Source organism: Euleptes europaea, chromosome 13, assembly GCF_029931775.1.
Source record: "Euleptes europaea isolate rEulEur1 chromosome 13, rEulEur1.hap1, whole genome shotgun sequence".
Classification (NCBI taxonomy): domain Eukaryota; kingdom Metazoa; phylum Chordata; class Lepidosauria; order Squamata; family Sphaerodactylidae; genus Euleptes; species Euleptes europaea.
Window position 1 is genome coordinate 47,277,910 of NC_079324.1, and position 70,361 is coordinate 47,348,270.

Here is a 70,361-nt window from a genome sequence, read left to right on the forward strand (position 1 = left end):
GACTAATACGGCTACCCACTGTGAATTATCTTATATGTGTTATGTTATGTATGTATATCTGGTATGTTTTTATGCTGGTCTTGGACCGTATTAAACTCTCTTTGGCCATTTATTCATGGAAGGTTTTGCATTGGATTTGCCACTGTTTAGATCACTGGTTCCCAACCAGGGGTCCGTGAAACAAAGTTATAAACCCATAATAAATTAACATTTTCAATTAAAAGTTCTCTATTATAAAAACATATATTCAAATATTATTCTAATGTTTAACTAACACTTATGATTAAAGTTGATTTTCAAATTCTCGGAATTTTTATTTTGAACCTTGGGGTCCCTGCACCGAACAAAAAAGTCCTAGTGGTCCCTGGTCAAAAAAAGGTTGGGAACCACTGATGCACTTTTTAGAACATAAGAAAAGCCCTGCTGGATCAGACCCAGGCCCATCAAGTCCAGCAGTCTGTTCACACAGTGGTGAACCAGGTGCCTCTAGCAAGCCCCCAAACAGTGAACTTTTCCCCATCCATATTCTCCAAACTCAACAATAAGCCCCCATGCAGAGTTTTGAGAATCCGGATGGGGGGAAAGTGCATCTAGAGAGCGGCAAACCCAATGCAAAACCTTCCATGAACAAATGGCCTAAGTGCTTTGCACAAGCGAGGCAAGGCTTGGGGGAGGCGCCCCGGGGTGCTGCTGCTCCTCCTCCTCCGGCGGCATCAGCGCCTCCCGCGGGTCTGCGGCGGAGGCGGGACGGCCGTCAGTCCTGGGCTGGACCCGCCTGGCGCTCCCCTCGCGCCATGGCCCTGCCCGGGCTGCTGCTGCTCGCCTGGGCGGCCCTCTTGCAGGCCGGCTCCCCCGAGGCCGGCGGGGAGCCCACCCAGAGCTGCTCGGTGGTGCTGGACCCGGCCTCCGGGCAGCCCAAGGTGGCCAGCGGCTGGCATCCCGGAGCGGTGGCCTGGGCCAACCTCACCGACGGCATCCGGAGCTCCGGGTAGGTGGAGGGCGGGGACGGAACCGCGGTCCGGATTGGCCTGGGGTTGGGGGTGGGTGGGGGGCGCTTGCTACCTCTGTAAGACTTAGGGTGGCCAACCCCCGGGGGGTCCCATTGGGAACCGCATCTCTATACTCGTGAAGATGCAACCCCGAAAAGCAGTATAGGAAAAGGTAGACCACGCTTACAAAAATGACACCCAAAGTAGGCACAGAATATTTAGAATGGTTTTTGCACAACCACGCAATAACGCTGGGACACATACAACCGAAATGCAGAAAGGATCCAATCACTGTACATAAATTGCAATAACAAGTCTGTTATTGCAATTTGTTATTGCGATAACAGGCCGAAAGGATCCAATCACTGCACGTAAATCGCAGACAGAAAAGGATCCAATAACTGCATAAATTGCAACAAGTCTGTTATTGCAATTTGTTATTGCAGTAACAGACAGAAAGGATCCAATAACTGCATAAATCGCAACAAGTCTGTTATTGCAATTTGTTATTGTGGTAACAGACAGAAAGGATCCAATAACTATACATAAATCGCAACAAGTCTGTTATTGCAATTTGTTATTGCAGTAACAGACAGAAAGGATCCAATAACTGCATAAATCGCAACAAGTCTGTTATTGCAATTTGTTATTGCAATAACAGACAGAAAGGATCCAATAGCTACATAAATCGAAACAAGTCTGTTATTGCAATTTGTTATTGCAGTAACAGACAGAAAGGATCCAATAACTGTACATAAATCGCAACAAGTCTGTTATTGCAATTTGTTATTGCAATAACAGACAGAAAGGATCCAATAACTGTACATAAATTGCAACAAGTCCGTTATTGCAATTTGTTATTGCAATAACAGACAGAAAGGATCCAATCACTACATAAATTGCAATAACAGACTTGTTATTGCAATTTATGTACAGTTATTGGATCCTTTCTGTATTTTGGTTGTATGTGTCCCAACCTTATTTTGTAATGCAAAAATCATTATAAATATTTTTTGCATCCTTTTGGTGTAATTTTTGTAAGTGTGGTATACCTTAACCTCCAGGTGGTGGCAGGAGATGTCCTGCTTCTACAACTGATCTCCAGCAGATAGAGATCAGTTCACTTGGAGAAATTGGCCGCTTTGGCAATGGGAGTGTATGGAAATTGAAGCCCCTCCTCAGGCTCCACCCCAAAAACCTCCCGCCGGTGGCGAAGAGGGACCTGGCAACCCTAAGACTCCATCTTTGCATTGGTGGCAACAGACCCAGGGAGAAATCCCAAATGGCTCTGCTCAGAAGTACATCCTTTTGAGCTCAGTCGGATTTACTCCCAGAGGGAGTGTGCATATGATTGCGGCCTACTCTTTGCTGGAGTATTTAGTGTTGAAATGACAATTGCCGGGCTGGAAATTATATCCCTCTGGTGCAGATTCTCGCGTGTGCAAGAATTATTTGTGTTTTAGGAACGCTGGAATAAAATAAGAGTCTGCTGGCATTTTCAACACTAGCAAAATGTGTTTCATAGCATAAGCTTCCACTAGTCACAACTCCCTTCATTAAGTGCCTAGAGGTGTACATTCATCAGGCTGTTTTATATCTGCAACAGAAGAGAGGGGCTGTTAAAAAGACAGGGCAGTTCAAAACAAGGCCCAGTGCAAACAGTAAGCGGTTCACTCAGAGTGTATGTGAGACCCTCCCAGCTGTTCTTATATATGCAGCTCAAGGCCAAATGAGATACAATAGGAAGTTATAGAGGTATAGCTGAAGTAATTAACATCTAAGTGGGGTGTTAATCACTACATTCATGTCAGTTTCTTCTGGTATACCCATGTCTAGCTACAGCTATCTAGGGTTTTGGTCAGAGATCCTTCATTTCACCTATTACCGTATCCTTTTGGGATGCCAGGGGATGAATCTGGGACCTTCAGCATGTAAGGCATGCTGAGCCATTTTGTCCTGTGCTAGGTTTTATGTTTTGTCTCTCTGACAACAATTGAGAGTGTCTCACACACACTCTGAACAAAGTCTTTGGATTGGATCTTGTTTTGAACCAGCCTGTGATACCCCCTTCTATTGTGTATATAAATCAGTCTGCTGATGAAGTGAGCTTTGACTCATGAAAGCTTACAGAATCATAGAGTGGGAAGGGGCCATACAGGGGCTATCTGGTTCACCCCCTGCACAATGCAGTATCAGCCTAAAGCATCCCTGATAAGCGTTTGTCCCGTTGCTGCTTGAAGACTGCCAGTGAGGGGGAGCTCATCACCCCCCTAGGCAGCCGATTCCACTGCTGAACTACTCTTACTTTAAACTTTCCCCCCAACTATCCAGCTGGTACCTTTCTGTCTTTAATTTTACGCATTGTTGTGAGTCCTGTCCTCTGCTGCCAACAGAAACAGCTCCTCTGAGTGACCCTATTTATCCAGCACTGAGATTGTGTGGGGTACTGTACTGAATACAGAAGTGATACTGCAAACCCTGGCTGGTGTGTGTGTGTCTGAGGCCTGATTTAACTCGACTGTGTGATGTTGCAATCATTCAAATAGCCTAAATAGCTTTGCACTTAAATCAGAGTTTAGCAAAGGAGGACCAGAGAGGGAAGAAAATGCTAAGAAAATTTTCAAGAAGTGATAATAAGAAATGGAGAACCAGTGAAATGAAATTTAGAGTAGGCCAGAAAAAGAACAGAAAGGTAGAGGGAGAGAAAAAGAGATTTGGGTGTGTGTAGGCAGAACAGGGTGATTAGAAGCTGTCATACTGAGAAAAAGCATAAAACTAACGCAAGCGTAAGATTAAATAGGATGAGCATGTTACAGAAGAAGGTTTGTGAACGTATTTGAAATTAGGATCCTGTGTCATTGCTCATTCAAATGACGTAAGTTTGTTTGAAATGCATTGAAAGGATAACTTAGTTGTAGCACTTATTTTTGTTGTAGCATTTCATTGTGTATTTTCTATATGGAAATTAAGTAAAGCTGAAAAAAAGTAAGATGCAAGTGTGATAAAGAAGTCCTGGAGCTAGGGGATGACCAGTGCATGTGTTTTTTACCTTGGGGCTTTCCTCATGTGCCCTTCTCTGTCTTTGGCAGATGGTCCTTCTTGGAGCTGGCCACCAATGAGAAGTATAATGACAGCCTCCAGGCCTACGCGGCAGGGCTGGCGGAAGCTGCAGTGTCTGAGCAGGTAAGGGTCAGCACACAGCATGAGAACCTTGACTCCCTCCCCTCCCTCCTCCGTGCTTTTGAGCTTCCCTCCAGCTGTTCCTTTCCTGTCACTTTAGACGCTTTGAGCTCATTCCTAAAGGGGGGGGAAACACCTCTGGAGCCGGTGTAACCCCACGCTGGTGTAGGTGCCACCTTATCACGGAATAAGGTGGCACCCATGCCAGCACGGGGGCAAACACGGCGGCATCCGGGTGGTGCCGGCCCCTGCCTCCACGCAGTTAGAATAGAACAGAATTCTAGCTGTATCTGAAGAAGTGAGCAGTGGCTCACGAAAGCTCCTACCCTGTCATAAATTTTGTTAGTCTTTAAAGGTGCTACTGGACTCTTGCTCTTTTTCACTGCTAGTAACAGACGAACACGGCTACCCATTGTGATCTATGTCAAAAAAGAGTACAAATAGAAAAATAATAACCATAGGATAATAGGACCAAACCCTTTGGTCTGTATCATAACCTAAGGATTTTCTGAAATTATTTTTGTGCTTTTACAAAGCGGTCTCATTAACTTCCCTCCCTGCCCTGTGCATTCCAGCTCATCTACATGCACTGGATGAACACCATGGTGGGTTACTGTGGCCCCTTCAAGTACCAGACTGACTACTGCGAGAAGCTGAAGAGCTATATTGAAACTAACCTGGCCTGGATGGAGCAACAGATGGAGAACCAGCAAGATTCTGCATACTGGCATCAGGTGAAGGGGAAGAGATTCTGCTCTGTTTGTTTGTAGGCTCACATCCTAATGAAAGATCAATCTAATAAAAACATAACAATTTAGAACCAGGCTGCAAAAGAAAATCAATACGTCCAGAGATAGCTCAACACCATTTCAGAAGCCTCTGCCATAAACATGGTGCCACCCAGTTCGTGGATTCAAGAGCTTGCTTAAAAAGAAAATATCTTTGCAATCTTTACAAAAACAAGATTGCTTGCCTGGTTTCTACAGCAAGGAGGTGCAGTCACTCAAAGGGCCCTGTTTTTCAGTCGCCAGTGTGACTTGGCAGTGGGAGGGGACTGCCTGTAAAGATTGTTCAGTTCATCTTGAATGGTGTGTGAGCTCCCAACCCCCATCTCTCCACATGCCCCAGTCTCAGTTCAAATCTGGCCCCCACGTGCCTGGGATGCATGGAACTTCACACCTCTCCACCCAACCTGGGAACATCCCAAGGAAAACATAATGTGCAGTGAAGCCCTTACTAATGGGAAATGGATGGTTTAAAATAAGTATTTTCTTTGAATGAATATGACTGAAAGCATTAATCAACTAACCACAGTAGTGGGCTTATGCAGTCCCCATTCATTTCATTGAGGCTCGAACTTCCTAGTGGATTGAGCCTTATGGTAATCAGTTGAGGAAAGATTTGGATTGTCTGTCTCTGGCATTTATGATTTTGGTTGGTCCTGCGAGGGCATTCTCTGCTATTTTTTTTATTTCTGGGTCTGTAAGTGACCCCTGTGTGTCCATCCAAATTTTCAGGTTCGCCTCGCCTTGCTTCAGTTGAAGGGCCTTGAGGATGGTTACAACGGACGCTTGGCCTTCCCTTCCGGCAAGTTCTCCATCGCCCCCTTTGGCTTTCTGTGAGTCCCCTTCTTGGTACATGTGAGAGAAGAAAATTCACAGGTGCCTGGCCCCATGTTGATGATTTACACGTGATGTTCACTGTACATGTACGTTGTGAATCTGACAAAGAAGCGCATCATCCACTCCTCAGAGCTGGGGCAGGCTGCAGCTGTTGAGGGTAGGTTTGGGAGCAGATGTGGGTTTGTTGCTGCAGGAGGGGTGAAATGGCTCTTAGGCTACTCACCTTTTATTTCTGGCAACTAGGAATGAGGGGGGGGAATTAAACCGAATGTTTTGTGGCTGTACTAAAACATAAGCACTGCAAACTTTTGAGTCACTCAGGGTTCTTCAGGCTTCACAATCAATGGAAAAGGGAGAGGGAGGGAATGAGAAGAAGACGCTTTAGATCATGAAGAAGCCCCCACATTAGGCCTTGGAACATCTTTTTGTAAGCTCGCACCCCATTTTAAAACAGGATATCCAGTCTGATGAAGATGTCGGTGGAACTTGGAAGTTTGCTCACCACTTTGTGGTTATAAAAGGACCAACATTGCTGTTCCTTGTGGATTTATGTTTCTAGTGGACTAGATGTCCGCGGCTTTTAGCAATTTTACGTAACTTTCCTGGCCCTCAGGGGTGGAGGGGGACCCTTAGAGCAAAAAGAGTGAGACACTTTGAATGCAGGCCAAGAAGGCAGTGACTGAGTTTCACCTTATAAGGAATTAATCCATTGCTCTGCCAAAGTCGGTACAGTCAGTTCTGACAGGCAGTGGCTCTCCAGGCTCTCAGGTTGAGGTATTTCATCTCAGCTCTTAGATGATTCTTGTAATGAGAAACATTGGGGATTGGTCCTGGAGCCGTCTTTGTGCAAAACAGATGCTCTACCGCTCGGCCATTTCTCCATTTCCAGCTCCTGGAACAGAGAGGCCTTTGAAATGGCAGAATCTGTCTTATCTCTGACCTAGGGCAGTGGTGGCGAACCTATGGCATGCGTGTCAGAGGTGGCACTCAGAGCCCTCTCTGTGGGCACATGTGCCATCGCCCCAGCACAGAGTTCGCCTGAGTTCGTTCCCCCGGCTGAGGAGGCTGGGGACCAGTGGTGCCTTCCCTGCTCCTCCCGCCTGGCATTTGTGCTGGAGCTGAGCCCTTAGCTTAGCTCTGGTTTCCACTCTGCTCGTTCATGCAACCGAAGATGCCCCTGAGCGTGTACAGAGGGTTGTCCCCACCATCAGCCCCCCCCCCGCATAACAGTCTTTTTAAATTCGTATGAAGATAACAGTTGGAAAAAGAACCAAACTGAAGGGGTGGGGGCTATGCTCCAGCTGCTTTCCTTACCCCACTCGGCCGCCCATGCAGGGTTGCCAACCTCCAGGTAGTTAGCACGGGTAAAAGGTACACAAATGCACAGAGCCAAGTAGCAAAAATGCAAATGTTAATAAGTGCAAAACATCAAAGACAGCAGTGTGAGACAAATAGACCTAACAGTAGTGACTATACAATGTACACTAACAGCAGTGACTACACAATGTACAATATATACATGGATTATAGAATAACCAGGCAAAAAAGTCCTCTTCTTAAGTCTATCAAAGTTGGTTGGTTCCAATTGTATAATATGTTCATCTGGTGTGAATCCAGTGAATATAAATCCAAAGATGGGGGACGGCCGTTTCACCTTGGTTTCTTCAGCCCCATATTATCTCCTATATATAAATACTTGTATTAAAAATATTATATCTATATTCACATTGGTACATATAATATAAAATTATTATATACTTACATCCATGTAATGGTAATTCCAGAATATAACAAAGTCCACAAAGGTACACTATTAAGCCACAGCAATGTCCACAGGTTCCCAAGTGGGATACTAGCTTAGTAAAAACCTTCAATCTTTGCTTCCAATTAAATACAAAACAGGTGTTGAACTCCCGCTTCAGCGTGCATCTCCTTCCTGAGTTACCGTATATACTCTATCACAGAAGCTCTTACTGGGTGAAAACTACCGTATGCTTTATATGAAACATGAAAGATCGTTTTGAACGATCTTTGAACCTTGAAAACGATAGAGTATATACGGTAACTCAGGAAGGAGATGCACGCTGAAGCCGGAGTTCAACACCTGTTTTGTATTTAATTGGAAGCAAAGATTGAAGGTTTTTACTAAGCTAGTATCCCACTTGGGAACCTGTGGACATTGCTGTGGCTTAATAGTGTACCTTTGTGGACTTTGTTATATGCTGGAATTACCATTACATGGATGTAAGTATATAATAATTTTATATTATATGTACCAATGTGAATATAGATATGATAATATTTTTAATACAAGTATTTATATATAGGAGATAATATGGGGCTGAAGAAACCAAGGTGAAACGGCCGTCCCCCATCTTTGGATTTATATTCACTGGATTCACACCAGATGAACATATTATACAATTGGAACCAACCAACTTTGATAGACTTAAGAAGAGGACTTTTTTGCCTGGTTATTCTATAATCCATGTATATATTGTACATTGTGTAGTCACTGCTGTTAGTGTACATTGTATAGTCACTACTGTTAGGTCTATTTGTCTCACACTGCTGTCTTTGATGTTTTGCACTTATTAACATTTGCATTTTTGCTACTTGGCTCTGTGCATTTGTGTACCTTTTACCCGTGCTAATTTCCAAACCATATGGTATAGGCACGGGAGTGCTTTTGTTTTGTTTATATTGAACCTCCAGGTAGTAGCAGGAGATCTGCGATTTCAATTTAACTTGAAGAAAATGGCCGCTTTGGCAATTGGACTCTATGGCATTGGAGTCCCTCCCCAAACCCCACCCTCCTCAGGCTGCGCCCCAAAAACCTCCCGCAGGTGGCAAAGAGGGACCTGGCAACCCCTAGCCCCATGTGGACGTCTAGCTGTGTGGGCACTTTGCGATAAATAAGTGGGTTTTGGGTTGCAGTTTGGGCACTCGGTCTCTAAAAGGTTCGCCATCACTGACCTAGGGAATAGTCAACATACACATATCCCACCAGTGTGTGATGGCAGAAAAGCTCTGTTGTTGGGGGGAAGAGGGCAGGCCTCTTACTCCAACTCTTTGGCTCTCTTCCACTAGCTTGTTCCAGCTGGGAGGTGATTTGGAAGACCTGGAAGCGGCCTTCAATAAATCCGACAGCCAGCGGGTCCTTGGCTCTGGCTCCTGCTCGGCCTTGATCAAGCTGTTGCCTGGCAACCAGGACCTCCTAGTCTCCCACGACACCTGGAACACCTACCAGTCCATGCTGCGTATCATCAAGAAGTACACCTTGCCATTCCGGACATCTGCTCAGAGTGAGTAGCGGGAAGAGGGGCAAGAACGGGGTGGGGAAGTCAGCTCTTTTCCTATGGCGATTAGAGGTCAGGGCCAAAGATCCTTAATCCAGAGGAGGTAGGAAGGTCTACACAGGCCATACTTTCCTCCTCGTGTTTGCAAAAAGGTGATATTGGGGGTTACCGCACTTCCCAGCGATGTATTAAGAGTTTGAAAATGTTATAAAAAACATCGCGTTAAAAGGGTTTTTGGATACCACGGCTTATAAACGGCTGGAAGACGTCTTCACAGCTAAAGGGGCCAAACAAAGTGCAAACAGTATTTTTTATAACGTTTTCAAACCCTTAATACGTCGGTGGGAATACATAAGGGGTTACCGCGCTTTGTATTCCCGGCGATGTATTAAGAGTTTGAAAATGTTATAAAAAACATCGCTTTAAAAGGGTTTTTGGATACCACGGCTTATAAATGGTTGGAAGACGTCTTCACAGCTAAAGGGGCCAAACAAAGTGCGAACAGTATTTTTTATAACGTTTTCAAACTCTTAATACAACGGTGGGAATATGTAGAAAGTGCGAACAGTATTTTTTATAACATTTTCAAACTCTTAATACATCGCTGGGAATACAAGTGCGGTAACCCCCATTGTCTGAAAGGAAAGCAGAATCTGGGTTCAGATTCACACTTGCCTTGAAACTCAGTGGGTGACTTTGGTTCAGTCATTTGTTCTCTGCCTAACCGCATCTCACAGGGTTGTGAGGGTAAAATGGAGGGTGGTGTAGGGTTGCCAACCTCCAGGTAGGGCCTGGAGATCTCTTGGAGTTAAGATTTCCAGACTGCCTAGATCAGTTCCCTTGAAGAAAATGGCAGCCCCAAAGGTGGACTTTATGGCATTATACCCTGTTGAGGTCCCTAACCTCCCAAAACTCCAACCTCCCCAGGCTTCACCCCCAAATCTCCAGGAATGTTCCCACCTGGAGCTGGTAACCCTCATGGGAGAGAATAATGTCTGTCACCTTGGATATAAAAATGTGCTAAATGAATAAATAAATTTTAAGAATGATGCCTCAGTACTCCGTTTCAAATCGCTTTGGAAACTGAAGAGACTTTCAAAAGCAGTTTGTTAGCTGAAATCTTGGGGGATGGTTGCTTTTTTAAAAGGAAAAAAGTCAGAAATGTCTCTGGGTATGCCCAAGCCCTTGAACAAACCTAATATAACTTTTTTCGATTCTGGCCAATAAAACTTCCATGTGCATGCCACTGGCAGTGTTTAAAGTACTTGATGGACATCATGTGCTGGGTAAGAGCTGGGGCTACAGAGACCTCATCCCATCCTTCAAGGCAGGAACAAACAGTCCATCTTATTCCCAGATGGCTGCTAATGGCAGTTTGCAATTGGGCTTTGCAGGTGATACCATGATTCCTGGCTACACCCAGGCTTTCTCCTCATATCCAGGCGCCATTTTCTCAGGAGATGACTTCTACATTTTGAGCAGCGGCTTGGTGAGCGGTGTCTTCCTTTGCCTCCCCTTCTGTGTAGCCTTGGATGGGGTTGGGCGTGCCTTGGCCCTTGGCTTTGCAGTAGGTATTGAACCCGGGGTAGATGAGAGGGCCTTGGGCTGAACCTTATTCTGGGGCCTACGTATCTGTCCTCTGAGGCTTTTGCTTTTCTTCTGCCAGAATTCATGTAAAAGGAGTCGGTGACTAATAATAATAGAACTTAGTACTTTCTGGTTCCTATACATTTTAAGGTTTACTGAGATGACAGCCCTTGGGGTAGGAAGGATAAACCACCTGGTCACTTAGAGTTGATTCTGAGGTAGCCAAGAGAGTAATTGTTTAATAGACTGAGGTGAGATTTGAACTGAGACCTTCCTGGTTAACATTCCACTTGATTCTACAGGGAAACTGTCCCATCATTGTGTGTTGGCCAGGACACACATAAGCTGCCAAGAGAGAGACTAGTCCCAGATTGCTCCCTCATGAGTCCATGCTTCTTCTGAACAGAGGTGAAATCATTTCCACTGAATGATGCTGCAGCACCTAATGGGTCTTTATAACGTGAAGGTGGGCTGGTTAAGTCACCACAACCCAGGGACGTGGAGCTTCAGCCCCCATCCCCAGGTATCATGGTCTGTCATCCGGAGGATCATTCTGCCATTCTTTTACCTCTTCACCTCACCAGAACAAGTTTCCTCTCCATGGACACCCTATTGGCAGTCTGACCCCTCAAGACTGTTCCATATATTCCCCCGACTCCTCCTCACTAAAGTGTTGCAGGGAACATAAGAACATAAGAAAACCCATGCTGGATCAGACCAAGGCCCATCAAGCCCAGCAGTCTATTCACACAGTGGCCAAGTTTGTGTGGAAGCCCACAAACAAGATGGCTGCAGCAGCATCCTGCCTGTACTCCACAGCACCTAATATAATAGGCATGCTCCTTTGATGCTGCAGAGAATAGGTATGCATCATGACTAGTACTCCCACTGACCCTGCTTGGTTTTTTAAAAAATTCTTATTCTGATACCCAGCCCCCAAAGTGGCTTATGGATGATAAAACATATTAACAGGAAAATCCAAACTCACTCTCTTAAATAAAAATATGGGAACCAAAACTAAACCAAAAACAGAAGCTTCACAAAATACCAGAAGCAACAGGAAATTACAAAGAACCGTATCGGTATGTATAAAACGCTCAGAAAAAAACAAGATTTTTACTTGTTGCCTAAAAGATACAAGTGGACACCAAGTAAATAGTTCCGGGGAGGGTATTCCATAAAGGGGGTCCCGCCACCAGCAAAGCAGAGAAAGCATGGCCAAAAAATATAACAGCAAGGTGGTTGTCAATAGCCTTCGGAGGTAGAATTGTTTTGACCAGACGCCTGAAGGCTAACAGAAAGGGAGCGAAATGGGCCTGCTTGTGAAGGGAATGCCGTAACCTGCTTGGAACTTTCCTCTCTGCAGGTGGCTCTGGAAACCACAATCGGGAACAGCAACAATGATTTGTGGAAGTACATCCAGCCCAAGGAGAGTGTTTTGGAATGGCTGCGCAACATCGTGGCCAATCGGCTGGCTGGGAGCGGAGCAGAGTGGGCGCTTCTCTTCAAGCAGTTCAACAGCGGCACGTGAGTGAAGTGTTGCATGGAGGGGGAAGGGGCCGGGGCTCAGTGGTAGAGCATCTGGTTGGCATGCAGAAGGTCCCAGGTTCAGTCTCCGGCATCTCCAGTTAAAGGGACTGGGCAAGTAGGTGATGTGAAAGACCTCTGCCTGAGACCCTGGAGAGCCGCTGCCGGTCTGAGTAGACAATACTGACTTTGGTGGACCAAGGGTCTGACTCAGTATGAGGCAGCTTCCTGTGCTAATGTGAAATTGAGTCATCTTTTAGGGCTGCCGAAGATCCACAAGTTGGTTTAGCCAGAAGTTTCTTTTAATGGTGGCTTTTGCTCAGGCACGGGAGGGAAGGTGGTATGGTCTAGCCCAATCTTATCAGATCTCAGAAGCTAAGCGGGGTCAGTACTTGGAAGGGAGGCCACCAAGGAAGGCTCTTCAGAGGTAGGCAATGGCAGACCACCTCTGCTTCTCACCCGACTTGAAAGACCCTTGCTGGGATCCCCGTAAATCTTTGTAAATTGATGGCACTTACATACATTCGTGAAACTCTGCCGTCAACTACACCGTGCCTACTGCCAACCACACCTGCCTTCTAAGTGGACCTTACGCCCATGCTTTCAAGTGCATCTTCTCAGCCGTTAGAGCTAGAATCTTTCTTTTAAAAGGTAAGGTAGTCAGGATCCTCAAGAGACTGAATTCTGCACTTAGAAGTGCATTCCACATTTTTCTTGCTCTCCTGCAGAATTGTGGAACGTGCTTTGCCTTGCCTGTAATCTATTACAGTGTAGTGTTGGTAAATCCCTGATCAGCAGGTAGTTTTGCTGGGAAAGGAAATCGAGTAGGGGTGGGCTGTTCCTGCAGTGATCTGGTGCTAAATCTCAGATCGGCACATAGTCGGGCTAGAAACGGGAGATTTGTGGCTAAGTAAAACTTTCAGAGTTGTTTTCCAGTGGAAGTGAGCAAATGCTTTTTTATATTTTGGGAGTGCTGAGTCTGAACCCTACTGGATACCAGGGTGTCCTTCTGCCTTTTCACACTGAAAACTCTAAAAAGAAACTGGAATAGAGATATGTTTTCACTAAAAATGAAGGACTAAAGGAAAGGCAAGAAACATGATGCCAGAAATCAAATAAAACAAACACACACAAATCTAGTATGCATTGTATCATCTGGCATATTGAATTTCAGGGCCGAACTAGACGTGATCTGAATTGAGCCCTGGCACACAAGCAATCTTTGTTTCAGGACAGTAACTAAATCTAGTACATATCCTGACATGTAACAATTCAAATCTAAGGGCTGACCCAGACATATCCGGCCTTGGCGCACTAGCAGACTGTTTCAAAACTGTGACATTTGGTTGTAAACTGATATGTCAGGTCAGGCTCCCCCCCCCCAACCAACGGTCATGTCTTGTTCCGCCTTCGTGCATCACATCCCTTTCCATCTGTTTTTTGGGACTTTGGACTGGGGTTAGGGACTACTCAGGATGTATTTTACCTTTGGCCCCACTGGTTGCTGATCCTTAATTTCAATGCATTATGCTTCCTAGGAATTCACCTGCTGTAATTTTTGCACAGGTACAATAACCAGTGGATGATAGTGGACTATAAGACTTTCATCCCGGGCAAGTCCGGTCTGCAGAAGGGCGTGCTGACGGTCCTGGAGCAGATCCCGTGAGTGTTCTGAAAGACACCTTCTTTGTAAAATTGCCTGCTTTGCTCTCTGTCCACCCCATCCCCTTTAAAAGTCTGCCCCCTCTTGCAGGGTTTTGCTTAAATTATATCTCCTCCTGCCTCTTTACTGCATGCTTTAGGCTGCCTGAAAAAATAACTCACCCTCTTGTTCCAAGATGAGGTGGTGAGCCCTGAGGTTGAAGACTTAATTTGGGATTCTCACGAGGAGTTCAGATAAGAAAGTGTGGTTTACCATCCTTGAGCTGTCCAAATGTGGAAAGCACTCAGGAATCCTATGGGATCTGGAAGCAGTATAGAAGCAACTATCTGTCTTCCTTTGAAATAGGTCTAGCCTAAGGACACACCCCTGGAGGGTCATAAAGGGCCAGGTTTTTCTGATTACATTTTACCAGAACACGAGCCATTGGCATTGTATAACATGGGTTATGTGTGTGTTGAGTTTCAGCCAAAATCCCTGGGACTGGTTCCTTACTTCTCAGAAAGCTGGTTACAGGATGCAGCTGCATGCAGTTCAAGCTGGGCCTTTGGTGTCACTCATCCTGCCTCTCTTGAGAGCCAGGTGGATCCAGAGAACCAATCCCTTGCCAAGATCTGTTGCTGGACTCCTTCAGTGTGGGCTAGCCACTATGCGAAGCCAGTAGGCTATCTCTGTGTATGTCCAGACTACAGACCAGACAACCAGTTGCCATCTAGCTACCTCCTCTGCCCTAATATTTCCTTCCAGCTTCACGAAATGGTTAAAAGTAGTGGACTCTAATCTGGAAAACTATATTAGATTCCCTACTCCTCCACATGCAGCGTGCTGGGTGACCTTGGGCTAGACACAGTTCTCTCCGAACTCTCTCAGCCTCACCTAGCTCACAAGGTACCTATTGTTGGAGGGGGGGGGGGAAGGGAAGGCGATTGTAAGCCGGTTTGAGACTCCTATTAATAGAGAAAAGCGGGGTTTAAAAACCAACTCTTCTTCTTCCTCTCTATCTGTGGGGAGGTTGGGCCTTGCTACATGCCCACATACCAGACATTTTCTAATTTGTTCAAAATGGCTGTTTTTCAATCCCCAATAATTTCCCCCATTTTTCTTTCTTTCTCTCTCTAGTGGCATGATTACTGCGGACGACAAAACCCAGGAGCTGTATCAGCAGGGTTACTGGGCAAGCTACAATGTGCCGTAAGAATCCACTTGGCTCTCGTCCTTGCAGCCCCTTCCATCAGCTGTTGCCTCTTCAATTTCCTCTGCAGGGAAAAATACCACTTTGCTTTCTGGGCTGGGGGAGGCAGAGGCAGAGCAGGAGCTGTGCGAAAAGATTTCAGAGGTTGCCACCCTCCTTTCACCCAACCTTTCACCCTCCTGCCCTGTTCTGTCTCGTGCAACAGCGTCTTTAGCCCACATTTTCACTGAGAATGAAACACCAAAGCGAATGGCAAGGAGTAGGATGCTGGAAAGGGAGAAGAAAAGATAATAGATATGGTCCCTTTCATCTGGGGCTAGAAGTCTGGGCCAGTACAATCTTAAGCAGAGTTAGCTTTCTAACACCCTTATGTGTGTGTATGTGTAAAGTGCTGCCAAGTCGCAGCTGATTTATGGCGACCCCAGCAAGGGGGTTTCAAGGCTTGTGAGAAGCAGAGGTAGTATGCCATTGCATTGCAGTGTGGTGTAGTGATTTAGAGCGGTGGTTTGGAGCGGTGGACTCTGATCTGGAGAACCGGGTTTGATTCCCCACTCCTCCACATGAGCAGCGGAGGCTAATCTGGTGAACTAGATTTATTTCCCCACTCCTCCACATGAAGCCAGCTGGGTGACCTTGGGCTAGTCACACACTCTCAGCCTCACCTACCTCACAGGGTGTCTGTTGTGGGGAGGGGAAGAGAAGGTGATTGTAATCCAGTTTGATTCTTCCTTAAGTGGTAGAGAAAGTCAGCATATAAAAACCAGCTCTTCTTCTTCCTCTGCAGAGCCTTCCTTGGTGGACTCCCTTCCAAGTACTTGCCCTGCTTAGCACCCAAGATCTGATGAGATCGGGTTATACGATGCCACCTTCCCTCCCTCTAACCCCCTTAGAAGGGTATAACTCTGCTCAGGATTGCCGTGTTAACCCAAATCTGATGGAAATCTGAAGTATCCCGTTTTGTTTGTCCTGACCACCTGGGAATTCAGAAGTTACCTGCTCCTGAATATGGAGTTTCCATCTGTTGTTGTTATTGTTGCTGTTACAGCTATCGGGCATAGATAGAGGATGAACATCCATCTTCAAAGAGGGCGGCCGTGGCAATATTTTGTGGCAATAATTTCTATAAAAGCCTATTTCCTCTACATGCTACCTTTCCTTTTTGTGCCTCACCCATCATCTCAAGAGTGTGCCCTCAAGTCGTCAAGTCCTTCTACACCAGAACATTGTGGAAAATCTCAGTTTGATGGAGGTTTTACTCAAAAATGTGTGAGATACTTCATGAATAGGGTGTAGAGCACTGGTCTGGAGGCTGCATTCTGCCCCACAGTGATTTGCCACATGGACAAAGGAGAGGGGGGCAGCCTAGGAAAGCAGAAGTTGCCAGGAAGTCCTTCTCATTCCCTCTTGCATAACTTTGCAGGATCCTCACAGTCCCCATTTCTGGCTGCAGAAGGAGGGGAAACTGTCCTAATTTGTGCCAGGTTATTATTGGGCTTCACTCGCTATCTCTGACTGCTCGGAGTATTTTAGCATCATGCTATACCAAAAATGCTGGTGGATCTATATGCATGTGTCTGAGCCCACCCATGAATGCTTACATATTTGGGCATGCAGCTCTGCGGATAGTTGCTGCGTGCCATGCTCAGGTTCCAATTTTACCAACTTTGACTTCTGGTAAAGTGGAGTGGAAGTCCCCCAACCATATCCGAGTGACTTATTTCTCCACCCCCAGGTACTTTAAAGAGATCTTCAATGCCAGTGGCCTTCCTGAGCTGGTGAAGAAGTACGGTGACTGGTTCACCTATGACAAAAACCCCAGAGCCCAGATCTTCCGGCGCAACCAGACTCTCATTAGGGACATGGGCTCCATGATCCGACTCATGAGGTGAGATATTTGCTCGTGCTGTCTGTGGTGGGTTTGGAATTGCTTGTGGAGAGAACGTTGCCTCCCCCCCACTTTTCCTGTCTTTTGGAAGGCTGGGGGTGGCACAAGAGTTCCTTCCTCAGTCTGGTGCTTTTGCAGCTAGAGGCTTCTCAATGCCTTGAGGTCCATATTGTCTTGGTGACTCTCTTCCTCCAGTCACTTCTTCCCTGTCATCTTAATGCAGATACAACAACTTCCCAAAGGATCCACTGTCTCGGTGCCAAGAGTGCAACCCACCACAAAACGGGGAGAATTCGATCGCTGCCCGCTCGGATCTCAACCCTGCCGATGGCACGTATCCCTTTGGGGCCTTGCGCCAGAGACCGCATGGGGGCACCGACATGAAGGTGAGGGACTATGCGTGCGTGTGTGCACGAGAGAGAGAGAGAGAACCTTAGAATTGCATGCAGATGTTGTTTTGAGAGAAGAGGAGGCTCTCTCTGGCTGAAAGTGGACGATAGTTTTTACTATTAGCTGTTTTGCCCTGTGAATCTACACTCCCTGAGGTGAGAGACTAACAGGCCCCTGAGAGGACTTTCTCCAGACTGTGGTACAGCCGGCCAATCGAGGCTCCTCTGGTCTCCCCTGTTCTTGCCTTCTGAAGAAATGTCATCACATGCATGTCATGAAAGGCCTCTGATGTGGGGTGAGGTATTATTATTATTGTTATTATTGTTGTTATTATTGATGACTTGGAGGTAATCCAAAATAGTTTTAGTAGGAAGATCTTGAGTTTGCCTCAAGGGGTGCCTGTGACATTCCTTAGAGCTGAGGCGGGATTTCCGTCAGTTGCCATGAGAGCCCATTGAAGAATATTACTTTTTTACCTAAAACAGAAAATCTACTAACTCGAAATTGGTGTATTTATTATGGTTACATGTTCTACTCAAAGGAAAATCGTTGGGATAAGGTCCTTATACCAATCCTACAATTGTATAAATTGCCTTCGCTGGAAATCTTAAATTCATGAGACCCAAAAGATATCAGGAAAGGGATTGCTGATAAAGAAACTGATAAGGATGTGTGCCTAATACAAATAGGCTTTTGAAACATCCCCCCAAATCCTGCCAAACCTGTTTAACAGAGACAAAGTGGGACAGTTGAATGAACCATGGGCAGTGTCATCCCTCTTTGAAACCATCTTCCACCATCTGACTCAGTTCAGACATTGCACCAGTAGGAAAAGTTGGTGGCATCTAACCTGTTGGTTTTGTGCGATGTCAGAGCTTAGCTCTGCTCCTCCATTTTATCCTCACAACAACCCTGTGAAGTAGGTTAGGCTGAGACAGAGTGACTGACCCAAAGACACCCAGCAGGCTTCCATGGTTGGATCCACCCCTCCGTCTAAGATGGGCCAGGAGTGGCATTGGTCCAATCACTGTCAGCCTAAGCTACCTCACAGGGTTGTTATGAGGATGAAAAGGTATAAGGGCCTTATATGCTGCACAGAGTGCCTTGGAGAAAGAAAGAGAAAAACATGTGCCTACATTTCTCTCCATTTGCTGTGCCTAGGCCAGAGAATAGTCAACCATGTTTTGGCTTCCCACTGTGGAGGAAGGCTTTAAATTATGTCAAGACTGGAAGCAGTAGGCCTGTATATGTTGGTGGGGGGAGTGGACATGTTCATGGAGGAAAGGGGTATTCATGGCTACTAGTTAAAATGGATACTAGTCATGATGCATAACTGTTCTCTCCAGGATCAGAGGAGCATGCCGAATATATTAGGTGCTGTGGAGCAGAGGCAGGACAACATTACTGCAGTCCTCTTGCTTGGCTGGCCACTATGTGAACAGACTGCTGGACTTGATGGGCCTTGGTCTGATCCAGCAGGGCTTTTCTTACGTTCTTATGTTCTTTTTCACTTCCCACAGGTCACTTCCTTTGAGACGGCCAAGAACTACAGCTTCATTGCTACCAGTGGGCCGACCTGGGATTACCTCCCCGCGTTCCAGTGGAGCACCTCCCCGTTCGTCAATCTGCTGCACATGGGTCATCCTGACGAGTGGAAATTCTCACCCATCCAAGTCCGCTGGGGCTGATGCCCTGCAGGGTGCTGGACTTTGCTCATGACTCTGGGTTCTGTGAGTGCAATTCCAGCTATTGTGGTGTGGTGTAGAAGAGGGTGCTGCACCCTTGGCTGGCTCTCATTGAAGGGATAACAGATGCATTGTTTGTTGTTTTAGAAAGGGTGAGAGCATTTGAGAATGAAGGGGTGTGATTGAGAATGTGGAACTGTGCCGCAGTCTTACAAGAGTACAGGGAAAAAATGCAGATAGTCGTTTGGGAGTGCAAAATGCAGCTGCCTGAGAATATCAGGGTGTTTTTTTTGTTTTTAAAGGGCAAATGCAAAGATATGCTTGAAAATTTGTGGGCAAATGCTTGCTCAAATCTCAGAAGCCAGAGAGGTGGCTGAATAAGATTTCCAGGGGGAGTCGCTGCATCACCCCGCAATAGCTCTTTGTTTTTCCTCATTTCTGTCAAAACCTGAGCGGAGTCCTGGACAGAGTTACACCTTTCTAAATCTATTGAAACCAGTGGGCATAGAAAGGTGTAACTTTGTTAAGGATTGCTCTGCAGATTATGCGGAATGAGGAATCCTGCAGGTTAGAATAATCTATGCAGATCACTGAATTCAGCTTTTGCTCAGTGCAGAATTTAACACTATTTAGTCCGCATCTGGGACATAAAAATACTTGTAATCGAGAGATATTTTTGTTTCCTTTCTCCTCCCAACTATAGGCAGAACCTTACTTTCTGTCTTTGCTTTTCTTCTGCTTGGCTGTGCTGCTGTTCCTGAATTTATGAAGTTACAGCAGCATCCCTGGAAGGGGGCATCTGTTCAAGTTTTAAAACCAGTTTCTTGCCAGAGGAAGTTCTTGCCCCAGAAGGGGTCCGTCCGCTTTCTTGTTGCAACTCCTGTAATTGTGTTGTAGTGAGATGTGCAGATTTAAGCTCACAAGAAGCACTGAGGGGGAAGATGCACAGCATTGCATTTTAGAGATTCCAATGTGATTTACCAAAGGTCTGAGCCCACGTGTGCTGCCAACTGAAACTAGTTTTAAGTTGGCTTAAAACTTCAGGAATCCTCCCTTTAGAGATGAATAGCACACACACGGGTATCAAAATTCCCTGAATACTTACGGAAAAAACCACAAGAGTTAACACCGTTTTCTATTTCTGGTGCAAACAGGTCCATATTTTCCTCCGTTGGGTTCTACCTGAACTCTTTAGTTCTTCCTCATGTCTTCAAGTAACATGTTCTCTCTGATCATTGTGTGTGTTTGTGTACGTCTCTGGGTATTTTTGTGTATGAAAACAAATGAAGAATTTATTTGTTTGCACTAAAAGCAATCCCTATGCTTGAAAGAAATGCTTGCCCATTCTATAAATTATTTTGCTACTATTGCCTTGAATCAGAGTTGTGTTTATCATCCACGTTGAACTGCAGAGCTTAATTTTACACGTTCAACTGAGCATATGCAGAGTGCCTTTCCAGCAGTTCTTAATAGCCCCTCCCCCAAATATCTGGAGTCAACAGGCAAAGTTTTTGGATGAGAAAGTATTCTTGCTTCAGTTAGGTAGGTCTGAACTCCAGCATCTCTTTAAAAAAAATAAAACTGTTGCCTAAGATCCTTCTGTAAAACCTCAAGTTTATGGTTTATAGCTTATGGAAAGAATGTTCCCCTGACTATGGCAGTGTCTGTTGATTCCTGACATTGGCAAAAATCTGTAGCACAAAATGCTTGCACAGTCTTGCAGTTCCTTTGCTGGTTCCTGGGGCAAATAAAATTTAAAAGGGAATTTGGCTAAGCTGAAGGCCACTTGGTAGTTTTCGTGTTGCTCTTGTGGAGGAGACTGGGCTTGCTTTGCCCTCTCTGTAACCTACCATTTCTACCCTATCCTCTTCCTTACTTCTTACTGTCCAGCTAGGGTTGCCAGCTCCAGGTTGGGAAATACCTGGAGATTTTGGGGATGGAGCCAGAGGAAGACGGGGGTTCAGGGAGGGGAGGGACTTTGATGACGTATAATGCCATACAGTCCACCTTCCAAAATGGCCAGGTGAACTAATCTCCGTTGCCTGGAGGTCAGTTGTAACCCCAGGAGATCTCCAGCTACCGCCTGGAAGTTGGACCAGCTGTGTCTCTGTCTTATCTGTGTAATACAGACTCTAAGCCCTTTGAGAAGGGATCATTTTTTGTGGTCGGTACAGGGAATAGCATGATGTCCTTTTAAAAATCAAAACAAGGGCATTTTTTCATTTACAACACTAAACAAGGTTTGCCGCACAGATGGATTTTGGGGTGTGCATCAAAGTTATTTTTAACCATGCCACTAAAGGCTGAAGAAGTAAGAGAGGTTATCTGGCAAGCAGGTTATATAAGCAGGATATCCACATTAAGGTGCCAGGATTGGCTGCAGTCCTTCTTAATCATACGTCCAGAAGCATACCTGAGTTTGCCTCCTTGTAATGTGTGAATCAGCCCTGCTCTCAAACCACCTTTTGAACCTTTTCACCTCTGCTTCTGTGTGCAGGTGGATGTTAGTACAGAACAAAAATGAGAAAGCCAGTACTAACTCGATCGTATACTTTAGCCAGTGTGGGCTTTGCGCTCTAATTAACAACAAGAGAAATGCAAATGAGCATTTATTCAAAATGTGCATGCCTTACATGGACTCTGAGACTTCCTCCTGCCTCCAGTCGAAGGGAAATGGATCCATCTGGTGGCAGCATAAGGCCTCTCCGCCCATTGATCAAGGTATGGGTTCGTTAGCTTATATGAAGGAATTTCTGTCTCTTGTGTCAAAAATGGCAGAACATCTGATTTTTTCTTTAATAAATATCTAAATGAACTTGTCTTCCTTTGTGACTTGTGCTTTTGATCTGTGTTTTCTCTCTCCAGTTGGCCACATTAAAGGATCCTATCAGGATAATCTAAATTTCCAGGATGCCACAGGGCAACAATCTTTGAAAACTGCCATTTCAATGTTTACAATTAATATGATTATCAAAATAGTATTTCATTTTCTACATTTTAAACGCCAAAGCAGGGGCATCAGCCTAGAAAAAAATCCATTTGTGTTTATTTGTGGTTGGTTGACTCTCTGGATCAGCCAGCGTGATGTAGTGGTTAAAGGTGGTGGTTTGGAACGGTGGACTCTGATCTGGAGAACCGGGGTTGATTCCCCACTCTTTTACATGAGCAGCGGATGCTAGTCTGGTGAACCGGGTTGGTTTCCTCACTCCTACACATGAAGCCAGCTGGGTGACCTTGGGCTAGTCACAGTTCTGTTAAGAGCTCTCTCAGCCCCACCTACCTCACAAGGTGTCTGTTGTGGGAAGGGGAAGGGAAGGTGATTATAAGCCAGTTTGATTCTGCCTTAAGTGGTAGAGAAAGTCGGCATATAAAAACCAACTCTTCTTCATCATCATCAGGTCCGTTGTTCCCAAAGAACTGGAATATAAAAGTTGGTCAGAGGGAGAAGAGGCAGAGTCCAGGCATCCAGCATGGCATGGTGGTTAAGAGCAGTGTAACCCTTTGAAAAATGTGATGTTTTGTTGATGAATAGGTTAGGTTAAACCAATGAGCCACCTTTTAATCCAGGAAAAAGATATTCCACGTTTAAAAATATTTATTTTAATGAAAAATGTTCAGTAAAGCTAGGGGAAACTTAGAAAGGCAACCTGTATGTTTCCTCTAATGGGGCAAGTAACAGCACTTCTGGGGGAAGGGAGGGGCATTTGAGTCCAAGAAAATGATACCAGAGGCAAAATGTATTCCCCCTCTCCCCTGTGTCACATTTCTCATCCACACCGGGTCCCCACACAGCTGTCAACAAAGGGGAAATATACTGGAGAGCTGACCACCGCTCTTGTAGCCGAAGAGTTCTTTAATCGGGATCCAGTCATTCTTATCTGCTGGTGATTCAGCCAAGTCCGGAGGCAGAAGGGCATATGTTATCGTCTCCCTCAGTTTTCTTCCTTCTCTCCCACCCTGCTCTGTCACAGAGCTTGGGGGGAGGCGGAGGTGAAGATACATGAGTTTTTAATAAGCCCATGTTTTTCCCAGCATGCTTGGAGAGAAGCGCACCGCAGCTAAAACACCGGCGTTGCTGGAGCTCCGCATAAACTCCGTCCCTCTCCGCCTTAGTCACACGGAGCTCCGTTCAGTTACAGCCTGCTCTAAGCAGCCGTGATGTTCTGGATGCCCAGCTGGTCTTTCAAGAGCTGCAGCTGTGCCAACGTTATGTTGTTGCCGCCGCACACAATAACCACCAAGGAGTCGGGCTGGGGGCTGAGCTTGCCCTCCGCTTTCAGCCTCCGGGCTACTCCGTTGTAGACGGCTGTCAAGGCTGCCCCACATGCGGGTTCCACCAGGATCTTCTCATCATCTGTAAGAGAAGGGGGAGGGAGGAAGCGGCTGGTTACGCCACTGCTTGATGCTGTCAGGGAGGAGGGTGCAGAAAAGAGCAACCAAAATGATCAGGGGGCTAGAGCAGCTGCCCTACGGGGAGCGGTTAAAACGCTTAGGGCTGTTTAGCTTGGAAAGAAGGCGGTTAAGGGGAGACATGGTAGAGGTCTATAAAATTATGCATGGTTGGAGAGAGTGGACAGGGAGAAGCTTTTCTCCCTCTCATAATACTAGAATGCAGGGTCATCTGCTGAAACTGGAGGGTGAGAGATTCAAAACTGATAAAAGGATGTATTTCTTCACACAACGCATAGTTAAATTGTGGAACTCCCTGCCCCAGGATGTGGTGATGGCTGCCAACTTGGAGGGCTTTAAGAGGGGAGTGGACATGTTTATGGAGGAGGTGGGTATTCATGGCTCCTAGTAAAAATGGATACTAGTCATGCTGCATACCTATTCTCTCCAGGATCAGAGGAGCATGCCTATTAGGTGCTTTGGGACACAGGCAGGATGCTGCTGCCGCCGTCGTCTTGCTTGTGGGCTTCCTGGAGGCACCTGGTTGGCCCCTGTGTGAGCAGACTGTTGGACTTGGTGGGCCTTGGTCTGATCCAGCATGGCCTTTCTTATGTTCTTACATTTAGGGAGGGGTCCAATTCTGCACTGTTTCATCCCTTTTTATCCACAGTCCAGAAACTGTACAGGTCAGCTTGTGCTGAAATGCTGCTGAGCCCCTATGCCTAGAAATACATTCCTGCCCATCATGCTTTATGAGTTTGCTTGAGAGAATACTCTGGTAACAATGCTCAGCTGCTCTGCCTCCTGCCCTGTTCTTTCACCAGTCCCTTTGCCTGCCCCTGACTGAGGTTTTAGGTCACCAGATGGTGATTGCCACTGGGTTAGAAAGCTTTGAAGGGGGCTTAGATCAATTCAACAGTCTCAAGGGCCCACCAAATACCATGTCTGGGGCAAACAACTGCAAAAAAGGGTGGGCTTTTAGGTCCTGCTTGCAGGATTCCTAGGAGACAGTTGGCTCACCACTGCGGGACACAGGATGCTGGCCTAGATGGACCTTTGGTATGATCCAGCAGGGCTCTTTTGATGTTTTGCCCTGCAGTTGGCAGTGTAGGAGAGTGCACATGAACACATGAATCTGGCTTATACTGAATCAGACTCTTGGTCCATCAAAGTCAGCGGCTCTCCAGGGTCTCAGGTAGAGGTTTTTCACATCACCTGTCGCTAGTCCCTTTAACTGGAGATGCCGGGGATTGAACCTGGGACCTTCCGCGTGCCAAGCAGATGCTGTACCACTGAGCCACAGCCCCTCCCTGTACTTAAAGGTATCAGCGAAGGAATGAGTCAGCATGGTGTAGTGGTTAAGAGCGGTGGTTTGGAGCTGTGGATTCTGATCTGGAGAACCGGGTTTGATTCCCCACTCCTCCACATGAGTGGCAGAGGCTAATCTGGTGAACAGGATTTGTTTCCCCACTCCTACACACAAAGCCAGCTGGGTGATCTTGGGCAAGTCACACTCAGCCCCACCCACCTCACAGGGTGTCTGTTGTGGGGAGGGGAAGGGAAGGTGATTGTAAGCCGATTTGAATCTCCCTTAAGTGATAATGAAAGTCGGCATATAAAAACCATCTCTTCTTCTACTATGACTGTTACAACTAACACTACCAAATGTATATTTAGAGCAAATGGTATGTTGGGAGCTGTACAACATACCCACAAACTTCTCAACAGCCACTACTGCCTCCTGATCTGTGATGACCTCTGAAAAGACAGGGTACTCTTGAGCCAGCTTCAGCGCCTCTGCCCCCACAGTCTTTGCCCCAAGGGTTTTAGCAACGCTAGATCCATAAGGAAAGAAGGAAGTCATCAGTTGCTCACATCTTTTTTGAAATTTCTGCTCAGGTAGTCTACATGCTGGGTGTGTAAAGTGACGTCAAGTCACAGCCGATTTATGGCAACCCAGTACAGTTTTCAAGGCAAGAGAAGCTCAGGGGTGGTTTGCCATTGCCTTCCTCTGCATAGTGACCCTGGTATTCCTTGGTGGTCTCCCATCAAAGTGCCAACCAGGGCCAACTCTGCTTAGCTTCTGAAAACTGACAAGATCAGGCTGCCCTGGGCCATCCAGGTAAAGGGCACATGCTGGAAGACAATAATAGCTTTTCTAACAGAGTGGTTTTCTAACAGAAGTGGAACAGGCTTCCTCGGGAGGTGGTAACTGCTCCTTCCCTGGAGGTTTTTAAGAAGAGGCTAGATGGCCATCTGTCAGCAATGCTGATTCTATGGAGCAGGGGTCACTGGGTGTGTGTGGGGGAGGTAGTTGTGAATTTACTGCAGTGTGCAGGAGGTTGGACTAGATGACCCTGGAGGTCCCTTACAACTCTATGATTCCATTAACAAATTCCACCCTTCATATAAAATTTGGTCTGTAGCTAAAATAAAATAGATCCACATCCTGGTAGTCTCAGCTGTTACAAGTTTCTAGTTCTTATGACCCAATACCCGACAAGTGAGGATATGTGTGTATATGTCTCTTTATTTCTTTGACATCTTTACACCCCACCTCTCCATATAAATATATGTGCCACAGCTTAGAACAATGACAATTCTAAAAAACAGTACAATTTTTTAAAAAAAACATCAAAGTGTTTTTAAGCACTCTACAGATCTCTCTGTTCCTCTGTGTCCAGCTGAAGCATAAATATGGCATTACATCCAAATGCCCTTTGTATTTAGCATACAGGATTGCCCATTTCCTGATCTGGATATATATATATTTTAGTACGAAGAACGCACAGCCAGGGCTATAGATTTGCATGTAGGAAAATGGAAATTAGTGTCTGCTACACAAACCTGTGTCTCACACTCACCTAGTAATTTCTGGAAGTGTCACCAGCTTCCCAGACGTCATGGCAGCATTTAGGCTGTGGGCACCTTTGGTCTCGAGGGCAATAATGGGCACATCAGCCCAGCCCACTTCACGGAGGCCCCGGATCACCCCACACAGCATCCCTCCTCCTCCTACCGAGAGAGCCAGCGCTCCAGGCATGGAATCCATCTGCTCCTTTAACTCTTTGACCAGGGACGTGTGCCCTTCCCTGCAGGGAGAAGCGGGGCTAGCAGGTCAGTATCAGAATTGGGGAGAGCAGAGTAATGGGGAAAGGATGCTAGAACAAGGGCATACACCAGATTCTTCATATTACTCATCAAGAGAACATGGCTTGAACATAAACTGGCTGTCCTGGGTGTAGCACTTGGTATTCCTCAAGTATTACAAGGGACACAAAAGTGTGCATTTGTTTCCAATGGTACAGTCACGCTAAAATGGGTTATACCATGTTTTAACAAATGGTCCTCAGCTTCTTGAGCAACCTTGGAGCAAAAGGTTCAGTTCCTCTTAGAGGACTCTGACCCTCAGCATACTTATTTTGTTGCTCGTTTTTGGGAGGCTGCAGAGAAGAGACGAAGGGAGGTGTTTTTAGAGATGGGTCTTATTTAAGTTTTATGGTTTTATTGTTCAAGACCTAGGTCTAAGAACTGGGGGAAAGAAAGAATGGTACAGTCCAGAAACAACTGCAGTCTTTTCTTTGTTAACTAGCCTAGGCCATTGTTAATTTCGTGAAGATGCTTACTTGAGGCTGGTGTGAGAGTTGCAGCGTTATCTTTATAGTGTCTCTGGCAAAAAGGGTCCTCCCTCTGCTTCGCTTACCTCATTCTTTTAGGCTACATACCAGATGAGAGGGTCATCGAAGGGGGGTACATAAACCCATCCTGGGTTGTTCTTCACAAGCTCCTTGGCTTGTTCGATGCTCTCATCCAACATCTAGGGAGAAGGAAAACTGATTTGTTTACTTTTGCATTTCTATTCCCATCTTCCTTGCAACGTTAAACCGACATACATAGGGCTGCCAAGAAGTGTCCTGCTCAGGCATGGATCTGGCCCAGCCCTGCTTAGATTCAGCAAGGTCGCTGCATCGTGTATCTTCCTGCCATTCCCTGGGAACTATTTTATTAGACTCTTGTGCAGAGAACGGCCACCTGCATTTTGCTGTGAACCTCCGGGAAAAGCAGATCCAGAGGTCTCTTTGGCCTCTCCTTAGATACCTACCTCTCCCACAATGCACACTGTGCTCCCCTCATCTTTCAGGCGCTCGATGGTGAAGGCTGGTGTGGACGTGGGCACAAGGATGGTAGCTGGGATGCCCAGCATTCTGGCAGCGTAAGCAGCTGCGAGGCCGGCGTTTCCCCCTGAAAATAAGCCTGTTCAGCATCACATGACGCTAGACTTCATGAAGACAGTTCTCCCTGCTTGTCATCTCCCTACATACAAGATATGCTTGCCAACCTCCCGGTGGTGGAGACCTTCTGTTACAACTGATCTCCAGGCAACAGAGACCAGTTTTCCTGGAGAAAATGGCCACTTTGGAAGGTGGACTCTGTGGCATGGCATTATACCCCACTGAAGTCCCTCCCCTCCTCAAACCCCATCCTCCTCAGGCTCTACCCCCAAAATCTCCTGGTACTTCCCAACCCAGAGCTGGCAACCCTACCCCAAAATGATGCTGCATAGATGCACAAGAGGGGGTGGCACGGATGAGCCAAAACTGGTGTCTCCCCCCCCCCAACCGCAGAGCTCTGGGGTACCCGCAGGAAAGTCTGTTACCTGAGGAGCACACAAAGTGCTTGCAGCCCCGTTCAGCCCACTGTGAAGGCAAAGGAAAGGAACGAGTTAGCAAGAGCTACCGTATAAAGATTAAGTCTTTGCAGGCAGTTCAAGGCTAACTTGAATATCCTTCCCACAACACTGACAGAATTTTCATGCCAGTCCACATTTATTACTACAGCCCACCTATGGTGTCAATATTTCCACACCTGACATTATTTCAACTAGTGCCAGGGTCAGCAGCACCTGATAGTTGTTGAGGCCTCAAGAAGGCTCACCGTTGACCTCTGGTTCTCACCACTGTGCAGCTAGGGTTGCCAACCTCCAGGTACTAGCTGGAGATCTCCTGCTATTACAACTGATCTCCAGGCAACAGAGATCAGTTCACCGTCTCCAAATCCTGCCCTCCTCAGGCTCCACCCCCAAAATATCCAAGTTTCCAAACTGGATCTGGCAACCTTAATGATAGTGGCTATGGGAATACCCCCCCCCCCAGGGATAAGGCCTGCATGTGCATGCACACAAGGAAAAAGGGCAGAACGACAGGTGTCACGGGGGTAATATTTCCCAGGGCCTGCCAGAACCTAGAATTGCCCTCGAGTTCAGTGTCACTCTTGTCTTTTGTCCTTTTTTAAAAAAAAATTTAAATAGTTTTATTGAAGTATGCAAAATATTACAGAATATACCAAAATATACAAAAACATAGTACTTGTTCTTTCTTCTGGGAGTTGCATGCATAGGAGTTATTTCATTTTCAAACCAACTCTGCCAGGTTGGTAAGGTAGCGACAGAGTGACTGGCCCAAAGTCACCTAGTCTCAGGGTCTTCTTACACTAATTTTTGTTTCTGGGGGCTGGCACCAGCATAGAAAATAAAACTGACCCACATCAAGTAGAGCCAGTAGGGTTGCCAACCTCCAGGTACTAGCTGGAGATCTCCGGCTATTACAACTGGTCTCCAACCAACAGAGATCAGTTCACCTGGAGAAAATGGCCGCTTTGGCAATTGGACTCTATGGCATTGAAGTCCCTCCCCTCCCTAAACCCCACCCTCATCAGGCTTCGCCCCAAAAATCCTCCCACCGATGGCAAAGAGGGTCCTTGGCAACCCTAAGAACCAGGGCCCCGTGATGTGTTGACTACACTTCTACAAGAAGGAAGAAAAGGCACCGAATATATTTTTGTATGAATTGCCAATTTCAGCTTCCTTTCAAAAACAAGTCTCTAGCTTTCATGACAACAAAGATTCAGTGACCATCAAAATCTCAGGAGACAGAGGGGTGGCAGAGAAAGATTTCTGGCAGCTGGAGGTAGGACTTTAGTGCCATGTTAGCTCTGGTGAGGAACTTTGCAGAACCAGCATAAATGATGTCCAATTGGGAAAAATGTAGAATAAATTAAGCTCTAGAGAAATTATGCACATTTATTCAATTTGTATAATTTATGTGGGTCATGGAATCCAGCTTCCTTGGCGCAAAGTCCGGATTGCCTGGGTACATCACTTTAGCATAGTTAGCGCGGAAGTATACATTTCTTTAAGCATAATGTTATTTCAGTGTTGATTAATAATCAGACTCTTTTGAAAATCTGAGTTACTAAACTCTAAGGCAATGGTTCCCAAAGTGGGCAGTACCATCCCCTGGGGGGCGATGGAATTACCTAGGGGGGCACTAAGAGGCAGGGGGGTGCTAGAGGTGGGCCCCTTCGATTGTGTTGTTGCATAGGGTAGGGGACGCTCGGGTTGAGTTTGTGGAACCAAGGGTTTGGGAACCACTGCTCTAAGGCTACCCACAGATATTCTTTGAGTGGTAAGCCCTGTGAGTTCATAGTCACATATTTGTAGGAAGATGCATCAATTTCCAAAACTAGGTTTCACCGAGATTGGAAGCATCATGTGGAATACAGAATTAACCATGTAGCCTTGTTAGGTACATTAGTTATTTAATCATAGCATCTCATGTAACTCTTCCCTCTTCCTACCGTTTTGCAGAAATGCCCGATGCCCCGTATCTTAAAAGAGCCAGTGGGCTGGGCGTTGTCCAGTTTCAAGTAGACCTTGGTGCCAGCCACTTTGGAGAGGGGAATACTTTCTCTCAGTGGAGTGTTGACGTGGAGACTCTTAGTGGTGGTCATGGTGGAAGGCTGGGGGTAGAAATGTATGTGGTTACTAGATCAAAATAACTGAAGTCAGGAGGAGAAAATACTATAGTTAACAGTTTGGGGGATACTCAGATTTTTGATGGTGCATAATTTGGGCCTTTCTCTCATGCAACAATTCCCTATTTGTTATGAAACTTTTGTGGGTCATCCAGATTTCTTCCCTCAAGGAAGAACATAAGAAAGGCCCTGCTGGATCAGACCAAGGCCCATCAAGTCCAGCAGTCTGTTCACACAGTGGCCAAACCAGGTGCCTCTACGAAGCCACAAACAGGACTTTCTGTTGTGTGAACATTACATTTTCCCAGCATTTGAAATGCATTATTTTGTCAAGAGGACAATGTGATTCTTTCTCACCAAGAGTTTTTCCTTGAAGGAAGAAACTCAAGCATCAGCCCCTGAATGGACTATCAAAGTTCTGAGAGAAACCTGACAGGGGGCAAATAAGATTTCCTGTGTTGGGGTGGGGCTTCAGTGCTTTGCTCAGCTCTGGCCTTACCCCATGCTTAACCAAACCCGACCAAGGACGGCAGGCTAGAAATGCAAAAATAAATAAAATAAAACTGTGCACATTCATTCGACTTGCAAAATGTAGACAAGTCTCGGAATTCAGCTTTCCATAGCACAGAATTTGGATTGCCAGAAGCCCTGGGTGCAAGGTTTATTTTTATTTTTTACTGTGCAGAGTGTGTACTACCCTGCAAGGTAGTGCATTTGAACTCTCTGCTTGCTCCTAGTGATTTGCGTGATGTGCTCTTTGCAGTGATACCTCAGACTTACTCCAACTATGTGTGCTTCTACAGCGAAATACCCCCCATGGAAACATCTTTCACTCCTGCCCATTACTTACCGGAACTCACTTTCTGCTCATGGCAACTTGCTTTTGACGCCCTCCTTACACTGGGGCCCATTCCTTTCCTCCAGCCGTCTGCCTCTCCATCTTAACTCCCATCTCCTCTGGGATGACAACATCCCTCCTTCCTTTGACCCCAGGCTTTTCATGCAAATGCGGCATCTTACAATCAGATGAGGGTTCCTGCCAAACTCATTAGCCTACATTTTGGCTGGGCAGCTGGGACAAAAGGCTGCATTGGTTTCAAGGGGCTCATCAAACCCATTGATGTGCACCATTTCCCCCTTCTCATCAGAATTCCCCATCTGCTAATGAGACTGTGAGCGAAATGGACCACAGGCGGAAAGGTGGACGGAGGGATGGATGGGGGCAGCTCAAGCCTGAGACATCCATTGGGCTCATGGGAAAACACAATTGGAGAAAGCATGTGTCACCGGTATGGTTAACATTGTCTGGCTGCAGCTGTTCACCCCACTCGTGCTGGGGCACACCCAGAGCACTGCCCGCAATGGGGAGGGGAGAGTAGGGGACAGATAGGCCAGAGGAGAAACAAGCAGCTGAAGCAGCAGTTGCCAAATCTCCCAATGGGCTTCCCAACTTAAGGTGGGTTCCCAGATTAGTCTAAGGCATTAGTCTTCAACTTTGTGGACTTGAGATTCACTTTCGACCCCAGCTTGTAACCTGGAACCCACCTGAGATGCCCCCTAATATGCATGTTCATTTGGAAATAAGTAGGGTTGCCAACCCTCCAGGTAGCACCTGTCCTGGAGATCTCCCAGTATTACAATTGCTCTCCAGACAACCAAGATCAGTTCCCCTGGAGAAAATGGTTCCTTTGGTGGGTGGACTCTATGGCATTATGCCCTGCTGAGGTCCCTCCCCTCTCCAAACCCGGCCCTCCCCAGGCTCCACCCCCAAAATCTCCAGGTATTTCCAAATCCAGTGCTGGCAACTGTAGATATAATTGGGATTTACTCCCCTTTCAGTGGGCTCAGGATTTAGGATTGCCAGCCTCCAGGTACAAGCTGGAGATCTCCTGCTATTGCAACTGATCTCCAGCCGATAGAGATCAGTGCACCAGGAGAAAATGGCTGCTTTGGCAATTGGACGCTATGGCATTGAAGTCCCTCCCCTCTCCAAACCCCACCCTCCTCAGGTTCTGCCCCCAAAACATCCCACTGGGGGTGAAGAAGGACCTGGCAACCCTATCAGGATTGCAGCCTGAATTTTGTCTATGATGTCTGCCCTGATCTTCTCTTCTGTTGGTTTTACTTGTTCTCCTCTTATCTTTGTCTTCCTCTGTTGTCAAAACAAACAGGCCCTTGAAAGGAAAATGGTGGTTGGTGGTGCCATCGTTGTGGCCCATAAGGTTGCCAACTGCCTAGAGAAAAATGTCATGCCTCTTTAGTAGAGGTTTACAAGGATGTTATTTACCTCCGTGCTATGAAAGCTTCAACTGCCCACTTCCACACATTAATCCTCTGTTCAAAGTGCTGGACATTTTTCTCCAAGCCTGTTGGCAACCCTAGGCTTCCAGGACCCACTTGAAGGTCCCAACCCACCGGCTGAAGGCCAAGGAGCTGTGGGCTACTATGTGCATGCAAAACCAGCTGCCTGCTCAGCGACCCCCTAGCTGGATGCGCATGTAAAAGGGTGTTGTGTACATAATCCCCCTTTCTGATCTAACAGCTGGAGCTTTGCTTATGCAAGGCATAGCCCATTAAACAAAGCTGAAATTCTGCCTCTCAGCTGTTTGGAAAGGGGGAGCAGAGAGCTAGATTCCCCCTGCCCTATCAAATAGCTGATTGGTGGGGCTTCTGTTTTTTATTAAAAGCTATTCAGAGAGAGAGAGAGAGAGAGAGATCTAACTACTCTGTGTCTGCTGTCTTGCATTGGAAGTCCAACCTTAGTTCCTGGGTTCCAATCCAGCAACCTACACACTATGGCAGTAGAGACTGCGTGCATGCTGGTTCATTGGCCATGTAGACCAGTACAGGTTGAATCACTCCCTGCCCACCCCCACACACTCTCTCCCCTTCTCTGTAGGAACCTGACGTTCTACCAATGTCTACTTGCTATAGTAACTAAAGTGGAATTTCCATATTCAAAGGCAGTGTATCCCTAATTACCAGATACTGAGGGACAAGCAACCGGGGCCAGCTATCTCTTTGTAAGCTTCCCAGGCCCTATGGGTGGTCACTGCTGGGAGACAGAAAGCTGGATTAGACCATTGCACGGATCCAGCAATGGCAGTTTCTTATTATCAGTCTGGAAGAATAAGCAGAGGTACTCCTGTGGAATTCCTTGTAACGTCAACCACGTGCCCAGAGGGAGTCTGTGTCAAAGTTTCACATCAGAGCTGGGAATTCCTGGCTGGTATCTCCAGCAGTTTTAAAAGCATTGTGAGTAGCAAGTCTCAGAAAGCCTTGAACTCTGAAGAGCTGGTGCCAGTCTGCATAGGCAGAATGGGGCAGGATGGACCGGTGGTGATTTGACACAGCAGTTGTTTAGGAGTCAGCGTGGTGTAGGGGTTAAGAGCAGCGGGCTCTAATCTGGAGAACCGGGTTTGATTCCCCACTCCTCCACATGAAGGCTGCTGGGTGACCTTGGGCTAGTCACAGTTTTCTCAGAAATCTCTCAGCCCACGCAGAGGCAGGCAATGGCAAACCACCTCTGAACCTCTCTTGCTTTGAAAACCCTACAAGGTCGCCATAAATGAGCTGTGACTTGACAGCACTCTCTACCACCACCACCACCACCATAGCATCGGCATCCAGCATCTTCTAAAAAAAAACAAAAAACTCCCTGCCAGATAATAATGCATAGTGGCCATCAGACTCCCTTTATCTGAACTTCAGATCTGAATTTCCCAATTATCCGAGTTCACCTGCATAATCCTGCCGATCCAAACAGCAAAGATGTACTGCATGGTGCTAACAGAACAACCTTCCACAAGATACGGGAAAAGGCACACTTACCTCCGAAAGCCTGAGACTGTAGGAGGCAGGCTAGCCAAGTGGGCTGCAAAGTACTCTGGTGCTATATAGGACTTTGCTTGGGTGTGTGTGGGGGAGCTGATCTTTGGAAGCACTGTGTCTCCTTCGAAGATGCTGAACTCTTGGCCAGACTTTATAGGCTGGTGGTCCTGGCTTAGGGGCCAATTGGGGCAGGGAGCAGGACACGCCCTGCCGCGGCCATCCTCCTAACTCTGATGTCACCCTCCTCTTCTGCTCTGCCGAAAGATTCCAGCTAAAGGGGAAGCAGCAGCGTCGATGCCAAAAGGGGTCTACCAGAGGGAGGCGGGGGGGGGGGGAGCAGATGCATCGCAAAAGGGGAAAGGACCTATTTCAGTCCCTCTGATACCTAAAGGGGAGACGGGCCGGCTGGAGGCAGCCTGCCAGACAAAGGGCCTTTTCACTCCCGACGGTTCAGAACTGGCTCAAACCAGGTTGGAGAGCTGAGCCTGGAATGATGATGAGGCAACGGAGGAAGAGAGGGGTCGGGTGGGAAAGCATGCAGCCCCCCTGGCTAGATAAAAAGATTAAGCAGGTGGGGGGGGGCTGCCTCTTGCCCTCCCAGGCCTGTCTGTTTCCTTCTTTTTTGGTTTGTTTTTACACTTCTCCCACTATTCAGCTTTCTTTTTGAGAAAAAGCATGCAGCAACTTCGGTGGGAAAAGAGTTTTCACCCAGAAAACACACAATCTGTACTTAAAAAATGACTCACTCCTTAAAAAAAATGTTTTTTGCCATCAAATCACAGCTGACTTATGGTTAGGGTTGCCAACCTCCAGGTAGTGGTTATGGAAATAAATAGCACTTATAGCATTTACTGATTCTTAGTCCAGTTTTTAGTTATCCATTTCTTAAGCATATATTATCACACTGTAAAAATCATGTAACATCTGAATACAGCACTTTCCAAGTACAGCTTATATTAGTGTCACTTTCTAAATACAACTTGTGACAATGACAAAATATGCAAATTATACAGTGCCTGACTGGCTCAAAAAGTTCTCCGAGTGTGAAATTCCTTCCACGGATGCAAAAAAATAGGTTTCCATAAGGTAGTCCTATTTCGCAAGGCTTTCTCAATTTCGGCAGTCCCGCGAAGTGTAGATTGAATCTTGAGCCATTTAGAACATTTGTTCTAAAAATACATAGTTTAGGTAAATAATCACCCAGTTCATAAGTCAAAATAACATGAGTAGTTCAATTATTGTACATAACAAAAGGGAAAATAATACATACCAAAAATCAGTGGCATGTAGCCTCATTTTACAAGTGGATGGCGATGTATGCGTCATCTGCCAAGTGCTCTTTCCCTGTTACATTTAAGGTCGTACTAACCTGATTAGTGACACCTGTCATTGCTGATAGCCATACTGTTAAAGAAAACCTACAGAAACTACAGAAAACTAGACAATTCAAAGCTAGTATTCAATCCATGTATGCGTCATCTGCCAAGCGCTCTTTCCCTTATATTTTTCCTCTCAAAAACAAGATAGCAAGGTAGGCTCAAACTGTGGTTTGCAATCCTGGTTTGGAAAAACAATTCAAACCACAGTTTGCTACTTCAGATTATGAGGCACTGAACTGGGAATCAGTAACCCTGAGCATATGAGGGTAGGAGGGAGTATGTGAGTTCAATGACTGCAATGCCCAATATACAATTTTACCCTTTTAACAGCTGTGTGAGGGGAATCCAGTATGGATCAGGGCCATGATGTTGGGGAAGTGGGGTGAACTCTTCCTTCATCTGCTGTTTTCCTTCTTGAAAAGCCTCCCCCCAGTTTTAAAGTTGGTAGACCAACACAAAACAGGTTCCAGTCATTTTTGCCCTACCAGAGCTTAAAGGAACCTAAAGGTGGGGCATTTTCAGTTGGAGAAACTGCTCAAGAGGAAAGCGGTCTTTTCTTCTCCACCATGGTGGCCCTGATCCATATCTGCCACTTCCCCCTGCTTTCAGCTCCTTCCTTAAGCCCCCCCCCCCCATCCCCAAAATGAAGTCATTCCATTCAGGGAACTTGAGTGTCCTGTATTGTTCGGCCCTAATGGAAAATGGAATGAGGAGTTTGTCAGATTATGTATCATTTTGGACAAATAAGATTGATGTGATATTCTGATGAAGATTTTTACGAAACGGGATCAGGAGCCGGCAACTCATCTAGTACTGAAGAAACTATTTATAGCCTTTTTCTACTGATACTGTAGAGATGATTTATAACTTTATTTATTAACTGATCATTGAAGAGATACAACATATGGAAGAGCAAGCTCAAGGATTGTATATGGACTCTTGATTATATGCCAGTAGAATTACTGTGTATTGTTACTTTGGATGTATTTCAGTCAGTATATATAGGTAGTTATAATGTTGGTACATAATTAAATCTATGAGCATTGGCCTTAGCCACATGCTTTTGTATTTTGGGGTTTGATTGCCCGGCTCTAAGACATTCGTCTGCAATACATGGGCAACATCCTTTCGTCTCCCCAGCGACTGTTTTTATCTGTGGGTCAGCAGATGCAGATTTCACTCATTAATAAATTGATGAGTTTTAACCAACGGAACTTTGTACAGTCTCGGATAGGGGCGGCAGTGCCAATATAATGCCAGAGGTGATTATCTGGCGCTTTGATTGCATCACAGCGGAAAGCATCGGGGCCTCTTGTGTCCTCTCTCTTGGCCAGGGTAAACTTCGAAGAGCTGCTGGGCTGCAGAGATGGGAAGGGGCCGGGAGAAGAAGGAGAGCTTCCCGTCCGCAGTCACAGAGCAAACACTGCTTCTGCTTGCCTGCCCGGGGAGAATCGCCTCTTTGTTTCCCAGGCGCTGGGAATGCCTCTCCTCTCTAAGCTCCTGTTCCTTTGACTGATATGCAGACTGGTCCAGTCTGCTGGCAGGCTTTACCACTCTTTTGGCACGACTGGCTTTCTTTACCCAGCTATTTCTAATTTCTCAAACGTTTTTGCCACCAAAGAACATAGAGGAGGCTGGCGGGAGGCTGACAGGAAACCTTAAGGGCACCGGAGGGTTATCCATTGCTTCCTACAAAAAAACTGCTAGCGTGCTATGTGAAGTAAATCAGTTATGTAATAATTCAAGATTGTTCACCTGGAGAAAATGGCCGCTTTGGCAATTGGTCTCTATGGCATTGAAGTCCCTCCCCTCCCCAAACCCTCAGACTATGCCCCAAAAATCTCCAGGTATTTCCCATCTCAGAGCTGGCAACCCTATTCATCATGAAAAGCAGATTTTCTGGCCTACTTATGCTAAGCATTCTAAGCCACACACCTCATTAACTTCTCTTTCTCAGTATAACCTAACTCACAGGGTTGTGATGAGGATACAGTGAAGGAGAGGAGAAGTATGAACTCTGACCTTGTCCTAGCCAAGTTAATTGTCATACTGTTTTAATGCTGAATTAATTGGGCTGGAAAGGGGCTACACCCCAGACAGCTTTCCAGGTTCACTGGTGGCTACTAGGATGAAGAAGCAAAGTAAACATTATCTGTTTACCGTTGATGTTTTCTTAATGAACTCTTTTGGGTATATTTGGATAAAAAGCGGCATGGAAAGCAACTTAAAAGGTTTAGCACAACTGTTTTTGTGCAAATATATATTTGATTAAAAAAAGACTAAATGAGGGTCAGGTCAGCACATTTTAGTAGCATTCCACTGAACGGAAGGATAAAATAGCAGAAGTACGAAGCCAGTTAAAGGAGAGGAACCGTGGAAGAGAACACACATATTAGGGTAAGGGCTTCCTTGCACCCAGACAAAGAACCTAACAAGGACATGTATACCCTAGTATTCTTCTTGACATGCTATATTTCCATGTGCAGGGACTTTCCTTGAAGGAGTATTCTACATGCAACCCCTGAAGTGGTGCAGTCCAGCCTGAAGTGGTACACTCCAGGAAAATGCTTTTCCACTTGGTCTTTCTGAATCTGGACTGAAACCAGTGTCCTGATTTACTCCCCACTAAAAGTATGCAGTGTGCCAGAGAAGAGAGAGATGCTGGGAGTGGGATGTGATGAGCAAGGCATCTTCAGCATGGCAAAACCCGAGCAAAGTCCTCAGTGGCCTCAGATGTGGGGTTTAACCTTTTGTGCTGTCTCAGAAGATTTGCCAAGAACAAACTGAGAAAAAACAAGGTGAGTACCTTCTCTGCCTTTGCTGGTTTAATTTGGAGGCTGCTTGGATTCTCTCGAGAGTGCTGGGATATTCTTTGGTCATTTTTCAGTGTAGCTCCAGGCAGAATTTTTCAGGGCTCTGTGCTGTAAAGTCTTGGGAGTAACTTGTAAAATGGTGAGACCGGTAATCAAGCTGCAGCCCTAAGAAGTCGGGGGGCAGCATGCCAGTGAACAAATATGGGACTTTGGAAATCTTCCCTCTAAAGGCCTAATGAGATGGCGACACTTACAAATGAAAAGCTCGCTTAATTACTTTTTGATGGATTGCATAAACAGGCACATCATGTGGGCAACTGGGCTGGAACATGATGTTGCACAACAGACCATCCTTTTGTTGACCCTGGGATAGGGGAATCCCTGCCAAATGCTTCCTGGATGGTACAATAGTTAGGCTTGTCAACCTCCAGGTGGTTAACTACAGTTAAACAGCATAAGCCAAAAAGGTGCAATGTGTGTATATATAAAAAGTATCACAACCAAAAAATATATGTCAATAACAAATATTCACAAACAGAGCAATAAACAAATATGCATCACATACTATAGAAATATTAAGATGGACACATAGTATTTTCTTAATTTCTTGCAGGAGATATGAACAATGAATACATCACAGAAGAAAGGTAACTGGAAAAATAGTAGTCCATATGGCTTGAAGCTTGAATATTATTCTTGTCCTTTTTCCAAATGCAAAAACTTCAGAGAAGAGAAGAGAAGAGAAGACGCCCTGGCTGCCTCCTTTAAAGACCGTTTCGCATTGCTCAGAATGAGCTAAGCTTTTTCAATTCGCCAACATAATATTCTCATAAATTCATCATATAGTCAGCGTCATATCGCTATTGCTTCCATCCTGGTGAAGTAAATCACTCCAGGTGGTACCTGGAGATCTCCTGGAATGACAGTTGATCTCCAGACGACCATGGCTGCTTTAGAAGATGCATTCTTTGGCATTATACTCTGCTGAGTTGGTTTTATATGCCTATTGTCTCTACCACTTAAGAATCAAGCCGGCTTACAATTACCTTTCCTTCCCCTCCCCACAACAGACACCCTGTGAGGTAGGTGGGGCTGAGAGATCTCTAAGAGAGCTGTGACTAGCCCAAGGTCACCCAGCAGGCTTCATGTGTAGGAGAGGGGAAACCAACCCAGTTCACCAGATTAGCCTCAGCCGCTCATGTGGAGGAGTAGGGAATCAAACCCAGTTCTCCAGATTAGAGTCCACTTAACCACTATACCACGCTGGCTCTCCAGCGTGTTTCTCCAGAACAGTTTTGATTCTGCACAAAGGAAGCAAAGGGTTTCTGGATCTCATTCCAGCTGCATCTGCCCATGTTATGCAAACCTTGAAGGGTATATTGATACTGGCAACCTACCCTGGTCTGGGTTGCTCAATGAGAACCAATGTCACAGCGTTCGGCCTGACAAACTTTGCTGCCATATGAACCATTGGCAGCCATGGTTTTTTTTTTTTTTAAATTGCTTTATAAATTTCAGGTCTTTTCACTAGCTAAGCAGTCCTGGTGTGAAATTAAAACTGCTAATGATTTCTGTGTCTTGCAGCTGGCCCCTGTTGTGGTACACTCTTGATGCAGAAAACTAAATCTGAAATGGATCTCAATAGCTTCCAAGCTGCTCAACCAGAAAAGCTCATAGCACTTTCCGCCATCATTACTGGTATTCAGGTTCTTTGAAGCCCTAGGCAGAGGTTAAAAAACTATGTAGGATGTACGCAGGTAGATGTGAAACAGACTATGCCTGCTGACCCAGGTTTGATAGGTCTGCATTCAGCCAAATGTCTGCTGTGAGCCCTACACCCAATACCCATAAACAGGGCCGGTGCCAGTCTTTTTTGCGCCCTAGGCAAGGCTAACTACTTGTGCCCCCCACATTGCTAACCAATTTTCAAAAACAGATGCCTTGTAGGAAAAAAAAAGCCTGATGCATTCCTAAAAACTTTTTATAAGACGTTATAATTAATTATTTTCCATAGCACTGTTGTGGTACTTATCTTAAAATAAAAATCATCAGTTGCATTTTTTCCAACAAACTAATCTGTTTAAAACTGTGCCCCTCAGGCCAGTTCTGTGCCCCACTGAGATCTGCACCCTAGGCGACCGCCTAGTTTGCCTTAATGGTAGCACCAGCCCAGCCCATAAGGATACCATGTAGCTTCTTCAGTGGAATTCTTGTTTACTAATGTGCAGGTGCCAGGTGATAATGAACCCCCTCTGTGTGCATTGGGCCAAACTGTATTTTCCTGTGTTACAATACTCTTGTTTTTGTACTCATTGTATCCTATTTGGGAACGTTGTAAATTATTGAACTTGTCTGTGCAACCATGTACTGGAGAATGAATATCCTTGTTTGGAAATCATAAGATATGAAATATTAATTCTACATGGTATGCTTCTTTTCTTCATCCCTATGGGAGATTATTACCACTGGCTTTGAAAGCTTGCATTGAAACAAGTGTACTTGTTAAGATTCAAACTAAACGGGACTGAGGAAGACTTGAAACGATCGTATCCCTGTTTACCTTCTCTTCTTTTGAAGACTTCCAAGCTGGATTGACTGTGACTGTTACTCTTTTGTAGACACTCACCTTTGGATTGATTGTTACTCTCTTGTAGACACTTACCTTGGATTGATAGTTACTGTATATTATGTGATGTTTGCTTATGCTTATTACACTTTTTGAGTATTTGGCTATAGTGATTTGTTCTGTACTTATTTTCTAACCTTAGGTACTAGTACAGAGGTGTTAATCTTTGACCACTTACCCACCTGGAGGTTGGCAACCTGAAACCCAGTTGTTGGACCCAAAGGCCAATTCATAGCCTAGAGTCTCCTCCTTTCTTAACCCTCCCCAATACTTTTCTTCTTTGGTTAAAGCAAAACAACTGTAGTAATTGTAACAGAGGGAAATACAATTTGCGCAGTTGGATATGGTCCTTCTCGTCCCCCAAACCCCTCTCCTTTTCCAAACCAAAAGTCCAGAGTCTGAAGATGAGTGATGGCCAATTAAGTCAAGGCCTTACTCACAGTTCATTCAGACTGCAGGTGTCACCTAATGTCCTGGGTTTCGAAGGTGCTGTCCTCTGGCAGAATTTGGTTTGGCAGATGGTAGCCCCTGCAGTCTTTTAGCCATTCATTGCCCTCAAAGGACCGTTTTCTTGTACAACCTGGCACAGGTAGGGGTGTGTAGTATATATAGAGTTTGTGAGCGGCAGGGACCGAGTATGCAATTAAATTATGAGGGCAAAGGTTTTGTGGAAGAAGTGATTTGAGGAAAGGAAGGTCGAGAGGAGGAGAAGTTCGCTTAGTGATGTCAAATTCGGAGGTCAGAAGAAAGCTTGTGAGGGAAAACCAAACATGTTTGTAGTTCTTTCCTACTGCTTCTCCAGCTGCAGCCTTTCAAGTATAAAGCAGTCACTTGGAAGAAACAAAAGAACTTCTATAAAACGTCCCCCCTTTTTCTTTGTTCAAGTCAGGAATGACTAACCCCCATACTCTACAACTCACATTTTTCAGTGAGCAACCTAGCTACATCAAGTAGTTGCACTGTCCCTCCCAACAATCTCAAAACTACACACCCGCTATACAAACTTTTAATTGAGGGGAAGGTTTAATTTTATAAGAGCCTAGTTCTCCAAAATCTGAAGAGGCTGTGAGAGTATCCATGGGTGTTTTATAGGCGCCGATCACAGAATCTGTTTTGATGTACAAGATGCAGACCTATCTGTTGTGTTCTGGGTTTGTCGTCGTGTTCACATTCAGCCCGACTTCCTTACCCTCCTGAAAGAATGTGATTATCTTTGAACAGTAACATTATCTTTTTTCCTTGGCTTTCGTTTGCAGTCTTCCGAGGGCCAACTTGAAACACCAGCCAAGGTTTCAAGGATATTCAGAGGGAAGAATGATTTCCTAAGAGGCAGTCCTTCCCTCCTTTTAACGTCATCCTTGGCAATTTCCCGTCCCTTCCTCCAAGTCTAAACTTTGCTCCACAGCTGAGAACTGCAGATGCCTTTCGGGGAGAGACGGATTGCTCTTCAGGCTGGGGGAGAGAAGGTAACCGTTTCTCAATACAGAGTTTGGAAACAGAAACCTGAGAGAAGGGCTTGTGCGTGTCATCTGCTTGATGGGTGATGCTTCTGGGACCCTGCCAAGAGAAAACTCTGCTGGTAGACACTGGCTGTGTATTGCTTAAGAGAGGGCTTTGGTGTTCTTAGTTACATACACTGGTACGGCCTGTTTTTTTTTTTTTTTAATGGCTGACTTTTTTTTTAAATGGGAGAGACGTTTTCCCTTACAGGGCAAACGTAAGATACAACAAACACACAAGAAGACACTGCTATTCTAGTCTAGTGTAGATAATTTTGTATTTGGGCTTTGTTTCCACATAGCAAGCTCTGCTGTTGTTTTCTCCCCCCATAAGACTTTCCTTTGATTTTATATGGTGGTGGAAAGTTCAGGTTTAAGTTTATTGCATTTGGCCAGAGGCCATTACAAGAACTGATAAAAAAATCCATATAGCTATAATTGATAAAAGTTACATTTTGGTAACAGATTAAAGCTCCAGACTTACTAGGAAATAAAATAAACCGTAATAATTAGGTCTCAAGCTTGAACTTTGAATGGCTGCCCAAACTGTGTTCACACATAACTTGTACATCACTTTTCCCATCAGAAGTTTACATTTCAGTTCGGCTCAGTATTACTACGTTGTACCAGCCTGGCCCAGATTTTCTTTGCTGCCAAAGCAAAAAGGGTAACTTTATGGGAGACAACTGGGTCTGTATCTGCAAGGAGAAATAAGATCTTCTTTGTCACAGTACGTTGGACCAAAGTGGCCAGGATTGACTTGTGGCAGTGAGTTCCACTTATTAATCATCACAGCCAGTTGTATATGTGTGCATGTGTGTGTGTGGGGAGGCATTATTACCTTCATGCTCTGCTTGGGAATTTCCTAAAAGCATCTGTCTGGCTGCAGTTGGAAGCAGGATGCTGGACTGAACGGGCCATTGGTCTATATTCTTTGCTTCTGAATCTTGCTGCTTTTCAGACACTCTGTGAAGTATCAATGGAAGCGACATTTGCTGGTAAGGAAAGACCCTTCCATGTGGTGACTCCTGTGTTGGAGAGCATCACTTTGTCCCAGGCTGCTGGCAGTAGGGTCTACATGAAAATGGAAAATGTGCAGCCCATGGGCTCCTTCAAGATCCGAGGCATTGGCTATTTCTGTCAGGAGGTGAGTGGCTCAAGGTATGCTGGTATCTACTGGCTCTCCATAATGCTTATCTTGTGTTTGCTAAGAAAATACAGCAACTATGTAAAGCTCTTAGGCTAACTCATTCATAGTTTTGAGGTTGGTTGTCATCAATATGCAGACAAAATACATCTATTTATATCCTTATTCAAATCTTTTGGTGTTGCCCACTAAGCCATGGGTGGGGAACGTCAGGCCCAGGGGCCGTTTAAGGCCCGCGAAATAATTTGGTCTGGCCCTCCGTGGGTCCTGGCAGATCTCTAGCTCAGAAGGATCTAAGACTGGTGATCCGTACCCTCCTGCGGACAGGAATAGCCTCTATTCAAGGCAGATGTGAGTTTGTTTTGCCGAGAAAAGGAACCCCCCCTTGCAGAAGAGTCATTAGCTATGGAGCTGCTAGGACCGCCCAAGAAACGGTGTTAACCCTTTCCTACCTGGGCCATGGAGAAACGTATTGGTCGGCTTATTTTTAAATTGATAATTTTGTATGGCCCACGAATGATGTTATAAATATCAAAATGGCCCTTGGTGGAAAAAAGGTTCCCTACCCCTGCCCTAAGCACTGCTGTGGTTAAATGGCTAAGAGTGAACAAATTGAAACTAAACCCTGGAAAGACAGAGGTAATGCTGCTTAGGAAGGCGGAGGTCTTGAAGGACATTTTGCTTCCCACTTTCGATGGTGCTCAGCTGACCCTTGTCGACTCAGTTAAGAGCCTCAGGGTTACACTGGACCCAACGTTATTGCTGGAGAAGCAAGTTGATGCAGTTGCAAAAAAGGCTGTCCTCCAACTCAGCCCAGCTTGAAAAATGGCCCCCTTACCTTGATACGGCTGAACTGGCCACTTGGATCCATGCCACAGTGACATCGAGACTAGACTACTGTCATGCACTGTATGTTGGTCTCCCCTCAGAATCAATTTGGAAACTCCAATTGGTGCAGAATGCTGCAGCTTGGCTATTATTGAGAGCTAGATGGAGCATGCATATTACTGTCAATTAGGGTTGCCAACCTCCTGGAAATAGCTGGAGATCTCCCGCTATTACAACTGATCTCCAGCCTATAGAGATCAGTTCCTCTGGAGAAAACGGTCACTTTGGCAATTGGACTCTATGGAATTAAAGTCCCTCCTCAGGCTCCACCCCCCCAAATCTCCAGGTATTTCCCAAGCAACCCTACTGCCAATCTACAGTCACTCTACTAGTTGCCCATCAGTTACTGAGCTTAATTTAAAGTATTGGCCATCACGTACAAAGCACTTCATAGCCTCTTCCCTTATGCTCTGCCATGACGGCTTCAGTCCTCTGATCAGGGTCTTCTGCAGTTGCCAACCTGCCAACAGGCAAAATCAACAGTTGCCCTCACACACGCCTTCTCTGTTGTGGCCCCCACCTTGTGGAATGGGCTGCCTGAGTAGGTCAGGAAGTCTCCCACTTTCTGGCTTTCCACAAACTATGGCAAACTGAATTATTCAAGAGGGCTTTTCTATGCAGGCGATAGGGTAGCACTGTTACAAAAGGCTTCACAAAGTTACTTGGATAAATTATTGGAGACTGTGTAGTTTGCTGTGGTTTGGCTCCCATTGTATAATTTTGCATCATTGAATGTGTCATGTTAACAACACATATGCTTTGCTTCAGTTCTGTTTTTTAGACTTCTGGTTGGATCTACAACCCAAATTCTATTTCATTGTCTATTGAATCTCCCATCTTGTGTATTGACTCACTCTGTGTAATCCTCGAGTCCCAGTGAGAAAGGTAGACTACAAATAATGTAAAAAAACAAACAAATAAACTAATCCTGCAGATAGCCATAAACCCATAAACAACCTTCCTATTAGTAAAATCCTAAATCAAAATTGAAAATTCAGGGAAAGGGCCTGGATTATCCAGGAGGGATTTATTCTGCCCTGTCTCTGCAATGGGTGTGATTGACAGATTTAAACATACTAGATACAGAGACAAGGTGGAATTACCCACACCCAGCAAAGGCTGATGGTAACATCTGAGCAGTAAATCTTGCAGAGACACAGCAGGAAGACTCTCTTGTAGTTGGGTTCTCTGGGATATCAGAATCTGTGAATTATTTGATGGTTTTGTTTCTTGCCTCATGAAAACACCTCTCTTTTCAGCTTGCCAAGAAAGGCTGTCTGCACTTCGTTTGCTCCTCTGGTAAATGGTCATCTTCCTTTTTGTCTCCTTTGTTCACTTATTTCCAAGTATATGTGATGAATATCCAGCAGTTCACCAATCCCTACCATGTACTGGTTAGACCAGAGGAGTAATTGTTTGAATGTAAGGTTTGAATGTAACCTCTCCCACTGGTGCCTTCATGCCCACCAGGTCTCTGTTCTCAAAGCATATTTTAGGTTCAGGCAAGTATTATTTTCATCTGTTGCAACTTTCTTAAGTGTGCGCCTTGAAAGCAAACCACTAACATTTCATAGCAATACTTTGAAAGCAGGCTTCCTTTAGTCCCTGATTCCCATGCAGAAATTTGTTTTATTTATTAAGATATTTATACTCCATTTTTGTCCCCAATGGGGATCCCAAGCAGTTTACAACATCGTTCTCACTGCCTCTATTTTATCCTCGCAACAACAACCCTGTGAGGGAGGTTAGGCTAAGAGCAAGCGGCTGGTCCAAAAGCCAGTGAGCTTCCATCCCAGAGTGGTGATTCAAACCTGGTCTCTCCAGCAGCAAACAATGCAGTAAGAGTTTCCTAGACATTAGGAAGAATTTTCTAACGGTTAGAGCGGTTCCTCAGTGGGACAGGCTTTCTTGGGAGGTGGTAAGCGCTCCTTCCCTGGAGGTTTTTAAGAAGGGGTTAGATGGCCACCTGTCAGCAATGCTGATTCTACAACCTTAAGCAGATGATGAGAGGGAGGGCATGTTGGTCATCTTCTGGACATGTAGTGGGAGTCACTGGGGGTGTGGGGGGGGGAAGGTAGTTGTAAATTTCCTGCATTGTGCAGGGGGTTGGACTAGATGACCCTGGTGGTCCCTTCCAACTCTACGATTCTATGATTCTAAGAGTAGGATTGCCAAACTTCAAATAATAGCTGGAGATCTCCTGCTATTACAACTGGTATCCAGCAGATAGAGATCAGTTCACCTGGAGAAAATGGCTGCTTTGGCAATTGGACTCTATGGCATTGAAGTCCCTCCCCACCACAAACCCCGCCCTCCTTAGGCTCCGCCCCAAAAACCTCCCACAGGTGGAGAGGGAGGACCTGGCAACCCTACCGAAGAGTGGGAATGCTTTTCTGCCTCTCTCTCTCTCCCTCCCTGTCCCTTGCAGGTGGTAACGCTGGCGCTGCTGCGGCTTATGCTGCCCAAAAACTCAGTATCCCGGCCACCATCGTGGTGCCGGAATTTGCATCACCGTCCACGGTGAAAAGGCTGGAGAATCTGGGAGCAGAGGTGGAGATCTTTGGGAAGGTAAAGGGAGCAGAAGGAGAGCAAAATGCTTTGGAATCGAGGGTAGGGTGGAGATGGCAGGAGAGGGGTTCCTGTTAAAGGGATATCCCTTATATGCCCCCTGCCCACAGAGCCAGGGCTAAGCACATCCCTACTCCAGAACCTGTTTCCGCTGTAATGGTATGTAGCATGGTAATGGTGTTTTCCCTGCTACTCCCTTGTCTCTACCAATGAGGGATACGTCATCCGTGCTACAAATGTACCTCAGCTTTATACAACTTTAACTGTCAAGACATCTTCAAAACAATCTTGGGGATTGTAGTTTGGCAAGGATGCTGATTTCTCTGGAGCCTCCTCGCAGAACTATAGTTCCCAGGATTCCTCTGCCTCCAATGCCAACCCCCCCCCAATTGCCTTCCCTTCTCTTCCCCTCCCCACAACAGACACCTTGTGAGGCAGGTGGGGCTGAGGGAGTTCTGAGAGAACTGTGACTAGCCCAAGGTCACCCAGCTGGCTTCGTGGGGAGGAGTGGGGAAACAGGAACCCTGGAGTGAGGAAAACAAGAAAGCCATGACTGCCGGTGTGCCAGATTTGCGGTGCTGCAGCTGCCCTCACCTCTGTGAAAGTGTTTCTGCTTCTTGTTTTGGCAGGTGTGGGATGAAGCCAATGACAGAGCCCTGGCCCTGGCGAAGGAAGATGGCTGGGTCAATGTCCACCCCTTCGACCACCCATTAGTGTGGTGAGAACCTTTGTTACATTTGCTTAACAAGGTAATTATGAGTTTAGGGTTTTATACCCTCAACAACAAGTCTGTTAGGTAGGTGAGGCTAGGGTTGCCAGGCCCTTCCTGGCCACCGGTGGGGGGTAGGGTTGCTGGATTCAGGTTGGGAAACTCCTGGAGATTTGAAGATGGCTTTTGAAAAATGCAGGATGCTTCTCTCACAGGAAAGGTCACAGCAGCCTGGTCAAGGAGCTGAAGGACTCCCTGGACGCCAAGCCGGGAGCCATCGTCCTGTCGGTGGGAGGAGGTGGGCTGCTGGCCGGCGTGGTGGCAGGTCTGCAGGAGGTGGGATGGCTAGATGTGCCCATTGTGGCTGTGGAGACCAGAGGAGCAGATAGCTTCAGTGCCGCCATCCAGGCGGGGCGACTCGTCACGCTGCCTGATATAACCAGGTGGGTTGTTGCAGCAAGCAGCTCTTCTGCATTGAGCTAGAGATTTACTTACTTACTTACTTAATTCAATTTGTTTCCCAACCCAAGTTGGCCTCAGGGTGGCTTCCAGCATTATATAAATACATAAGCAACAACATATAGTTAAAATTCAGATTCAAAACCTTTGTAAATCAGCTCACACCTTTCTAAAGTTAATTAAAACAAGCCTAGAAGAATCTGAACCTGACCTGGATGGCTAGGGTTGCCAACTTGCAGGTAGCTTATGAAATATCACCAGTACTGCTAAGTTAGTTGCTAAGAAGAACCAGTACTAAGCCAATATATACTCAATAGAATTCAATGAACAACAATTTGTGTATTTCAACAATTATACAACAATGGATGGGCAAGGCTAGCACGATCTCATCAGATCTCAGAAGCTAAGCAAGGTTGGCCAGCGTGGTGTGGTGGTTAAGAGTGGTGGACTCTAATCTGGAGAACCAGGTTTGATTCCCCACTCCTCCAGGAGCGGTGGACTCTAATCTGGAGAACCGGGTTGGTTTTCCCCACTCCTACACATGAAGCCTGCTGGGTGACCTTGGGCTAGTCACAGTTCTCTCCAAACTCTCTCAGCCCCACCTACCTCAGAAGGTGTGGGTAGCTAGTTTGAGTCTCCTTTAAAAGGTAGAGAAAATTGGGGTATAAAAACCAACTCCTCTTCTTTTTAGTGCTTGTATGGGAGACCACTGAGGAAGTTCAGGGTCGTTACGCAGAGGAAGAAAATAGCAAGTCACCTCTGTTACTCTCTTGCTTTGAAAACCCTCCTGGGTTGCCATAGGTTGGCTGTGACTTGATGGCACTTCCCCTTACCGCCAGCTGAATCTGAGGTGCTAGATCAAATTGGAGCTCTTCCCAGGGCTCCCACTCATTTGCAAATGAATCAAGACAAACCTTGCTAAACCTGAGCTGCCACATAGGTCAGGCCTCCCAAGCAATCTTGCCAGGACCTTAGCCCACTAGACAGCAAGTTAAGAAGGAAATGTTTGCATTAGAATTAACAGGCAACCAAATAATAACATTCAGTGAACGATTCTTCCTTAAAGCATAACAAGATTTTCTCTTCAGCTTGGATTTAGGAACAGAAGATGAACAAATGTATATCGAATTCACAGACTCACACCACACCTGCCCAGGTTTTCAACCACCCTTCAACCTACTTTTAAATTGGTTCACACATGTGTCTACATCATTTGATGCCTCTGATGATGCCATTGGAGCACACTGGATTTGATGCAATGTGAGGTGACAAGAAAGATCCCTCAGTCACAAGTTAAGATACGTGATGGCCTATTCACACATGCAAGTCATTCTCAGGTGCTTCAATTGCCAGGTAATAGATAGAATCATAGAATTGGAAGGGACCACCAGGATCATCAAGTCCAACCCCCTGCACAATGCAGGAAACTAACAACCACCTCCCCCCCCACACCCCTAGTGACCAGAAGATGGCCAAGGTGCCCTCCCTCTCATCTGCCTAAGGTCACAGAATCAGCATTGCTGACAGATGGTCATCTAACCTCTTCTTAAAAACCTCCAGGGAAAGAGAGCTTACCACCTCTCGAGGAAGCCTGTTCCACTAAGGAACCACTCTGTTAGAAGATTCTTCCTAATGTCTAGACGGAAACTCTTTTGATTTAATTTCAATCCGTTGGTTCTGGTCCGACCTTCGGGGGCAACAGAAAACAACTTGGCACCATCCTCAATATGATAGCCCCTCAAGTACTTGAACATGGTTATCATATCCCCTCTCAGTCTTCTCCTCTTCAGGCTAAACATACCCAGCTCCTTCAACCTTTCCTCATAGGACTTGGTCTCCAGACCCCTCACCATCTTTGTTGCCCTCCTCTGGACACTCTCCAGCTTGTCTACATCTTTTTAAAATTGTGGTGCCCAAAACTGAACACAGTACTGTAAGTGAGGTCTAACCAGAGCAGAGTAAAGCGATACCATCACTTCGCGTGATCTGGACACTATACTTCTGTTGATGCAGCCCAAGACTGCATTCGCCTTTTTAGCTACTGCATCACACTGCTGACTCATGTGCAGTGTTTGGTCTACTGAGACCCCAAGATCCTTTTTACATGTCTGCGTGACTCAAACCTTTGCCACATGATCCACACCAGCTTGATCTACAGATTTTTCATTTCGTCTTGAGTGCACTGATGGCCACTGCCTTTCTCCCTGAGCCTGGGGGCAAACAATCTTGTTCTTTGCTATCCATGCAGTGTGGCAAAGTGCCTGGGGGCCAAGACCGTGGCACAACGGGCACTGGACTGTGCCAGCGAGTGTCCAATCATCTCGCACGTGCTGGACGATGTCGAAGCTGTGAAAGCCGTGGAGCAGTTCCTAGGTAAGTTTCTTCCTCTCACAGTAGTATGGCCAACAGCCATCTGGGTGCTGGCACTAGGGTTGCCAACTGCCAGGTAGTCGCAGGAGATCTCCTGCTAATTCAACTGCTCTCCAGCCGATAGAGATCAGTTCCCCTGGAGAAAAATGGCCGCTTTGGAAATTGAACTCTATGGCATTGAAGTCCCTCCCCTCCCCAAACCACGCCCTCTTCAGGCTCCGCCCCCAAAATCTCCTGGCGGTTGCGAAGAGGGACCTGGCAACCCTAGCTGGCACCCAAGGAGGTGTAATAGATTCCATAGATAATCTGGGTGTGATCTGTGTAGGGTTTCCAGGTCCCTCTTTGCCACCGGCAGGAGATTTTGGGGGCGGAGCCTGAGGAGGGCGGGGAGGGGCTTCAATGCCAAAGAGTCCAATTGCCAAAGTGGCCATTTTCTCCAGGTGAATTGATCTCTATCAGCTGGAGATCAGTTGTAATAGCAGGAGATCTCCAGCTAGTACCTGGAGGTTGGCAACCTTTGTTCTGTGGTTGGTAGGGTTGCCAGGTCCATCTTTTCCTTTTGCATTTAAGCGTGTGCACACGGAAGCACGCGTGGCACTTCCAGTTTAGAACCGGAAGTGCCGCCTCGCAAAGGGCCTTTACCTCTTAGTTTGAGTGGTAAAGCGGCCCTTTACCACTCAAACTAAGAGGTAAAGGCCCCTCGCGAGGTGGACTTCCAGTTTAGAACGCGTGCACATTTTTCTGCCGACCCTCAGGTGGTCAGCGGGCAGAGGGGGCAATTGTGGGGGTTTGCCCGCCACCAGCGGGCACCTGGCAACCCTATGGTTGGGCAAAATAATTTTGTCCCAGTTCCAAAATATGTACACACTTTCAAAGTACCCATTTTTATGCTAATGTAACTATTATGGTTTTCCTCCTCAGCCTCTAGCCCTGCTCCTTCCCTGGAGGTTTTTAAGCAGAGGCTAGATGGCCATCTGTCAGCAATGCTGATTCTATGACCTTGGGCAGTTCATGGGAGGGAAGGCATCTTGGCCATCTTCTAGGCATGGAGTAGGGGTCACTGGGGGTGTGCGGGGGAGGTAGTTGTGAGTTTCCTGCATTGTGCAAGGTTGGACTAGATGACCCTGTTGGTCCCTTCCAACTCTCTGATTTTATGAACTGTAGTTTGGTTTAGATGCCAAAAATTATTTGTGTACAATCCCTAGTTTATTAGAACTCCCAGAGTTCCCTGGGCTGAGGAAAAGAACGTTAAACCACTTTGTAATGCAGAAGCCAACTGGACACAAAAGCGAGATGCAGTTCTGTAAGCTGTGCAATCGATTGCAACAGACTCTTAAAAGGAATGCAGTGTGTCTTCCAGTATTCTCTGCGTTCCTGATAGATTAATCATTCCCCCCCCCGCGCGAGAAGTAAAATGGGAGGCGCACATCTTACAGCTCAGAAGGGTTGACTTGTAAAATGAGCCAGAATGTGGGTGATCGTCCCCAAAGGATCACACCCTCTGTCACAATCTGAATGTGCCCCCTTATTAGAAGAAGGTCCCATGCAGAGATGCAACTAGCAGCCTCTTCTGAGGGTGTATGAGTTGGCTAGGTGCAGGGTTGCATTAGTATTTCATGAGGTCCCAAACGGAGTAAGGAAAATTATTGCAAATATTTGATGGGAGGTAAGCCTTTGCTTTGTCCCTGCTGTTTAGGGTGCGAATAGCACAAGCTGACTCCCAAGTCAACAATTGATTAATTGGTTTATTTGGGACATTTCTGTGCTGCCTCTTCAGAGTCTTGCTGGAGGCAGCTTACAATGTTAAAAAGACCTTTGTTTCCGGGCTGGAGGGAATGAAGAACTTCGTGGGCTTTTGATTCAGCTTTGATTTGGTTCTGAACAGTTAAGCGCAGAAGTGTATTGGTATGTAATGCAAGCAGAATTGATGCGAAGCGTCCGCCTGTGGGTGGACAGCTCCTCCTAGTGGCCAGAAGAGGTTCTTCGTTTTGCTCTCCGTATATCACCACATTCATTTCTCTTTAAAAGCCTTCTTCATATGCGGCGTAATGTATTTGGGAGTTGCAGACTTTGCAGCTGGAGATCTACAGCCTCTTGGCAAAACAGGGGGAACTGATTTTCCACATCATAATGGCAGGAGCTTTTGGTAAAAACATTCTTGGTTAACAGCTTGATCCAGCATTATACTAAGGGAAATTATAAGTACACAAGTCACTAACGTTAAGTCTTTACCCTAATAACAGGGTGCTCTAGAATCAGCACTTTGTGGTGGATGGTTAGTTCTTTTTTCAGGCAATGACTGTTGTTCTTGATGAATTATTAATTTATAATAAATGTTTTAATTGATTTAGTATTTTTTTAGCCTCGCATCGTAAACAACTTTGTCAGGGGAGAAAGACAGATTTAAAAGGATGTAGACAAACAAATAAATAGTTAAAAAAGAAAGAAGGAATCGTTCATCTATAGTGCTTCCAAGCCTCTCCAGGAATTCCTGGAGGTTTGGGGGGTGGAACCTGAGGATGACAGGGTTTGGGGAGGGGAGGGACCCCAGAGGGGTATAATGCCATAGCACTCACCTTCCAAAGCAGCCAGTTTCTCCAGGGGAAGGGATGTCTGTTGTCTGGAGATCAGCGGTAATTCTGGGAGATCTCTAAGCCCCACCTGGAGGCTGGTAACCCTAAGGATCCTGCATCTCCTAACTAGCCGCCATGATGCTCCTTTCTCATCCTTGGCCTCTCCAGATGATGAACGGATGCTCGTGGAGCCTGCCTGCGGAGCCTCTCTGGCCCTGCTCTACTCCGGCCACATCCAGCGGCTGCAAGATGAGGGACGCTTGAGCCGGACCCTGGGCTCCATCGTCATTATCGTGTGTGGGGGAGGCAATATCCGGATGGACATGATCGAGAACATGAAGGACCAGCTGGGGATGAAGTGAAGGCCAGAAGCTCTGGAATGGCCAGCAGATGCCCTCTGGAGGAGTAGCAAGAAAACTTAAAGTCTCCTGGGAAATCATCTCCAGTGGTTTGATTGTTTTATTTGGGGCTGGGAAGGATTCCTCTCTCTGCCTTCCACAATTCAGATTTAGGAATAATTCCTTTTAACATTTAATCAACGAGCCTTAATCTCTAACCCACTACCACCTACTAGGTATGCAACGTGATCATTGAATGCAATTGGAACACCTGCCTGATGGTGTAAGACCTCGTAGCTGAGTCTCTGCCCCACCCCTTTCTTGCAGGTAACTTTAAAGCTCATGCTGGCCCAGAGGCACGAGCCAAAGGGCAGCAGCCAAAGGTCTCTTGGCCCTGAGCCTTGGAGCTGGGAGGAAGATCTACTGGCAGAGAGAGAGGAGAGAGAGAGCAGTCCTGCATTTGGAGGACTTTGTCACCTTCTCCTGGTTGCGTGTTTGTTTCCATTGTATTTTTGTACTGTAAGCTGCTTTGGGACCCCACTGGGGAGAAAAGCAGCGTATAAATACTCATATAAATAAATAAGAATGTTCCCTCCAAGCAAAAAACAAGGACCTAAAAACACCGCTCATGCCAAGGGAGTTTTATGAATTATTAGGGTTGCCAGGTCCCTCTTCGCCACCAGCGGGAGGTTTTTGGGGTGGAGCCTGAGGAGGGAGGGGAGGGACTTCAGTGCTATGAAGCCTAATGGCCAAAACAGCCATTTTCTCCAGGTAAACTGATCTCTATCGGCTGGAGGTCAGTTGTAATAGCAGGATTACCTGGGGGTTGACAACCCTATGAATTCTGTACATACAATCCATAGATCTCATAAGAACACAAGAACATGCTGGCTCAGACCAAGGCCCATTAAGTCCAGTAGTCTGTTCACACAGTGGTCAACCAAGGACCACTAGGAAGCCCACAAACAAGACAACTGCAGCAGCATTAACCTGCCTGTGTTCCACAGCACCTAATATAATAGGCATTCTCCTCTGATCATGGAGAGAATAGGTATGCAGCATGACTAGTATCCATTTTGACTAGTAGCCATGAATAGCCCTCTCCTCCATGAACATGTCCACTGCCCTCTTAAAACCTTCCAAGCTGGCAGCCGTCACCACATCCTGGGGCAGGGAGTTCCGCAATTTAACTATCTCAAACATACATTGAATTTAACTCTTGTACCTCATGGCCATCATCCAGCACTGTAATGTTAGGTTGGATTTCTGTTTGCTGTGTGCCACTTTCTGAAGGGGATGGTGGTAGAAATCTAGGATCTAGGATTTTATCCTGTGGGTTGGCTGAGCAGAATAAGATGCCTCATCGGCTCCTGTCTGTGTTTCTTCGTTCCTTGCAACGAATGAAGAAGAAGCAGATCTGGAAAGGAACTAAACAAAGCAGCTCTGTTTATTAACTGAAGAATTCCTGGTTGTCTTTCCTGCCGCATGTTCCATGCTCTTCTTCAGAGGGAAATTGTCACTTTTTGTCTCCTGGAGGAGAAATTCCTTTTCCTTTTGAAAGAGGGCAGTCCTCAGTTCCCCAGCTTTAAAATGGGCATAATAATAGTCATTGACCTCACGGGGGTTGTGGTAAAGATGAGTAAGGTTTAAGAGGTGTGATGAAAAAGATTGAAAAGGTGCCGTAGAAATGATCACAACTAATAAAAATCTCTTGGCTTCTAATTTGTCTGACTCATGATTTGGGTAATAAAACGAACATGGCAAGAAGCAAGGTCCCACTCTCTTCAACGTGGTGTAGTGGTTAAGAGCAGTGGTTTGGAGCGGTGGAGTCTGATCTGAAGAACTGGGTTTGATTCCCCACTCCTCCACATGAGTGGCGGAGGCTAATCTGGTGAACTGGGTTGGTTTCCCCCACTCCTACACACAAAGCCAGCTGGGTGACCTTGGGCAAGTTACAGCTCTGTTAGAGCTCTGTCAGCCCCACCTACCTCACAGGGTGTCTGTTGTGGGGAGGGGGAAGGAAGGTGATTGGAAGCCGGTTTGAGTCTCCCTTAAGTGGTAGAGAAACTCGGCATATAAAAACCAACTCTTCTTCTTCTTTGACAGAGGCAACAAAGTGAGGCAACACAATCTTGTGCTGCTTCAGATTGCTGGGGGAGGGGATGCCACTTTGTATGCTGCCAGATGTAATAACTCCCTACATATTTTTTTAAAAAATGCATCAAAGGTTCTATTCAATCCTGCTCTCTGCAATACTAGGTTTCTGCTTGCAGGGAGTTGTTCACCTAGAGAACATTTTAAAAAACCTTACCATCAGAAGTGGTGCGGTCTATTCCAACACATTAGGGCTCTGCCATCTCATTACCACTTCCTTGTGCTGTGTGCATAGACCAGACCTCCTCAGTCTATGCTTCTCCCTGACAAGCTAGTTTTCTACTTGTGGGGATTTTTAATACAGCCTGCTGTTGTTCACGACTGCCCATGGAAAGTTTCGATTTTGCTGATTACACGAAGAGCCTCTTTGAAGGCCCTTCAAATGTCCAAAGCAGCTCTCTGCTTCAAGCACCAAACAGCAGGATTTAGCCCCTATTGATCCCAGTCAGCATAAACCCAGGCTCCTTTCGGAGGTTATTATTTTTTACTCCTTTGCAGATCTTTGTTTTCCCTCGATGAGTCACGTCTTGTTTCCCTCACCTATTTGTGAAGCTGCTATTGTTTGGTGTGTGAAACCACAGGCTAGCAGCAGCTGTTACCTATCGCCTCTGGTTTGTGGAGCACGCTGGTGCCAAGGCTTGTGTGGCGGGGAGCATTGGTCCTCAGCGTATCGCGCTTCTGCCAAGAAGACAGCTGCCACTTTCCCAGAGAGGTGGGTGAAAAGCACATGTCCTATGTACCTAAAGCACCGACTGCAGGAGCAGGGTAAACGAAACCGGACGGGCCTTCGGCAAGGAGCGTGGGATGCGGGCTGCTTTTGAGGATGGAGGTCAGCCACCTTTGATAATTAAAGGGCCACACTCTGCCATCATTCAGAGCAAGAGATCAGCAAAGAGCCTGTACAAGGAAGTCTGACTGCGTAACTAGAAATCACATAACATTATTGATTAGGGTTGACAACTTCCAGGAACTAGCTGGAGATCGCCCGCTATTACAACTGATCTCCAGCCGATAGAGATCAGTTGACCTGGAGAAAATAGCCACTTTGGCAATTGGACAATATGGCGTTGAAGTCCCTCCCCTCTCTAAACCCCCCTCCTCAGGCTCCGCCCCAAAAATCTCCCGCTGGTGGCAAAGGGGGGCCTATTATTGATACTAGGTGTGCTGATTAATAATCCCTAAAGCAGGGACGTCGAACTCAATTGTTACGAGGGCCAGATAAGACATAAATGTCACTCGGTCAGGCCGGGCCATGCCTCTCCAGCCCAGATCGAGAGTGGAAACGTGGCTGCCTCGCGGGCCGGATAAGAGCTCTCAAGGGGCCAGATCCGGCCCGTGGGCCTTATGTTTGACACCCGTGCCCTAAAGTCTCTGCAGCCCATAGCCTGGCTGTTGAGAGCCCTTTGTTAGGAAGCGGCACACATGAGGTTTGACAATAACTAATAAATAGATACAGGTGTACCTTGGGCAATTGTTTTAGGGCTCAGGCATGAATCGGTGCCAATTTTCACTTGGATTACCAGCAACAGTACACCTCTATCATTTCCCTTTCTGTTAAGAAAACCTGTACTCCCATAAAAAAATATTTACCTGCCATTCCTTTTACATATTGGTTATTCCAGCACTCCACCTACCCCCTCCAATAGACCAGAAGATTCATTTTCTTTATTAAAGAGCTACACTTGGTTCCATACTGAGCCCCTATGGCTCGAGGGCCATAGTTTGGAGAACCCTGGTGTAAAATGTAGACTTCCCCAGACAACTCTTTGTTAATAGATAACAATCAAGCAAGCTGCCTGCATCCAAAGGATGCATATTGGCTATTTTTGTTGTTGTTCCTTTTTATTTTCCTATATTTTCAGACGAACCTTTTTTCATTTCAGCCAGAACACTCGATTAATTTGTTTTGCTTACGGCATTGAGACACTGTATGCGCAATTGCCTCAAACTTAACATTAAAGATTGCATCAATTTAGCAGGGAAAAATTCAGCATGAGGAAACATGAAAATTAAGACTCACCGATTCAATTTGCAGAAGGGAGAAGCAAAAATGAAATGGGGATTTTTAAATCTAAACAGGGGCTGTGACATGCAGTAATATCACCTCTAATCCCTCCTTTCCTACATTCACAATAAGCCTGTGTGTGTGTGTGTGTAAAGTGTCATCAAGTTACAGCCAACGTATGGTGACCATAGGGTTTGTAAGGCAAGTGACAAAGTGTAGGTGGTTTGGCATTGCCTTCTTCTGCGAAGTCTTCCATGGTGGTCTCCCATCTAAGTACCAACTAGGGTTGCCAGGCCCCTCTTCACCATCAGCGGGAGGTTTTTGGGGCAGAGCCTGTGGAGGGCGAGGTTTGGGGAAGGAAGGGACTTCAATGCCATAGAGTCCAATTGCCAAAGCAGCCATTTTCTCTAGGGGAACTGATCGCTATCGGCTGGACATCAGTTGTAATAGCAGGAGATCTCCAGCTACTGCCTGGAGGTTGACGACCCTAGTACCAACCCTGCTTAGCTTCCGAGATCTGACAAGGTTGGGCTACACTATCAGCGCATTCCTGAGCTGCTGGCGGCCAGGGACGGCGGGGAGGAGGCGCCACTGCCTTGGGCTAGTCACTGTTCTCTCAGAACTCTCTCAGCCCCACCTACCTCACAAGGTGTCTATTGTGGGGAGGGGAAGGGAAGGTGATTGTAAGCTGGTTTGAGTCTCCTTTAAGAGGCAGAGAAAGTCGGCATATAAAAACCAACTCTTCTTCTCCTCCTCCTTCATGCCACACAACCAATGTTTTTTTTTGGCTGCAATAGACTAACATATCTAGAATGAAAACTGCCCAAATCTCCCCAACGGGCCAAAAAAGGAACACTGCTTTAGCACGAAAAAGCTATTTTAGAAAAACAGGTGAAAAATTAGGGGCCGTTGGAGCACAGGGCCCTAAGTGCAGGGAAAAAGACACATCCTGGAGAAGAGGAAAAAGTAGCAAGTTCTGATACCAATGGAGATATTTCAAGGTAAAATTTGCAGCCGGCGATTGGGGGCGGCGGGGGGGGGGGAGAGAAGAAAATTCCCGCGACGTGTACATGGAGACGGATCGTGCAATGCTTCCTAAACAAGACGGCCCTTCTATTTGCTTATTTAAATTTCTATTTACACTTACGTCTATTTATTGAAATTGATGCGCTGTCCCAGAGGTTTTGCCACTCCTAGCTCATGCACCGGGGCGAATATTATTGTTTATCCCCATCAACATTTATCCTCAGTCTGATTGTTTTGACTGCAACTCGGGCACTTTAATTTGCAAGTGCGCCTTCTCAGACTAATTTCTTTGCTACTGTCTTCATGCATTATTGTCATAATTATTTTTAATTATTACCGTCCTCTCCCATTGCTGCGGCGCTTTCTGCTGGGGGTCATCAGAGAACAATCCAAACAGAGCGGCTCGACGCAGCGATTGTTGCTGGGGTGGAAGAGCAGAAAATCCTCGCTTTGTCACGCTGGGGCCGGCCAGAGCTGCTTAATCCCCGGACAGGGACACATTTTCAACTGAGGACACCCCTTAAGAAGATATCGGAAACACTTGTATGTCGCTTCCACTGTGCAAAAAGGCATCTTGTGCGTGTGGCTCCAAACCACCACGCTTAACCACTACACCGTGCTGGGGAAGTAAACAAACACCAATATAGTCAAAGATGGGAGGGGGCAGATAAAGAATAGGTCGGTTGGGGGTGGAAGGGGCGCAGAAAGCAGGGAAACGTGAGGATGTGGGGGTTGCCAGGAGGAGGGAAAGAGAAAATAGTGTGTGGAGGGGGGTATGAGGGTAAGTAAGGTGCTCCCACCCCTGCAAGTCTTCGTGTGTTCCCCACTGCACAATTGGTCCATAGTTTTCCTGGGAAGAGCCTGCCAGGAAGAGGGAAGGAGGGAAAGCGGAAGGGGGATAGATAAAGGTAGATTGGCTAGTGAGTGAGAAGGAGAGAAGGAAGCAGGAAAAGGGGAGAAGGTATGAAGGCTTTCAGGGAAGAGAAAGCGGAAGTAATGGGGGCAATGAGATACCCCCTCCCCTGCAATTTCTTACAGTTCTCTTGCTTCTACATGCCTCAAAGCTATTAATGTGTGAAATAATGAACTATCAAGTGATGACAGAACACTGTGCATACATTGGCCGTCCCATGCCCCCCCCAGGTAGGGTTTCCAACCTCCAGGTACTAGCTGGAGATCTCCTGCTATTACAACTGATGTCCAGCCATTAGAGATCAGTTGACCTGGAGAAAATGGCCGCTTTGGCAATTGGTCTCTACGGCATTGAAATCCCTCCCCTCCCCAAACCCCGCCCTCCTCAGGTTCCGTCCCAAATACCTGCCGGTGGCAAAGAGGGACCGAGCAACCTAAGTTAAGTGCTGTCGAATCACTTCTGACTCATGGCTACCCTATGAATCAATGTCCTCCAAAACGTCCTATCCTTAACAGCCTTGCAAACTGAGGACTGTGGCTTCCTTTATAGAGTCAATCCATCTCATGTTGGGTCTTCCTCTTTTCCTGCTGCCTTAATCTTTTCCTAGCGTTATTGTCTTTTCCAGTGAGCCTTCTTACAATAGTTGAAAGGCAGGGCGATATAGTGGGTAGCCTGTCAGACTGGGATTGAGGAAACCTGGGCTCAAATTTCCCCTTATCCACAAAGCTCATTGGATAACTTTGGGCCAGTTACTTTCTTTCACCCCCTACCTATGTGACAGGGTTGTTGTGAGGATAAAATGGAGGAGGGTTGAGCTATGAATCCCCCTATGGAAGAAGAACAGGATAAAAAAGTGATTGTAGATAATATAGCTGAAAAAACTCTCAGGAGGTACTACCAATTGTGTATTCACAGTGACAGCAGTTTCCAAGATTCTGTTTTGGACCCTTTTAACCATGGTTGTCTTTCCTGCAAAAATCATAGTCTTTGTGTGCCAGGGCTGGATCCAGGAGTATTTTTTGAGGAGGTATCATGTACAAGAGGCAGTCCAATGAAGCTACCTACAAGGGCAGCCCTACATAAAGTACATTGCAGTAGACAAACTGAGAGGTGGCAAAAGATGTGGGTGACTGCGTCAGGTTCCTTCATCTTTTAAAAAGGGCCACAGTGTCCGTATCACTATGTGACCAATAAGAAGACATTTCTTCACCACTATTGCCTCCAGAAGTAGCACTCAGTCCAGGGGCACCCACAGTCTATGGACAGGCAGAAACCACCCCTGTAGATCATCCCATCTTTTCAACTGAGCAAAGGTTAAAAGGGTTGGCAATGCCAGATCCACGCACTGGCCATTTGTGCAGGGTCGATTCTGCTTCTTGCTCAATGTTGATTTTTTAAAACCCGGCCTTTAAAATGACTATTCACGGTCCCGATGCAAGAGGAGAAAGTCAAACAAATTCCACCCCCACCCCACCCCACACGCCTGCTCCTTCATTTGCATAGCCATTAGCAATCGTCGTTTGCATAGCTAAACCGTGGCTGGGATTCTGCATGCTTCCTTCAGTGAATGCTTCGATGCGGGGGCGGAGCAAATACAAAAGGTTGCGTTAAAGGGGCTCTTAAGAAATGCGAAGCAGGTATGCGCCGGCTTCACAGTCACTTCTGGAATGACGGTTCAGCTTGAAGAAATAAAAAAATATCCGGGGCACTTCAGCTTGGAACGCGCTGCTAATTACCAAGCATAAACCGCCAGTACTGAGTCACTGCCATGCAAGCCAGAAGAGGCTATTGGACCCATGTGCCCAAAGGGCTGTGAGAATTGCCTTTGGTTGTGTCATCCTTGGGGTGGGGGGACTTGCAAAGCCCATCAAGGGACATTTTCCACTCGCCCCTCCTTTTCTGGGTCCTTGATAAATTGCGCTGACCAAGCTACCCCAGGAGATGTTTTCAGGAGGATGTAATGCCATAAATCAAAACTCTGGGCATCTCCCCACCCCCTGGCTCTTTTTCTTTAAAAATGCTTCGAAGGAGTGTTGGGGGCTGGTGAACCCTATTATATGGAGTTCCATTAATTATAAAGTAGTCAGCCCAACATACTCCAAACCATTTTTTATCTTAAGTCTCCAAGCTGATTACTTTCCACCTTCCACCACCTTTCCCCTTGTAAACCATAAAATAACACGAGGCTTAACAAATAAAATAAGGGCTGGCTTTGGAAAGCAAAGTCGGAACTGAAGCCCCACTGAATCAGCCTTTTGGGACTGTACCACTTCAGAATGTGGGTGTGTGGGGGGTGTGTGGAGAATGCAAGCATGAGTCTTTGCCCTCATCTAAAACACTCCTCCCTGTTCATGGAAACATAGCATCTCAGGAAGACAGCCAGGCATGAAACCTTCCCATCTGCCAAGACAACTTTGTAACAGCAGTCAGTTTCTGAGGCATCCTTCTGTGGGCAGAATGGGGAAAAAATAGTTTTAAAATGTGTTATTTCTTTGAATATGGAGCCAGAAAGTCATCGGTACTTTCATTTGTCTCCAGGGGTGTTACCTAATTTTTGTGTTGAGTTGAAAAGCCATATTTTGATGTTCCTTGGGTGGGCTGCACTGATGGGTCTCTTTATTTCTGAGACACTTTTCTGCTTCCTTGTGCAGAATTTTTTTCCCTTTCGGTGGATATCAATGTTATTATTGTATCCATGCCCTACAAATGGTGTAAAAATGGCATAAAACAGCATCGAAATGGTGGCATTAAAGGGGCATTAGAACAAACCTGTGTGGTGTAGTGGTTAAGGTGTTGGGCTAGGATCTGGGAGACCCAGGTTCGAATCCCCACTCTGCCATGGAAACTTGCTGGGTGACCTGGGGCCAGTCTCAGCCTCGACCCTGGCAAGTATTTGGATGGGAGACCTCCAAGGAATGCCATAGGCATGATGCAGAGGCAGGCAATGACAAACCACCACTGAATATCACTTACCTTGAAAACCCTACTGGTCTGCCATAAGTAAGCTGTGACTTGATGGCAAAAAAAACAAAACAAAAACCCTACTATCACTCCACCAGCAATGAAAATGAGGGAAATGAAGATGTTCGCAACGGCAGCACATAAAACTGAGAAAGTAAACAATGATACATCACTACTTGTACCCAGAGTCAACCCAACACCCCCCTCCCAGGATTCCCCATCCAAACTTTGTTGCCTTTGTTTGGGTCTAAAGGACTAACAAGCACCCACACCTGGAAACCCTGAAGGTGCCACATTTCCAGAAATGTGGCACTAGCAGGATACCTGTTTGGGTGGCTCCCAAAGTAGACACACAAAAAATATTGGTCCAAAGCAAAATACAAAAAACCAACAGCCAGACAATACCTTTCTTAAGATCAATGAGTTTGGGAATACCAGATGGTAGTTGATCAAGGAAGGGACATTTCAAACACAGCACAGAGAACCTTGGCAGTCTGTCATACGAACGCTATTTGGCTTAAGTCGAAGGTTCAGTGCATGGATTAAACTAGAGCATTGTTGGTATAGGGACATTACTGTTTCCTTTGCCTTTTTTAAAGGACCCGCAAGGGACATTTGAACCACTTGCTGGTCATTATGATATATTAAGGGTGTGCTGTGGCTCAGTGGTAGAGCATCTGCTTGGCATGCAGAAGGTCCTAGATTCAATCCCTGGCATCTCCACTTAGGCATCGGGTAGTACCGCAGTCCAAGCTCTGCTCACGACCTGAGTTCGATCCTGTCGGAAGTTGGTTTCAAGTAGCCGGCTCAAGATTGACTCAGCCTTCCATCCTTCCGAGGTCGGTAAAATGAGTACCCAGCTTGCTGGGGGTAAAGGGAAGATGACTGGGGAAGGCACTGGCAAACCACCCCGTAAACATAGTCTGCCTAGAAAGCGTTGGGATGTGACATCACCCCATGGGTCAGGAATGACCCGGTGCTTGCACAGGGGACCTTTAGCACAGGGGACCTTAGTAGCAGAAGTGAAAGACATCTACCCGAAACCATGGAGACCCACTGCCAGTCTAAGTAGACAATACTGACTTGGATGTACCAAAGGTCTGTTTCAGTATAAGGCAGCTTTGTGTGTTCCCCTTTTTCATTAGAGGGCTTCCTTTCCCCCCCCTTTTTTTTTTGCTTCTGGTTCCCATCATGTCAAGGCTTTTGAGAGTGGACTCATCGGGGAATCAAACCCGGTTCTTCAGATTAGAGTCCACCGCTCTCAAGCACTACACCACGTTGGGGAAGTAAACAAACACCAATATAGCCAAAGATGGGAGGGGGCAGATAAAGAAAAGGTTGGTTGGTAGTGGGAAGGGGCGCAGAAAGCAGGGAAACGTAAGGATGTGGGGGTTGCCAGGAGGAGGGAAAGAGAAAATAGTGTGTGGAGGGGGGGTATGAGGGTAAGAAAGGTGCCCCCTTGCAAGTCCTCGTGTGTTCCCCACTGCACAATTGGTCCATAGTTTTCCTGGGAAGAGCCTGCCAGGAAGAGGGAAGGCGAGAAAGCTGAAGGGGGGGGGTAGATAAAGATAGATTGGCTAGTGAGTGAGAAGGAGAGAAGGAAGCAGGAAAAGGGGAGAAGGTATGAAGGCTTTCAGGGAAGAGAAAGAGGAAGTAATGGGGCCAATGAGATACCCCCTCCCCCTGCAATTTCTTACAGTTCTCTTGCTTCTACATGCCTCAAAGCTATTAACGTGTGAAACAATGAACTATCAAGTGATGACAGAACACTGTGCATACATTGGCCGTCCCATGCCCCCTCCAGGTAGGGTTGCCAACCTCCAGGTACTAGCTGGAGATCTCCAGCTATTACAACTGATGCCCAGCTGATAGAGATCAGTTGACCTGGAGAAAATGGCCGCTTTGGCAATTGGACTCTATGGCATTGAAGTCCCTCCCATAACCCTGCCCTCCTCAGGCTCCACCCCAAAATCCTCCCACCGATGGTGAAGAGGGACCTGACAACCCTAAGCATGACCCAGACGTCAAACCCTGGGGAGAGCAGGGTTTGTAGAGGGAAGGGACCTCATCAGGTAAAATGCCGGAGAGTCCACCCTTCAAATCAGCCATTTCCTCCAAGAGAATTGATCTTTCCACTCTGGGGATCAATTGTAATTCCGGGAGAACTCTGGGCCCCACCTGTAGATAGGCCACCCTAACTGCAATAAATATTGTTACTCTTAAGGTGACACAGGTCTTCTAGTTTGTTTTAAAAGCATAGGAGCGTGGGAGGAATGAAAAAAGTGGGCCCCACTCTGGAGGAATGCCTGCCAATCGTGATTCCTGGCACGTTCTCCCCCCATGGCCTTGAGGATCTCCCTTCCTCTCCCTGACCCTGTGGGAGGTCATGTTTGCAGGAGGCCCTCGCTTGCCTTGGAGTTGACTTCTCAGTTCATGTATCTGCCTCTCCAAGCACAATTAAAAGCGCCTGGCTTGTTTGCTCTTCTGCGTCATTGTTCCGAGTCCCAGCTTATCTTCCTCAGCTTCCCCCCTTCCCAGAGAAGATGAAGTGACAGTCACAACACCTATTATCACCACTGAGCTGGGAGCCTGCCCATATCTGCATCAGATGAGAACTGGAGGCTGCCAAAGAATCTGATCTACAGGGTCTGAAATGAAGAGAATACTCTCCCATTCCCCCCCCCCCCCGGTGTAAATTGATCTTTGAAACTCACTGTCCTGGGATAACAGGAATGGCTAACACGATATGCATAGCTCAAAAATCTGTAAATGGCACTAAACATTGCATGCTGCAAATCTAAGCATATGTAATAGGTGCTTTGGAACACATGCAGGATAATGCTGTTGCAGTTGTCTTGTTTGTGGGCTTCCAAGAAGCCCCTGGTTAGCCACTATGTGAACAGACTGCTGGACTTGATGGTCTGATCCTTATGTTCTTAATTACTCCTCCTCTATATTTTGCATAGGAGCCCCGTGGCGCAGACCCGACGGAAATCGGTTTCAGGTAGCTGGCTCAAGGTTGACTCAGCCTTCCATCCTTCCAAGGTCGGTAAAATGAGTACCCAGCTTGCTGGGGGTAAAGGGAAGATGACTGGGGAAGGCACTGGCAAACCACCCTGTAAACATAGTCTGCCTAGAAAGCGTTGGGATGTGACGTCACCCCATGGGTCAGGAATGACCCGGTGCTTGCACAGGGGACCTTTACCTTTATATTTTGCATCTTTTTATACTTCAGCCTTTGTCTCTTTCCCGTCATTTATTTTGCCTTTCAAGGAGCTGCAGCCCCTAGAACAGTGGGCATTTTATTCAGCCCCTCTTCCCCACCATGAAATTTCAGCAATTGTTTATTGGTAGCCATGGATTTTCCCCACTAGGCATAGAAGCAGCTTGAGGGCGAGGCTTTTGGCAGGGAAAGTGTGGAAGGGAAGGCATTAACCAGGCCTTCTCCCTCCCTGCACGTCTTCCCTGCCTTAAATAACATGGCTCACCTGAGAAAAATAACCAGGAATTTTATGTCCCTGAGCATGGTACATCTAACAATACCTCCTGGGTCCCTGCTGCGCCCACCAGGTCTGAGCCAAGGCCAACAGCAGGGATGCAGGAAGTGATGCTTGGTACCTCCCAAGCCACAGATGGGCAGCCAAGACTCTTCAGTGCATCAATGCATTCTTTCCTGTGCCACTTCAAACAATTGCTCATGTGGCTTGGCTGAAGAACCAGCCCTCCTAGCATGTGAGTCATCAACTAAGGTCCAGAAGGGGATGGCTCCCCCCACCACACACACACAGTGAGAAATTTAAAAATGGGGTAGAGGAAGAGAAGTCTTGACCTGGATAGCCCAGGGTAGTCTGATCTTGTCAGATCTCAGAAGTTAAGCAGGGTCAACCCTGGTTAGGACTTGGATGAGAGACCACCAAGGAATGCTATGGGTCGCTATGAAGAGGATGGCAATGGCAAACCACCTCTAAATGTCTCTTGCCTTGAAAACCCTATAAGAGGTTGCCATAAATCAGCTGTGACTTGGTGGCAGAGAGAGAGAGAGGGGGGGAAGAAGAAGAAGATCAACATTCAGAGATAGTAAACTTCTGAATGCTAGCACTGGGAAGCATCATCAAGGGAAGGTCTTTGTGCCTTTTTTGTTGGCCTTCGGTGGCATCTGGTTGGCCATTGTGTGAGATGGACCACTGGTCTGATCCATCAGGACACCTCTTATGCACAGATGGGGTGAACAGGTCACATTAGAGATAAAGGATTTCCGTGGGCCAAGGCAGTGTACCTCATATGTTGGAACAGACAAGAGGAGAAAAACACAACCTTCACCCCCTGCTTGTGGCATCTGGGATGAGACTACCCATCCTGGGCTGGAGAAGTGCAAACCATTGTTCGCCACCTCAGATTAACGGTCCTTCCGCTGGAAGTCACACAGCCATCCTAAACCACGTTACCCCCCCTTCTATACCCATTGACTTCAATAGAGATAAAAGAGTGTGGCTCTTTTTAGAATTGTGATGTGATCAACCCCAGTTGGGGGTTATATCTGAACTTATTTATCCTAAAGTAGCCTGTTGCTGAAGTTAATCCAAAACTTCTTTTTGAGTAAAATTTGAAGTCAATTTAAAGAAAAGTTGATTTTTGTATGCCAACTTTTTCTACTACTTAAGGAAGAATCAAACCGTCTATTACAATTGCCTTCCCTTCCCCTCCCCACAACAGACACCCTGTGAGGTAGGTGGGGCTGAGAGAGTGTGACTAACCCAAGGTCACCCAGCTGGTTTCATGTGGAGGAGTGGGAAAACAAATCCAGTTCATGAGATTAGTGTCTGCCGCTCATGTGGAGGAGTGGGGAATCAAACCTGGTTCTCCAGATCAGAGTCCACCACTCCAAACCAGTGGTCTTAACCACTACACCGCACTGGCTCTCTTGAAAGGAGGATTCACACCCCCTTGTAGACTATAAGAGACTCAGGGTAGGAGACATAACTTGGGATTGTTACTCTATAAAGCGCCATGCCCTGTGTATTAAACACCACAATATATCACTTAGTAAAACCAACTAATAAAATAGAATAATCAACGAATAATTCTTTTGTTCTTCCCACTATACTGTTCGCTCTGGTTACCTAGGGTGAACCCTGTCACTTCAGACGACTAAGGCACAATAAATAATCAATAAACACAAAAACATACTTTATTTGTTTCTTCTTTATACAAAATAAAGAAACTAGGAGCAGAAAAAACTATAATACATCCTTAAACTGGTGTAGCCTCCAAGAAAGGTTTGGATTGGACTGGCGTTTTGCTAGCGGCATTCCAAAGTCGGTCCTTTTTTTAAAAATTGGTAGTTGTGGTTATATTTCCGCCAAATAATATTAATAATTATAATAATAATATTAATAATTATAATCGAAACCAAAAAAAATCCCTCCCCAAATCCCTTCCAACAGAGTTAAATAAGTCCTGCAAGTCATTCCCGCACTTACCACGAGGGGGCGACGTACCACTGATGAAGTCTTCCCTTCCTCCAGACTGGGCCGCCCCCATCCCCGCCACCGTCGAACACGCCCAAAAATCAAACCTTTTAATCAAATAAACTGGTTCTCGTTTCTTTTTTTCAGATTTAGGAAAAAAAAAATCCATAACCCCAAACCAAACGGGGAAAAAAAAAAAAAACCAAACCCAAAACAAGACGCAATCCTGGATTGGGGCAGCGGGAGGGGGGGATGCTCTCCCTCCCCCCCCCGCCCCGTCGTATCCTTCAGTCTGCAAACAGGCGAGTCTAGCTTTGGTCCAAGGAACGGGCGGAGACTCGGCGCGGAGGTTCGTGGAGCAAACCGGGAGGACCCCGCCTGGGCGCCGCCACCCCGGGCAGGGCGGCTGGGTCGAGGGAGCGTCCCCACTGCCGCCCCACCCCACCCCCGGGGCGAGGCAGTGGGCCCCGCGCGGTCCCGGCGGGAAGAGGTCGTGCGATTTGGCATCACGGTGGCGCTTTTGGTACTGGAGTCCTGGCCCCGACGGGGCGGACGGGGCCGGCGAGGGCGGCTGGGTCCCCGGGTCCGGGGCGCCCTACCACACGGCCGTCTCGTTGAGCTCCTGGTTGGGGTGCGAGAGGGGCCCGCTGTAGCTGGACATGGAGAAAGGGGGGCTGGGCCCGCCGCTGAAGACCTCGCCCGGGATGGGGTGCAGCGAGCCGGGGAGGCCGGGCTCCGGGCTGGGGGTGTCGGGGTGGGAGATCATATCCGTGTACCTTTGGTTCTCGGAGGCGTGGTGCCCGGGGAGGGGGGGTTCCAGGGGTCCGAGCGGGGTGGAGCCGGCCCCCGAGGTGGGGATGTAGCTGGAGTCGGCCGGAGACTGCGCCTGCGAGGGCGGCCCGTGGGGAAAGAAGTCGTAGTTGCCCCCGGGCCCGTAGTAGTCGCCCTGGTAATCTGCGGAGGGAGGGAGGGAGAAGAAAGAGACGGTGAGGCCGGACAAAGGCAACGGGACTCCCCCCCCCAGGGTTGCCAACCTCCAGGTAGTGAGGAAGAAGAAAACCTATGCTGCATATAGTGGATACTAGATATAAAGGCAGCACGTGGCTCAAAATTAGCTGCTCAAAATTAGAAATTAAAAATAAAACTATCAAGAAAAATGTTTTCAGTGATAATATATTGATTATAAACATCCAAACAAGAACAAGAACGAGGCAATAGTGTGATGTGACACGTTCTTGTTCTTGTTTGGATGTTTATAATCAATATATTATCACTGAAAACATTTTTCTTGATAGTTTTATTTTTAATTTCTAATTTTGAGCCACGTGCTAACCTCCAGGTAGTAGCTGGAGATCTCCTGCTATTACAACTGCTCCAGCCAACAGAAATCAGTTCCCCTGGAGAAAATGGCCGCAATTGGACTCTATGGGAATTGGACTCTATGGCATTGAAGTCCCTTCTCTCCTCAAACCCCGCCCTTCTCAGGCTCCGCCCCCAAAACCTCCCGCCGTTGGCAAAGAGGGACCTGGCAACCCTAGGCCAGGCGAAAGAGAGGCTGCCCTCTGGGGAAGGGTCGACACCCTGGGCAGGGCAACTGAACACCCAGAGCTACGCACGCAACGAATCCTACTACTGGTAGTAAAGAAGTGTTAGTAGCAGTGTTAATAGATAGCACCTTAAAGACTAACAACATTTCTGGCAGGGTATGAGCTTTTCTGAGCCACAGCTCACTTCTTCAAATACCTCCTACCCTGCCAGAAATTTTTGTTAGTCTGTAAGGTGCTACTGGACTCCTACTCTTTTCTACCGTTAGACTTATGTTTACTACTATTAAGCGATAATGCAGGTGCAATGTGTAATCATCATAATAACAATACTCCGGACATCGGAACTACCAAGAAGGAAAGGGTAACCTGCTAGTAATCACAATTCATCATTCGTATTATTATTACGCTTATACGTACAGGTGAACCTTTTTCAAGAGGTGCTAAAGTTTTTACACAAACGGACACCCCGCTAAGAAGACAAATAAGCCTGAGGGCCCCCCCCCCCAAATAGATGCCCAGGAGAAAGGCGGGCTTAGAAATAATTTAAATATACCAAAAAAATTAACAGAGAGACAGGTGGACTTGCAAATCTAGAGGCCCAGCTGCTGAATTTGTAAAGAAATTTGTAAAGTAATTTGTAAGGTAAGAAATTTGTAAAGTAATTTGTAAAGTAAGGAATTTGTAAAGTCAGAAACAGTGGGTTTAGGACTACCTCGAAATTAACCTCGAAGGACCTCCTTAAGTGCGTGCTTGTGTGTGTCCACTCCATCTTTCTTGCAAAGGTATGTGGGTACATGTTAGGTTATGAGACGCAGCCCCTTCTAACATTGCTCCAAATGCTGCAGGGTTGACCGAGCCTTTGGCCATTC

General features: G+C 46.5%; 4 protein-coding genes across 4 annotated transcripts in view; 2 read left to right on the forward strand and 2 right to left on the reverse strand.

Annotated features, from left to right (window-relative positions):
* The first annotated feature begins 794 nt into the window (after positions 1-794).
* PLBD2 (phospholipase B domain containing 2) lies at positions 795-19,142 on the forward strand. The gene is made up of 12 exons (XM_056859056.1): positions 795-988; positions 4,079-4,172; positions 4,745-4,903; positions 5,687-5,787; positions 8,882-9,096; positions 10,485-10,579; positions 12,044-12,204; positions 13,771-13,866; positions 14,984-15,055; positions 16,789-16,941; positions 17,165-17,327; positions 18,852-19,142. Exons 1-12 carry the CDS (start codon positions 795-797, stop codon positions 19,017-19,019), a joined length of 1,671 nt encoding a protein of 556 aa, XP_056715034.1. The 3' UTR covers positions 19,020-19,142.
* A 4,019-nt stretch (positions 19,143-23,161) lies between these two features.
* Positions 23,162-30,199, reverse strand: LOC130486393 (L-serine dehydratase/L-threonine deaminase-like). Its single transcript, XM_056859659.1, has 7 exons — positions 30,042-30,199; positions 28,063-28,102; positions 27,508-27,647; positions 27,131-27,222; positions 26,270-26,497; positions 25,116-25,240; positions 23,162-23,370 (listed from the first exon to the last, which is right to left on the reverse strand). The coding sequence occupies exons 1-7, from the start codon at positions 30,192-30,194 to the stop codon at positions 23,162-23,164; spliced, it is 987 nt and encodes a 328-aa protein (XP_056715637.1). The 5' UTR covers positions 30,195-30,199.
* Positions 30,200-35,791: 5,592 nt separating this feature from the next.
* On the forward strand, positions 35,792-53,442 carry LOC130486419 (serine dehydratase-like). The gene is made up of 8 exons (XM_056859691.1): positions 35,792-35,805; positions 43,375-43,513; positions 45,661-45,700; positions 46,830-46,969; positions 47,599-47,687; positions 47,894-48,121; positions 50,386-50,510; positions 53,249-53,442. Exons 1-8 carry the CDS (start codon positions 35,792-35,794, stop codon positions 53,440-53,442), a joined length of 969 nt encoding a protein of 322 aa, XP_056715669.1.
* A 15,096-nt stretch (positions 53,443-68,538) lies between these two features.
* Positions 68,539-70,361, reverse strand: part of LHX5 (LIM homeobox 5) — a 16,085-nt gene continuing 14,262 nt past the window's right edge. The window contains 1 exon segment of the mRNA XM_056859432.1: positions 68,539-68,899. Coding sequence (XP_056715410.1) covers positions 68,541-68,899 — 359 coding nt within the window. The 3' untranslated portion in view covers positions 68,539-68,540.

Excerpts from the sequence above, each read along its gene's own strand:
- LOC130486419 (XM_056859691.1), top strand. Across the intron at positions 43,514-45,660 it reads TTGGCTATTTCTGTCAGGAG|CTTGCCAAGAAAGGCTGTCT; the intron begins GTGAGTGGCTCA and ends CTCTCTTTTCAG. Across the intron at positions 46,970-47,598 it reads AGGTGGAGATCTTTGGGAAG|GTGTGGGATGAAGCCAATGA; the intron begins GTAAAGGGAGCA and ends TTGTTTTGGCAG.
- PLBD2 (XM_056859056.1), top strand. The coding sequence starts at position 795 with ATGGCCCTGCCCGGGCTGCTGCTGCTCGCCTGGGCGGCCCTCTTGCAG. Across the intron at positions 10,580-12,043 it reads ACATTTTGAGCAGCGGCTTG|GTGGCTCTGGAAACCACAAT; the intron begins GTGAGCGGTGTC and ends TCCTCTCTGCAG. Across the intron at positions 16,942-17,164 it reads TCCATGATCCGACTCATGAG|ATACAACAACTTCCCAAAGG; the intron begins GTGAGATATTTG and ends ATCTTAATGCAG.
- LOC130486393 (XM_056859659.1), bottom strand. The coding sequence starts at position 30,194 with ATGACCACCACTAAGAGTCTCCACGTCAACACTCCACTGAGAGAAAGT. Across the intron at positions 28,103-30,041 it reads TCGGGCATTTCTGCAAAACG|TGGGCTGAACGGGGCTGCAA; the intron begins GTAGGAAGAGGG and ends TTGCCTTCACAG. Across the intron at positions 25,241-26,269 it reads ACACTTCCAGAAATTACTAG|CGTTGCTAAAACCCTTGGGG; the intron begins GTGAGTGTGAGA and ends TTATGGATCTAG.